General features: G+C 34.2%; 1 protein-coding gene and 1 long non-coding RNA gene across 2 annotated transcripts; both read right to left on the bottom strand.

Annotated features, from left to right (window-relative positions):
* Positions 1 to 25,795: 25,795 nt before the first annotated feature.
* On the bottom strand, positions 25,796 to 26,556 carry LOC146732680 (uncharacterized). Its single transcript, XR_014926917.1, has 2 exons — positions 26,468 to 26,556; positions 25,796 to 25,973 (listed from the first exon to the last, which is right to left on the bottom strand). It is a non-coding gene; the product is annotated as an uncharacterized LOC146732680 (long non-coding RNA).
* An 18,300-nt stretch (positions 26,557 to 44,856) lies between these two features.
* On the bottom strand, positions 44,857 to 71,423 carry LOC100366795 (valine--tRNA ligase). Its single transcript, XM_002732070.4, has 23 exons — positions 71,006 to 71,423; positions 67,702 to 67,780; positions 67,190 to 67,290; positions 65,959 to 66,092; positions 64,225 to 64,389; positions 63,758 to 63,959; positions 63,393 to 63,501; positions 62,106 to 62,285; positions 61,425 to 61,549; positions 58,718 to 58,821; positions 58,173 to 58,331; positions 57,817 to 57,907; positions 57,593 to 57,698; positions 56,782 to 56,852; positions 56,052 to 56,282; positions 55,019 to 55,166; positions 54,279 to 54,406; positions 53,547 to 53,702; positions 50,624 to 50,830; positions 49,948 to 50,059; positions 48,594 to 48,772; positions 47,267 to 47,416; positions 44,857 to 46,431 (listed from the first exon to the last, which is right to left on the bottom strand). Exons 1-23 carry the CDS (start codon positions 71,309 to 71,311, stop codon positions 46,363 to 46,365), a joined length of 3,312 nt encoding a protein of 1,103 aa, XP_002732116.2. The 5' UTR covers positions 71,312 to 71,423; the 3' UTR covers positions 44,857 to 46,362.
* Positions 71,424 to 72,089: the final 666 nt, after the last annotated feature.

The raw sequence follows: 72,089 nt of genomic DNA, 5'->3' as shown, positions 1-72,089 counted from the left end.
GGGAAGTGTCCAGGAAATGCCGGTGTTGGACACGTCCATTCAAAAATGATAAAATTTACTGCGCAAACACAGAACTTAACTTCATAAATGATACAACGCCTCACGAAATAAACATTGCAAAATGAGGAAGGCGTCTATTTCATTTCTTGTAGTGGGGTCGTTCAGTGGTTAAACACGTGACGTATAAATGGAATCGCTATCGCTGGAATAACAGCCTATTTGATTTAACGATTAACACTTGACATCGCAGCGTGATATCATCTTGTGCTGCCTAGATGGCTGCCGATTAGTGTTTCCGTGGTAATTGGAATCAGTGCCACGACAAGTATTACTCACACGAATCATTGGATACATTACCGCGGTACCTGAATAACATAGTTACAAAGTTCTAATTAGCGAATGCTGTGTTGATTATTTTTGCTTGTGCAGACATCGACAAACCCTGCTTGATTAATTGGATTCAGTTGGCCAACTTTATAAGGTTTGTTATAGTTTTAAAATCAAGTACGTATTATCTCAAAAGTCGTGGTGACGCGGTTAAACAATAGTTCTAAACATGGTAAAGAAACGGCGTACATGGACTGTATTCAAAGCCGTCTAATGTGGTGTATCTGCTTATCTTGTCGGATTTCAAGTAGATGTGGGTGGATTGGAGCACGGCGTACACAAGAACGATCCTTAATACAAAGCATTATTCGCGTTTGCCGAATGTATTTCTAGTAGCGTCGAACATCTCCATTCAACAGCTACTTTCAGTGTTTCTGTAAATAAATTAAATGCCTCCCTCGAATGCGCATCGCACTAAAAGCTTTCAAGTGCCGACACAATACATTACCACTGGGTGGTTAGAGATCTGTTAATATTTGTAGAATATTTAGTTTACCGTGTTCGAACAGATATAACTATTATTATGCTCACCCTGATTGCAAATTTTATTACTTTTACAAAATATTGCATTCAAATCATTTGATTGTTTAGCATATAGTAAATGAAGTACAAAGGTACTGACGTTAAAAAAATAAATGTGACCACAGATTTATGCGCATTTTTATGTGAAACATGTTCAAGTTGTATTTCCTGTTCATGTTAATTGTTGATGGCCCGATTAACACACTGGGAACGAATGAAACATTGTTCAGAATTATATGAAAACAAATATAATCAATATACCATACCGTAGATTCGCTAAAATCGTTCTATCGTGCACCTAGGTAAATATAATATTCTAATTTGAACGAACGCGTGCTGTAATTAAAATTAATTGTTTATGAACGAAAGTGCCGAAATGTACGTGTACGTTTACGTGAAAAGGGGAACCACTCACCGTGAAGCCAAGTGATGAAAACACCCCGGTCTGCTGAGCGCAATTCTTTCACAGTAATGCAATAAAAATATGTTTTACTGAACAGTGTATTCGTCTTTTAAATATTTTATTTTCTCCTAAGCTGATTCTGGCAGCTCTATCGATAATTTATATTGTTTCTTGTACTTTTGTTTTGTTTTTGGTTGTGGAAGTGTATGTCTTGATGAATGTAGCACTCTATGTGGCGCAGCATCGTCATCAATCACAAACAAAGACTGGTGCAGTTACTTCATCGTTTTTTTAGTTTAGGGAACATGCTAACAGTGTAATATTCGAGGAGTTATTCGATAACATTAATTTATACGTGCTGTTACAGAGGAGATTCGGCTAATTGAAATAACAAGCTGATATAACTCGTGATATAATTGATCAACCAATTGCATTTGACTAAGTAAATAAAATTAAATGAACATTTACCAAGAATTGAGGTATTTAAAGAGGACTTTTATCACTCTGTACATGAAATTTGAGATTTATGCAAACATGTAGTTGCTTTCCTTTTGTGAAAACCTTTCAACTTGAATCTCAATGTAATTTTAATAGACAAGGTCAAGGCAAAAACAAAAACAAAACATAACGCATTACCAATAATCCGTACAATTTAGTAAATATTCCGTATAAGAGAGCATTATGAAATGAATTCCAACCTAGAGAAAAGCAGACTTCAGGAATTTAGTACGGTTTAGCACGATAGTCAGCTTTAAAAAAATATAGGACTGATGTGTGTTTTTATAACGGCGAGAAAAACGTAGTAATGGAAAACATGTAATTTCGAGAATAAAAGTTATACACTTGTAGTACGATTAACATTGGACAGGTGTTGTGAAATAAATCCATAGTATTGCCTAATCTTCTGTAAGCAGCTTCATTGATACATAAATGATGTAGAAGTTTGAAGTAACCGTGTGACATTCGCAAAGGCTAGTAAAACTGCATATTAGTATTATTACTAAATGATGGCTACCTCGGGTAAAACCGAAGTAATCTATTTCTACCGGGCCCAACATAGCGTAGCTTTTGTTGAGGGCGGGTTTCACGTGGCACATAAGTTAATGCGATATAACTATATTGTTTTTGTCGATCCCCGAGCAAAAGATAACAATAAAAAATTCACCAATTACAAACACCCGGCAATAAATTCGACCCCCACCTCCAAACGACATAACGAATCCAAGGAAATATATACTATTACAATGGACGGAAGTCAGATAACACCAATCATAACATAAATTATTTGGGGAAAGTCAGTGATTAGATGAAATAAAATTATCGAACTAATTTATGTTAACAGTTGCCTTCGCCTGCGCGTTACGTTGAGTGCAAAACAAGGCTGAAATATTTTCTGCCCTTTTTGTGTTATTATTATAAAGGCATGTTTAATGTACCCCCTATAACCATCACTTATCGAAATATAATCGATATTATCGATTGTAATATTATTGTATAAGCAAAATAATTCACAACAGGTCTTACAGAATGACTTAGTTCTTAAGGTGCATGAAATAATACCGGACTTGTTGGTCCCATTGCCAAGGATGTAACTAAACGTACACACAGTGTCCAAGCCATACATACTTTCCACTCGTACTTAAAGCTAAAAGATACATCTTTGCACTCAACTAGCAAGCACCGTAACATGGAAACGAGCTCCTACGCTTTGAACGAGGCCGCTGTCATTGGTGATTGCACCACCTCACCGTGATCTTGATCTTGACTGTACATTTATAAAAGCCGAGCATGCGCACTCTACTCCTTCTCGCCAATGTTTTGCGCCAATTAACAGTAGGATGGCGGCATCTCTGTGATGACAAAAGCAATTTCACACAAAAACATGTCGCGTTCGTTATCATAAATTAAATTAAAACTCAACTGGAATAAACCATAGCCATCTGAATTAGACGACTCGGTGGTACACAATGCCTTTTTAATATAGAAGTACACAAATGTGTACATAAACTGAGTTCACTGTGGTCGACATTGCCATCATCTCCGAATTTTAGTTAACCTGACTAAAAATGCTTAGCGTAATTTACAATTTTGGGAAACAAGCCAAACTGATATAAACACTCATAAACTAAAGACACTTCTCACATGTTAATATTTTCAATGGAAAAAAAATATTGGCCCAGCATATTGATGAATAAGCACATCATATTGGTGAATGAGCACATCATATTGGTGAACAAGCACATCATACTGAAGTGTGTCAACATAAATGAAAACAATGTATTTAATACAGTTTTTCCCTTTTCTGTACATCGACATTTCCTCCACTCACACCTGTAAATATTTCCCCCATGAGATCGCTACACTAAATAATACAAAATAAACAATCGATACTCGTGTAGTCTATACAAAGCAAAGAAAGTCATCTTGTCATATTGGCATATTGCCAACCGACTTAAGTCCTGGTCAACAAAGGTGTTTGGTGAGAAAGTGGAATTCAGTCATTCCTTCTAATTACAGGGACCACTACTCCAATCTGATCCCACGTATGCAAAGAACTGGGTCTAATGTTGATTGCTTGTTCTAATTGTTATAATTGCTTTTGTCTCAGTGGAATGCTGTTCCAGAGACAACAAACATGTCAGTAGCCGCATGGGTCAGTATCTTCTAAAATCAAATCATACGTGAGTCTGAATGTCAATCATGAGGTCTACCTTATTCTCGGGGGGGGGATACCTCACAGAACGTTCTACATCGCTTAGATACGCACAACTGTGTGACGCCGGTCGAATAGACAGCGAAAACAGCTAAGTCGAGGAAACGCAACTTTGAAGCAATCCTCAGCAACCAAATTTATATACATCGCACATGTAGGGAGTACTATTGTTACACTGTTCAGGAGAATCCTAACAACAGTTTTTGGCCTTTGGTTGCCAGGCGGGTGGAAATGCCCGGATGTCCGGAGAGTGAGCCAACAACGCAGTAGTGGGAACTAAGCCAAATGCCGGGATTCATGCAATTTTAGAAAAGCTTGGTTAACGCCTACACGAAGCTTGCATTCAACCAGGACTGGTTGACAGTAGAATTACAGTAGCATAATGCCACTATAGGAGAATGGTCATATAGTATGAGGTTATTGCGTGGATACCGTAAAGTATTCACGAAGACAGCGGCAGTACCGACCGATGGCGTACTGTCTGAGTGCATAATTTAAGGTATCCTCGTAATAACCGCATTATAATACATTACAGTAATGCTGAAATCCAAAAATTAGAATCGGCGAACTACTTTGTATGGAGTCCGGTCATACTCCGGTGGCAGCCATGTTTGTTTTTATTATTAGAGGACGCTTATGCGCGTAATCATTCCATATTTGGAATTCGCATTTCCTAATATGGTAGGATGAAATACCCAGTGCAATACCGCAAAATTACGGTACGCAGATGTATAATAATATAATATACTATCTATGACACTTACAATTTACACAACACAAAGTCAGGAGAGACCACAGTAACATTTGGTTTGGGAACTATTAAATGTAGCGAACATGTGAATATTATCATTATGGTAGTATACTGCGCAGGAAACTCGTGGAATACACGAAATGTGCTTCACAAATGATATGGATGAACGAAAGGCACATTATGAATGTACTTGACTTGACAAGTACTGAAGTACTTGACTGAGAATTTATTAATTCAATATTACTTGTAACCAAGCGAATTGTGAATCACAAATTCATGTTAATTTATCACTTAATAGTCCGTAAATTCAGAGAGAAAAAAAAAAACCTGAGTGCCGTTAATGAATGGGTCCATGTGAGACGACCATTAAGAAAGGTGACGCTACAAAAGATGAACTTTTCAGTGACTGCATGCAAATCGTGTTGTCAATATTTAGTAAATATATCAAACAAAATAAATAATGGAAGTACAATTTTCGGGATTACATTGAACGTAGTCAAAATCCGTAAAGATATACCATGTAATGTAACTACCCACATTGATCATATGTATTGGGAGTGAAAGCATATTGTTTTGCGATATATTATAGGGCTGCTTTAGTGATGTGACGAATTAAAATTGAGTTTCAATAAAAACACAAAACAAACGACGCTTTAATACTGATTAATAATTAGGATGATCTAAGACCGAGACATTTGAGAGTCGAATTGTCAGCATTGTGCAAAAACAAACAAACTTCAACTTCTATTGAATTATTAATATTTGTGCCACTGGGGAAATTTAATGATGACATGACTCTTAGCCTGTTGATGATATGACACACTGTTCAGAATGCAGGATATGACGTATTTGTAGGAGGTGGAATTATTGTGCCAAGGTACGAATACTGACCATGTCTCCAGTGCTTCCCTGTATGTGTAAGTCCTGTCCAGTATATAGTATGTTCAGAGAATTGGGGTCATGCCAAATGTCTGTTTGCTGCACAAAACAATTACGTCAAACAATGACACAAACGCTCGCTAAACATCATAAAAGTGTACTTCATTATACATAGAGTAATGCATGTAGTGCATTCAAACTTGTTTTGTTTATGTTAATTGTGATATCATTAGTTGTAGCAATAGACAATGGCGGCATTTCCAGTTGCAGGACATATATTTTGTTGTTTCTATATAGTGTGCCAATTGAACCATGCCGTGTTTTATAGCAATATTGTAGAAGGTGTATCTCTTTTTAAAGATGTGAATATTACTTACTGTGATTGCTGAAAACAATATCATTGTATGAATGATATTGGATTACAAGAAAGAATGTCAATGCAAATCATAATATCTAAAGCAATATGGTTTTTGTATGCAAACCAAAACCTTCCTAATCGCGACCTATGTCATATAAGCTTTCCTAGTATGTTTAATACTGTAATAACTTATTGATCCAAACCCAGCCTTACCTTTAGACTAACGATGGAGGGAATGCATTTCGCAGACTGACACTTTAAAACGGAAAGATATGCATTGCCAGTAGCCTCAGGGCTATCGATTGATCTGCATGGTAAAAGATAAAAATAATAATTCATTATGTAAGATTCTTTGATATGAAAAACATATATCAAACCCACGCCAGTATGTCTAAATCTCAATTAAATTTCCGCTGTAATTCAAGTATACTGAACGTAAAAAAAATTGTGCAGAAGCGATGCCGAACACAGTTTATATAATATTAATTTTGCGACAGTGATTTAGTAGAGAAAAATAGAACATTGTCTCATTAACATTTTTTGGTTTTCAATCAGATGAATGACCCTTTAATGGGTTATGATAAAGATTGAGCCTAATGAGTCTAAGATATCATACTCATTAGACTCAAACGTTATCAAGATTAATTAGTTATAAGTTAATGGACGTGAGTAAACAATATCGAGACAACCCACAATTAAGTAATACATCAGACAAGCACATTAAACTGCAAGAAGGCAGAATGAGTAGAAACAATATTTCGAAAAGGATGAACACACTCTGTTTCACATTACACACCAACAATATATAATTCATAATCAAATGGTCTCTATATTTGTATTTAATATTTTAGCTAGTTATCGAAAAATTATCTAACTAGAATTTTTTATTTTATTTTAATCGCCAGATGCAATCCTTGCTCGATGAAAATCACCCTATGTTACCAGAGGGCCTTCTAATGTTAAAGCGATGCGAGGGTTTCCAAATAATATCTGACTGCATAATCAGTTCATTTTTCCTCCATAGTTGACCTGACACAGAAAAGCTTCTTAAGATAGGTTAGCGGTTGTTATTCTGATTATAAGCGCATGTCAATGTTCTTCTATTTTGTCACGCTTTTAGCTGTAAGGGCTTATATGTCTTATGCGTGGTTTGAGGTTTGGCATTTTGCGTAATTGCGGAGTAACCTCTTTGTTTAATTTCACACGGTTTTCATCATTTCTAAATACATCTCAATATTTGTGTCATTGTATCGGTGTGTGGTTGTTTGGTTGTGTGATTGTTACGTAAGACGTTACTGATTAATGGCGGTGAACTCCACATCTGATGGAGTAGCAACTTTGTGTTGCGTTGTAAAGCATCGGCCACTCCTGTTATGACACTTTTATATTGTTAACTTCTTTTAAATTCTCCATGGTGACATTGACTACCTCTTTTTAGTCTCTTATACCATGGTGATATGTGTACTACAAGACGGTTGAGAGTGTGGTATTTCATGATTGCATTATTATATGCTTTTGTTCGTCTCGTGATACAAATTGCAGAATGTGATTTCTGGTATCGTGTTTCTCTCGATTTGAGCAATAGATACCTTTGCTAGATTGAAATATTTATATAGGCTTAAAGCTGTTATTGTTTTATGTGTATTTATTATTAAAAACCTAGTGTTTCTGAGGTAAATATGTTCTTCAGAATCGCCTGCAAAAGGTGGGTCACCACATGTCTTTTGTATGGTGAATGTACATGCTTGCCCACATTTTGACTTTGTGTCCCAGATAACTGTCATGTTTGACTGTAACAACTTGGGTTGCTGGGACGCCGGGACCAAGCAGATGAAGTTATGCACATATAAAGCCATGCGATAAATCCACTGTTAAATGAACATAGAAGCATAATGTCCCCTTATTTCCACTAGTACTGATATTGTCGACACTCAGGAAGATGTAACTGTTTACAATACAAGAGTGACGCTAACAACAATAATCTGGCCGAGTCAGGGATGTTCCTGTCTACCACTGTTGCTCTTACCATATCTTCATCAGGCACAAACACATTGCCCAAAACAGAACTTTTCAGTTGAAGTTAACAACACATGCTCGAACTCAGTCTCACTATGTCATAGTAATGTATGTATTACAAAACTTCGTGTCTACACATTCATTTCACCCCTCTATGCCACAGGTAGTGAATTTGTTTCTACTATACATCGAATACAAGAAGTATTGCAGCATGTTGTAAGCCTTGTCCGTTGTTGGGAATAAAACTGGCGTTCAGGTTAATTCTGCTACTTTGAGAAAGAATCACTGTATCCCATTAATGCTTCAAGTCCCGAGGTAATATAGTGGCAGGCAACAGTAGACCATTACCAGTGGTGAAGCTTGAGATTAGGTGATGTCAGCCTTACATGTTTCTTTGTCATGCAGAGGTTAGTTACTGTTATTAGATGTACCACACTGTCTAGATAGGTAATGAAGACCTTTAGGCTCGCATACGCTAACTTAAGTGTCTCACAACTTGCGTGACATCAAAATATTTAAAATGGAGTCATCATTGATCACGTGTTATCAGCAGGCTCCTGAAAATCCTGTTTATGTGTTACTCTCATAAACATCCTTTCACTGATTGCGTTAGTATTCACTTACTCAGACCTATCATGGCGGTGTAAAATATAACAAACTCTCCCACACATCGAGATTCTCGAAGATTTTCTTTGGAATCACTATAATGTTTTCTCGCATAGCATTTTTAAATCTGTATAGTAATCTGTTAGAAAACTCCAGGTGGATGATATTATCTGCTAGTTCCGTGGCTGTTGTTCAAAATCAAAATATCTGATTTACTTTTGTTGGTTTACAATAGCTACATATTTTGCCTAAATTATTGAGAAAAATGATTCTGATGCATCTCCGTCGTGTCAGCATATTTCATAAGTCCAATGAATAAACATCGTTTTACTAAGCCCAAAATTCTATGATATTTGGAGACTTGTTAACATTGTACGCTCCTGGACGTGAAATCAGACAAATAAGATGACTTTAGCTTTTAGCCAAATTGATTCAAGGTCGTAGTCATAGCAGCATGTAAACATTACGTGCCTTGACTAGATACTAGCTCAGTGGTTGGAAGAACTGATACACCTGCAAGCATTTGATTAGCCGGAGAGATGAGTGTCAGTTAACCATAAATTTGTCTGGAAAGTCTTCAATTTAACCTTATTGCATTATCATAATCATTTCAGCCGTTTTCTGTCAAATATTTTTAGTTTAGGTTTACTCTCATAATCTAAATTGTTTGTAATGAGATCAAAGCTAATTTTTCAAATTAGGAGGTACCAACATTGAAAGGGCTTTTAAGAAAATGAGATTTTCTCCATCGCATTTTTTTGAATCTAGAAGTCTAGATATTAAAATTGTCCAGGTTAGTTGCGACATGATTGATAACAACAGAAAATGCAAAATTGCTCAAGCATATGTACGAGTATAGGCATCCTATATTCCAGGGAAATGTAAGAAGAATTAACTAACACAAACAAACATATATATGACGAGTTGTCTGCTTTCCTATACGATGGGTATGTGTTTTAAGTTCAGAAAAAGTGCACGTGTACATTAAACCAATGTGCATTGTTTGTTAGTTTAATGATCCACTGTTGTTCATTAGATACACATATTTTCATAAAATATAAAGCAGAACTTCCCAACCATTTAATGATATTTCTACGAATAACTGACTGACCGATTCAATCACATATTATTCGTACATCGATCGAAAATGAAACTTTCAAGCCACAAATAAATATGTTCTTAAGACAGGTTTTTATGGTGATTTTTTTTAGAATTTTATTGGGAATCACTTTTTGAAACTTCACCCATGATTATTTAGATACGTTTTCTCTGAAAATGCTGAAATGGGCGATAAAGGCTTACGAAGTTCAGTTTGAGTCAAGAAACTGGGATTAGCTATTTTAGTTAATTTGACATATAGAGACTACAGTAGGAATCGTCACTCTTGCGCCCGCCTGCGTTTTATTCGGTCATAATTCTTACAGTACACCATTACAGTCAGTATTGTATATCAATCTTCCTTCGTGCAATTGAAAAGATGGTGCCCTGTCTAACATCGGTTGTCTCTTTGTGATGACATGTGTGTTCACATGATTGTACAAGACAGCGCTGGTTGCCTAAAGTGGATAGAAATTACATTTGCTAATAGTGGCCGACTGACTTTCATCATCGAATACATACTCACTGCTGCAATTCGTAAAAATTACAAAGAACGTACACCCGACAATTTCAGTGTAGAAATTGACACCATTGTTCCAAAATCATGTTTGAACAATGCATCCCAAGTCACAAAATATTAAGTTTATCTTTTAGTTTACGTATAGAACCCCCGATTTAATGTTACAATAGGCAATGAAGAGCGTTGATTGCATACTATTTACAAGACAAACTATGTACATAATACTGAAAACTACACCTATCCATTGATAGTAATATTAAAAACGCGAAGTCAAAAAAGAATTCCACGCAAGCGAAATATCATGTACACGACATTACAGGAGATGCAGAGTGAGACAATATTTAATTTGAATATAAAACAATGATCCTGTTCCGAAGAATAGCATTTGAAACTACAGTCAAAAGCACTCGGTTATCGCCTGTGTTCTTTTCAATTGTCAGGTTTCAGTAACTTGGGTAAATGTAGTAGTTCTTCACTTTGCCTTCCTGCAATGCAGAGTCGGTGTAGTGTCTAGGTACGGTGGCGAGTGTCAGACAAACATTTGCATGTGTGGTTGTCATTGTAACCCTATGGTCGTACCATGCTTCGTCTTTATAATGCAGGACGACCCTGGTTATCTAAAGGTGAGATACTATAATTTAATACTGAACGATTGATTTTTATCTGATGGCTAACCACATTTCTATTCTTGCGCCACGCTGAATTGAAAGAAGACGCACAGCAGCCACCTTCGATATACAAGTGATCGCAATTGATTTGTGAGTTGTGAGAACAAAAACAAGCGAAGGTATTAGTTTAATCATTCGAAGCTGTTTGTCAATTACTGATATCCTGTTTGTGTAGAGATTAAACTACACATTTTGATTTCATGTCATTAGCTTTCATCTCATCGCATTAATAAACTAAACCTCGATCTACAAAGTAGATCACTCGAAGTGTCAACAGATCGTCGTCCGGGGAAGAAACCAAATAGTGGAAACCAACCGCCGATTGTGCGTGTAATATTAGTACATGTAGTGTACATTTGGTGTGTTGATGCGAACAACGTCCACATCAATATGTTGTATCCAGTTCTTTTCACCATACAATGACGAACCAAAGCTATGTATCATACACGATTGCTTAAATTATTATAACATATGTAATACTTAGAACATTAGTGTTATCATGAGTTTAGAAAAGCTTGTTACAGTCAGATACCGTAAATTATCTATATGTGTGCGTGTCAGGCTGTTACACCTCCTTACAAATGAAATACACTGTCCACACCTCACACACGTGTGGCATTTATTTCAATTGCACCTTGGTTAAACGTACTAAGTAACAGTTCTGAGTGATTACTAGAAAATCTGACAATATGCCAACGTATACAACTGGTGCGACGGGTGGCATTTATTTCACTTCGTTCATACTTGCTGTACTATTAAGGCTGGGCGACAATGAAATAAGAGAAGAAAGCAGTAACCGACATCGTCAGACTACCACAACGTTGGAGATGTTATTATTTTTAAACGTCGATTGCATGTGAATGATTGGCCAAATATTACTGGGCAATCGTCATTAATCTAAATACAACATCCTGAAATTTGATGAACGATGTCATATTTAGTCATGCTACTCTGATATTTGGTATGTGATGTTTGGTATTGCATTACGTCCCTACAGACAATGTGTACCTGGTGATAAGAAAGAAACGAAGTTCATATTCATATGTAAAATAATGCTTATTTGTGAGATTCACATAATCAATGTACATAATATTGAAAACAACCTATATATGCAAAGCATATATAATGTACGCACTATCTACGATGAATATGTTTTGTATCTCAATAAATAAATAAATAAAAAAATAAATAAATAAATTAATTAATTAATTAATTAATTAATTAATTAATTAATAAATAAATAAGCTACGGTGATTCCGTTCATCGACCTCTATGAGATAACGAAACGGCGAGCTTCTAACAGTATGTTAGAATATGATCTTCGTTCCTGTTGTGTTCGTGAGAGGGAAACAATAAAACTGTAATCATTCCTTGCTACCATCGGTGAGAATAAACTAATGTTGATCAGTCACATGCTTAGGACGCCATCTTGGATTCCCATTTGTTTTTTCGTGAGTGCTTTGACCGATATATATGAACAAACCGTTTTACGAGTAAAATAAAATATTGTTTTTCAGTCATGTGGTTGTCTGCCATTTTGGTGCCACAAATATGAACATATGTTTTTCTTAAATGCTTCAAATGATCAACTTCACATTTTGAGTGTTGTATGTCTGGCGAACTTTTACAAACAGATAAAATCGGTTTTATCAGGCACATCATTTGGCTGCCATCTCAATTTTTTATCAAAATATGTCAAAATTTAAGGCATCTGCTTTTCATGAATAATTTGATTGATCAACTTGCGTGTACATGTATGGCCAAATCTTCTTGTGGAAAGAATGAAACAACATGGATCGCTCACGTAATGTGGCTGCCATCGTGGAATTTTTGTGAACAAATTGCTTCAACTGGCTTCACGTGGTTTCGCTTCCATTTTGGGGAAAAAAAATGCCAAAATGTATATTATTTGCAATGTATGTAATAATTCACAATACTGCAATAAATAATGGCTTATAAATGGCACTGAACACCAGTTAACAACATGTCACACAAATGCATTTAACCTTATTTAGATATTATTACGTCATAGAAGAGCCAGGCGTCGGGTTGGTCCCTGCTGATACCGCTCAGCGGCTTTAATGATGGAGATTAGATGGAGAGGATTACTAGTCACGTAGTAGCCTTAATCCGAGATTGAATAGTGATATGGCTCGTATATCAATGATTTTTTTTTCTTAGCTGACTGAGGAAACATCAAATAATAATACTATTACACGCAGGGGTTTATGTATTCATTTTTGTGGTTGGTTGTTTGTTTGTTTGTTTTTTCGAACTAATTATGACTTTTCTGTGGGTTTTGTTTTAAAAGAATCCTCGGGGGCGGAGCTACGTCTCGGACGTTCTACGTTGCTAGGACGCGCACCACTGTACATGTATTTCTATGGGCTTTGTGCGCGCTGCTGTGGAACGCCGGTGGAGCCGATGAAAACTCGAGAAAACAACACAAACTCAACTTTGAAGTAATCCTGAACAACCAAATTCATATATGTTACACACGCAGGGCTAATATTGTTACACTGTTCAGGGGAGTCTCAACAACCATCGCAAAGTACCGTTTTTTGCGAGTTTTTGGCCTTTGTTTTCACCGCGAGGGTTGCCAGGCGGTAGAAAATGCCCGGATGTCCGCCCCGAGGATATGTTCAGGTGTGATTCGTGCGATCAGAGTCGCAAAACGTGTGCCCTCTGACGATTCTATTCAAATGAAAAATTTATTTTTTTCAACGACAACAACATTAGATTTCTCATAAGATTGTTATTGCTTACGTTTTTAAGAATATCTGGCGATACTAAGCGACGATTTATGCCCAGGAAAATAGAATTAAACAGTCTACCGACTTTAGTGACGTTTTAATGACATATAAATAAATGGGTCTAATATAGTAAAATAGTTTCCAATAACGTTGCTATGGAGACGCTAATTGGCTGAAATGTCCGACAAAAATATAATGCAAATATTCTTGTCGTAAGAGGCGTAAGTTTTTCAAATATTGGACGGTGCTAAAATAATATGGGGACAAATAAAACCAAACGAGTGTGTACACTGCACTGGTAAATATAAAAAGCATTAGATTTATAGATTACGTAATTGCAAAGACGAGTGCGTCCATTTGTGTTATCTTCATTGTCATAAATCATTCTTATCTGTTTTGACTGTGACGTCAATATATTTACTATAAAAATATTCTTATCAATCGCCGATATGATATGAAATGTGATAGCGGTCTGTCGTGCGCAATTTGCATACAAAATTAATGTTGGCAGTTACAATTATAGTATATTCCTGTTCAGTTAAAGCATGTTTAACATAATTGATTATATAAAGAGGACCATGATATAACTCTTTATGCCAGTGACTATAAACAATTTGTGTTGAAATCATACTACATAATTTTGAAGTAGGTCCTATTAAAAAAGACATACTTAAACAGATATGTAGTAGACAATGCTAGGCGAGCGAGCGTAGCCGAGCAGTTTCTTGACCCATACTAAAAATTAAAAAAACTGACTTAAGCATAGAACGTCGAAGCACGTGAATTTTATAAATTGAGGTAAAAGTTCGGGCGCAAGTTGAGCTGGATTCGTGTTGTCTGGACACAGTCTTCAAAGTTTAACGGAAGTTGTCAGTCCGTTGTCAAGAAATGATTGTGTTTTATCACGAGTTGTCTGTTTCGCTTCGCACAATTTACAACCCCACAAACAGAATGGCGGCGCCTACTGCCCGAAAAAGCACCATTTTAAACTCTTAGGGTACAGAGATATCTTCCACACCCTTCTATATAATTATATAGTTATCTATAGAACTATCTTCCGAGCTGCGCTCGCTAATATGTAGGCAATGCCATTTTAGCGAAATGCAAGACTGAATCTTGTTTCACGGAAGATCAAAATGATCCGAAACACTATTTAAAATTGAACAATTTTCAGTCCGTTAACAGAAAACAATTGCCTTATCATTGAACAACATCTAAGGATGTTTTATCATGAATGATCTGTTTTGCTTCGCATGAGTTGTTAAATAACAAACAAATGACGCCCATTGACCGGAAGTCACTGTTTAAACTCTTAGACAAGGGTATATAGTTTTCCCCTGCACTCTTTTATATTATATACCAATACACATCTTATCTATAAAACTCGCTTTGCGAGCTGCCCTCAACCGCTCTCGTTGCATTCGCTATTAATATGCAATATATTTAAGACCACACAACTGTGACATCCCGAATCTCGGCGTTTATCCGGGTTTTTATTCGGCATGAGCGCCACCAACGACTGCTACTACAAATGACGCAGTAGACTTTCATACAGGCTCTTGTTTATTTGTTTGTGTTTTTTTTTTTTGTCAATAAAATAAAATATCATGGAAATGTGTAAAAGGCGAATCGCTATTTATACACCGAAATATCAACAAGAGACTGCATGAGAGGCTAACGACGAAGAGAAAAGTACGTACATGTATGAACACTAGGTGGCGCACTTCCCTACCCACTTCTACTTACACAACGCTCAATTGGTGGACTAGTTTTTTTGTTCTATTTTGTTTTTTAAACAGAAAAAAAATACCCAAACGAAATTTTAGAAATTATCCAAGTGTGTTTTTTGAGACTTTCCATGATTGAAAACAAAATGTTTGATTATTTCTTTGGCGCATAATGTACATATGTAAAGCTTCGATTTCTATTTCTAAAATCAAACGATGTGTTATATAAACATATATAAATATAATAAAGTATTTTATTTCAACATCTAAGTAAACAAAAATTATTTCCGAGCGCTCATTTATTTCAAGAAACACAAGTTGGAATAATAATAGTTAGTCTTTCCATTCCATTCATAGAATGTTAGATTATCTCTGTTGTCCGTTAAACAGCGCCACTAACTGTCAATTTGAGGGCAATGTCTATCTACAAAATAAAAAAGAAATCTATTTTCGGAAGTTTTATGTCATGTTGGTTTGCATCACTCATTTTTTTACGGCCGAATAATATTATATTGAATATATTTTAAAGGGATACCAAACGAACTATCCAACTCTCTAAGCAATATACTACATACAAAACTGTTTTCATAAACATTTATGCATAGTAATTAGTTAATTTGCATATACTTTCCAAACCACTGACATTTACACAGAGACACGGAAGGGTCACGAGAAGCAATATTGGCATAAGTATACATTTTAATTTCTGTAATACTCATTTTCCCAAATTGGAAACAAAATCACATGACTTTGAAATGTCGCATTATTTCCAACAATGCGAAATACATGCAAGATTACAACATATTTGGTTAACAAACTTGAATTAATCATTCTCTCGTAATTGTAATGACGTAATGTATATTCACCTGCTAAACGAACTCAACTTAAAGCGGGAGGGTCGTCACCTTCGCATGCGCGGGAATTGAGTCCCAGGCGACGATAACAACACAGTCACGCTAAAAATGCAAAAGCTCATGGGTAGACGCTCGTTTGTAAACAATGACACGCTATGGCCATCTATGACGACTCCCCCGCTTTAAAATTGCTTTGCATAAAGCAGTTACTCAAATTGTATTCTCTCTATATTTCAGTCATAATGATCTGTGTAATTTATATAGAAGATCGTTGAAATTGTAGCGAAGCTGAATTCCCGTGGAAAATGGCCTAGAACAATGCTCGTTTCATCCCTGTTTTTAATTTAATTTTATTTGTATAGTTAATGTATTTTATTTTACTTCTCAACTTCTCAACTTACTAAGTTGTCAACCTTTCTTCATTAAAACAAATAAAAAAAAAATTATTGTTATTTACATAAAAATATTTTCGCTCAGACATCAACTAGCTGACATTTCATATATATTCGAAGGTTATTCAGATATCATGATATTTCAACGTTTTCGTGAGTACATTAATGGATGGCTCTGACACTACCTCGCCTGAATCAAGGGTTATTCGACCAAATAATAACTACACAATAGTGCGACTTCAGAAGTGTGTTTTAAAGCGGGAGGGTCGTCACCTGCTCACGCTAAAAACACAAAGGCTATGGGTAGACGCTTGTTTGTAAATAATGACACGATATGGCCATCTGACGCATGCGCAGGTGACGACTCCCCCGCTTTAAGTATTGTTAACTGTAGCCACTACTTCTGGATAATTACAAATGTAATGTTTTGATAAAACGCAAACACGATTTGTTTATTTCATACAAGTATGTTTATATTACACGACCAATACAGCTTTTATATGAATTTTACTTTCATGTTGCCCACAGCAACTTACATTTTAATAAGTGTGTACATACATATATTCCTGTCGATTTAACGTCAAATTGTACTTAAACTGGTATTAATTCCAAACACAAATATGTTCACAGTAAGTGTTACAAACACCCTCTCAAACAACATATGAAAAATCTACCAAATACTAAACCGGGAAAAATTTAACCATGTTATATTTGTTTTTGCTTCATATCCAATTGTGTCTTTTTAGTCGGGGGTATGCACTGCGGCTGTTGCCAATTAAAGTCCCCAATATTATGAATGTAAGTATATAAGTGTGCGTGCGGCTTGTGTTAATATGCAAAACAAATGGGTCAGTTTCCTAGTTTTCTCTTTTGAGCAGATTTTTTTCATTTTGATGTTCACTGCATTTCGCATAAATAAATATAGCAATTTAATTTGCTGAACAAACAAATATTTTTTGAATTGCTGCTGAAAACACTAATTTGATGGATATTATTAAAATGTTGTCGTTTAATTATTATTATTTCAAAGATCTAACGAATTGAATTGGTGTTTCTTGTACGAAAAAGTAAAAAAAATACAGAGTATGGTATCATTTCATGAAAAATACTGTGAAAGTTGTTCAATTTGCCACCCACGCAACAACAATTTGAGAAAGTTAGGAAGCTGTTTGTTTTGCATAGTTGCTATAGTCATACATTTTAAGCGTCATGGAGAATGATGTACTTCATCTTCAACGATTGGACAAATATTATTATTACAGCAAGCACATGATCTTTACATAGTCGTTGACAAGAAGAGCCTTTGGCTTTGGAGCTAACAGTGAATAAACACCTAAAACAATCTTATTCAACAACTCTCCAGGTGTTAGTCGATTTGTTAAATGCTGTTCAGGGGAATACGTGTAATTTGTTATAAAAAAAACATTTTTGCTGCAATGTGTGGCAGGTTTAAACACATCTAAATGACAGTTGCTCTGTAGCAACCTCGGTATCAGCCCCGCCTGCAACTATATTTGTGTTTTATATAACTTACTAGCTAAATATACGGCAAACGTTTCATGGTATACCTATAATTATTCTTCCGCACTGAAGACGAATAGGTAATGAGACGAGTAGCTTGGTCCGAAAAAAAATGAGGTGAATGCCAGCACACACTCACTCTTAGGCTTAACTTATGTTGCCCTCAAGTCGAAAAATTTGAAAATTGGGTCGGTCGGTCGGATTTTTTTTTTAAATTCGTGAATACTAAGAGTATCGTAAATAGCCAAGGTATATGGACTTCATAGTATTCGGAACATGTCAGAGAAATACAAGGTTCAAAGTCGCCACTTACGGGGACTCTGGGATCAAACAACGGTCCGGGATCCTGAATTTTTAGAGGAAACACTTTTTGACTGCTTAAAATTGTGAGTTTTTAATATTTGGGCCTTTTTAAAAAAAAAACGCGACCCGATATTTCATATTTTTCGGTCGGTCGCTTAGGGCAACAAAACAATTTTTATTTGGCCTTATTGAGAGACAGAACACGCCACGTTAGTTTGACATGTAGATTATATCCTGTAATATCAAAGAATAGAAGTGATTCATAGTGCTGTTTCGTCGTTAAACAGTAGCCACGATGATCGTAATTCGTTCTTCTCGTCTATGGAATCATCCTTTACCTGTTTCATGTAGTATAATTTCTCCCCCCGTTTAGCGGCTTCAGACATCAACTGTTGGCTTGCCAGTCTCATAAATCCCATACCACGATATGCTGGTTCAGTGTAACCAAAACCAACATCACCGTGCTCAGTATGCACCAACCATGTCACTGGTGTATCACTTGGATCAAAAACAGCTGAAGAAATACGGTGTTTTAATGTCTTCGCAAATATTGGAGGTGGAAATGGTCGATAAGTTCGCCATTTCGCTTCTACATACTGCGCGTTCGCTGGCGAGAGAGGACCGACCGTAAAGCCAGACGGTAGTACAACTGTGCGGGGAATCTGTTCTGTACTGTTGGTGTCAACGACAGTTACGTCAACCCTATCTTTTGTTCTGAAGCCGCGAGAAGCACTCAGTTTTATTATGACTTCTTTATTGTAGTTGGGGACGGCTTGAAATAACAGCAATTCTCTGTCCCAGTTAATAACACCCGGTGAGCAAATCACAGATTTCAGTCTGATATTATTAGTTGAATACACAAAGTATGTTCTATCCAAAGGTGGATGGTGGTAATTGTTTGCAGCAACAACAACAGATGTACACTCAGTGTAATTTTCATTATCAGTGTACACATCTATGCACGGCCATTCATTTTGTGTTTCTAAACTATTTTTTATCATGTAGTATGCGAGGTATGAGGACGGTTTCCATTTCCTCATATGAGCCAGCAATGATCTTAACTTGACTGCAGCTGCCATCTTAATTCTTCAGATAAATTCTGTAAAAAACGCGATAACATCAGTATTTAACATCTTGTCATTGATAATTAGGTACTAAATACAATTTAGTAATTTATATAAAATACAAAATAAATATAAAATATATAAAATCAAATGTTTAACACAATAGCGACGAATGTATTGAGTCTGTATGTGAAAGGTTTTATGCACGGAAAATTCACAAACACTATAAACAAAAAACATTCACTAAACGCTATACACACAAAACATTCACCACGCATACGCGAGATATATGGGTCTCATATTAACAAACATGGCGGCATTGACTGTTGCACAGACCAACGAATACAAACAGAGACGTTAAAAATCTTTAATTAGGTACTTTTTAGGTGATTGGAAGCTATCGAAGGAGTTACCGGCGGTAATTAGTGCAAGTCGCGCTCAAACCTCATACATGTACTTGTGATTCCCATTAAAAGAGCGCATTGGATTGTGGGGAAAATGTTTATTTACACAAATTCGCACATGCGCAGCACGACGACCACTGCCCTTTAAGTAAGTAAAATCTCCTCTGGTATATTTATAGGTCAACTGTTAACAGTGGTATCTAACAAGCAGCCTGACAGTCGAGATAGCTCCACTATTATCAATGCACATTTCAATTAAAGAACTAAAAGATATCATCATTAGAAAATGAACAATATGTATAGTATTAAAGCAATCGGACTCGATGTTTTCAACAAAAATTCGAAAATATCCTTTTACCAAAAAAGACAAACATTTTCATTAAAATTAGAGAATCAAAGATATTATCACTAAATGAACAAATCTGAAAGCAACCAGACTTGCAGTTTGCAACAAGAAGTCGAAAATATCCCTTTTTTACCAAAAATGACAAAAATATTCACCAAAATTAGAGAATTAAAGATGCCATCATGAAATGAATAAATCTAAGAGAGGTCTACCCAAGGTACATACACACCAAGTATCAAAGCATTCAGGCTTGTAGTTTTCAAGAAGAAGTCGAAACAGTAAAAAGTTGACACGGACGACGACGGACGCCGACGGACAATGACTACCGGCAATATGATAAGCTCCGGAGCTAAAAATCTAGCGAATCACTGGATTTAAACCTCTCTTAAATTGCTGGCAGTGTATAAATATACAGAACCATGTGGACAGTCGCATAATAAGTAAATAAGTAATTCATTGTAATACTTTATTTTTATTGCAGTATTTGTGAGAAAAGAAGGCATGGATGGAATTTAATTCCAGGCCCTCCTGACCAATAAACAGATCCCAAGACCATTACAGATTGGCCGCTTATCTGTGCATTTGATATGAGTATATAGTGAATGCATATTAAAGATATACTACATATTTCAATTATTTAGTCACAATTGTCAGCAATACTGCCAATGTGTGTACAATACATGTATGCCATAACCCGCTAGTGTACATCATCGGTGTGAACCAATTCGGTGTTCGCCGTTTGCATTCACCATGCCTGAGCCAACCCTAACTCTCATGCCGAAACACGTTCTGTTGATATTGTGACTTGTGTCATCCTATGGACATAATTGCAGCTTAATAATGAAACTCTCTTTTGCATTCTCTGCTGGTAAGTTGGAATGTTGTCAAATAATTAAACAAGTGGTGGTAAAACTGTATTTCCAGGAGTCGTTAAATGAGAGAATAAATGTTTTTTATAAATATTGGCGATGTATTTGCGAATAAAAATACCTGTCGTTTAATCAATTTCGACTATTAGAAGTTGTTAAGGTAGCGAGAAGGGAAATTTTCACTTTTTTCTTGATTTTTCGAAAATTGATAAAACGGTTACTTCAGACCTTGATACATCATCCCAGGTTTACAAAAGATCGAAATTGCAAAATAACGTTGCTTAAATTAGTGTTTTAAAACGCTAGAAGAAAAGACTACACCTGCCGTTTCATGTATATTTGCATAATGTTTATCTTTGGAAGGGTTTAAATGATAACATCTTATCTGTTGTTGACGATTCTGATATAACGGGTGATAAGCTTTCCATCGCAAACAATGCGTGTTTATCTAACGTCCATTGCCAGCATTATTGTCAGTCGAGACTTCGTCGGAGAAACATGGTCATACAGTCCGGGCATACAGTACTCATTTCGCCCAACCTTCCGCTTTTACATCAACCGCTTATCGCTTAATTTCCGACCATGCGGTCTTGTCGGACCGGAAACCGACCGCATTTTAATCGCGTTTTTTTTTTCGCTAGCTCGCTCATTGAAACACCGACCGCTTACCCAAACACGGATCACTGGCACTGGAGTGGTCGAAATGGTGGTTTTGATAGTAAAGTGTGAACATACAACTTGTACTAACTATTATTAAATTTTGAACGACACTTCAAATCTAATAGTTGTATGACACTTGTATCGTGAAAGCAACTGAACTGTGACCTCTTGTTACATGTTTTGGGTGCTTGTTCTAGATGTACTATTTTTTATTATTTTAATGACAGTTACGTGAAAAAAGCATAGGTAACTCATTTTGACAGAGTAGAGAAACAAGGAAATGTTAATGATTAATTCCAAAAATAACGATACCGAATCCACGTCGGTCCATGTCTGCTAAAATTTGACATTCAATTTTCAAAAATAAGTCACGATCATTGAATGAGTTCAGTCTATACCGTACCGTAAAAGTGTTCCCACAACAAATATTTTCAACTAAAAACGGCCACGTGCCCTGAAAAAATCGAACAGAGCTTGACATGTATGAATAATTTATTGGGCTTAAAAAAACGTGTCAAATTTAGTTATAGTCATAAATATTTGGTGACCAGTCGATGAACAATTCGTAACTCAGGATTCACACGGAAGTCCTTCAGGGCTGAACATCATCGACCCTACTCTGGTTTACTTTATTTCCCAACTTGCAAAGAAAACTGATTCGCCGTGGACTATTTTCTTTTTGAACTGAGGTCAAATTCCATTCGTTTGTTAAAATATACCGATGTTTTTCAGCGAATTTTGAAGCCGGTCACAGCACAAAAACACTATGTGAATCGACGCCGGAAATTTGATGGTACGACGACCTTTCAATTAGCGTCAAATATGCTTTGTTACAACATCATTGATTGGTTGAAAGTCACATGATCGGAGCACAACCTGGGTCACAGACCCATATTTGTCCGTATTATCAACAGGACCTCGCAAAAGAACCACACCCACATTTTCAATCTGTTTTAGAGCGGAAGTTGCCAACAAATGTCAAAAAACTCGTGAATTTCGTGGATTCGAATAAAATAAAGCAAGCGATTGATAAGAATGATTATTAATATTTTCCCCGATGCTCTTCGAATTTTTATTTTTTTTGTATTTCAAGGTAAGAAATGGCTAGTTGAAGTTGCATCGACTTCAAGGCGGTTGTTTCACCGCAAACAACCCCAGCTCTGTTGTAGTTTTGCGATGTAATTAAAATATATATTATAATAATAATAGTACTTGTTAAATTATTTGGGGTCTCAGCGGCCCACAAATTACGGACATGATCCCCATGAATTACGGTAAATGTTTGTCCCGTTTCGGCTGATTGTGTTGATCGACGTCCTTCCTAAACTCAGTATGGATAAACCAACTGGGATCGACATTCCAAACAAATTATTGGGACACGGTAAACAGACATTCCAAACAATCGAAATTATCAACGAAAACGAGATTTTTCTAGATATTTACAGACATACTGTCATTAAAAACATATGTAAAATTAACAAATACACAAAGAGGTGTAATATAAGGTTTTATTTTAGGCTTAAAAATATTTCCTTTCACTCAGCCCTTGCATGAAACTGCCATTTAGCTTCATCGTCCTTCAGCTTGTCTTTGCCTCGGGGAAAACAACAATAATTATACAAAACACATTGCGAAGACTCAACAATCAGGAAAGAAAACCCAGACAACATGTCGTACTTGTGTTGAAATACATTTTGTATTTCACGTCAGAATATTGTTCAAAATAAAATATTCAGTCCAAGCCAAATCGAGGTCAAAGGGTCAGATTGCGTGCATATAATTATAGATAGTTAAAACAAAAAGTATTTGAACTTTTGTCAGCTGTTGAACATTCATAAAAACCAGAAAGACAATTATAAGACAATGTGAACCTCGGAAATTTTTCAAAAAATTTCAAATGCGAGCGGGCGGTGATATTTCGGGGTTTGCGCGGTCAAAAATAAAGCGGAAATTGTCCGGTCGAATTCAACAAGCGGTCGCAAAAGCGAGTGAAAAAGGGGATCGGAAAGCGGAAGCGGGTGGGAGGTTGTGCGAAATAAGTACTGTAACTTTGCGCAACTTTCTTTTACATCGTTTTATTTTCCAAGTCAATTATCTATTTTACTAATACCATTTTTTATAACGCAATGGCGAAGAAAAGAAAGCGTTGACAGACGAGGCAAAAAAAATCTGCCACTCAGTGTCGCAGTCTGAAACAGCAATTTTTTTCAAACATCGGCCATTTTGTTTCACTATGAAAACCGTTTTATTAGATCTCTTATCAGAGACACTTGAAGGATTAGCCTGTTTGTAAACTGTCAGCGTGTACAGTGGGACAGTAATGTTTGTCAGAGGATTAACCCTCGCTGTGCGTTTGCATAACAAAGGAAACCCGAACGTTCCTGGAGTACGGACTCAAATGCCAGCAGTTTTCTTCATTTTTCATGCTCGAGCATGAAATTATTCATAATCTGACACTCTTTATGAGTTCTATGCTATCAGAGGTTAATATTTTGCCCATTTTTAGCGTATATTTAGAATAATGCAGCAAATCTACAGTGTTTTATTAACCAAAACTGTTTTTCGCGTTTTTCTGGAGTTGAGGTTTTGACTGAGTACGACTCATTGGGACCGCCGCCAAAGGAAGTGCGTTCGGACTAGGACATTCAAACTCGCAGTTATCGTTCAAAAGATAATGATGGTGCGAAATATGTCTGGGTTTTTAAAGAAAATGGTTTGTCACAGAATAATAGTCTGTTAAAGGCGCCAAGTATGAAATAATTTGGGGACAAAAAAACAAACCTGCATAGAAATCGGAATAATAGGTCTTTTGATTACCGGGGACACATTTCAATGGACTTGATTACGGACAATGCATGACGAAAATTTCACCAGGAAATTCCGCAGTGTGCTCTCGCAATCGCGGACTTAGTCATTTTTACAAGGTTCGCCATTTTTGATGTCAGGTGATAATTATGTAAACAATGACTGTCCAGTTTGTGTGAACTTGTACCTCTATACTTAGTCTTTTGAAATATATAAGCTAAATTACTGTTCTGAACGAGACAACAGACAGAGAATGTTTTATTCGAAAACCTCACAAAACCTTCTCGCTACCTTAAATTGAGGGAATAAATGTGTCAACAAATATTGAGATAGTTATTTTGGTGTAAACAACGTGCGTTTAATTAATTTATATCATTTCAAGTTGTTGATGTCGCACCTTCGGATCGATTGGAAACGTGTGAATACTTACATTATGGCTATACGTATCACGCCACCTGTCCACAACACAACGTTTAACCATCATAAATGTTTGTTGTGAAAACAACTTCTAAAAATCTCTCTCTCAAAAAAAAAAAAAAAAAAAATAGCCAAAAAACAAACAAACAAAAAACGCCGACCAAAAATGTATATCGTCTAAAAATGTCTTTAATGACGCAGTGTTATTCGACAGTTTTCGGGCCCTAATAAAGAGTCTCGTTAGCATTTCGTTAACACGTCTACGGCGTTTGGAAATAAGTGACTCTTTATTAGGCCCGAAAACTGTCGACAGTCTGTAAAAGTACGGCTCAAGAGTATAGCTTCCTCACGTATTTTGGCATTTGGTGGCGCACTTTTACTTCGGCGAGAGTCGGAAATCCGGAAACAGTCAATTGATGTATGCGCACGCCATATATCAATCTGATTAAAATCTGATGTAGTGTACGGGCTTTAATTATTTTGGCTATAAACTTATTTTAATTTTTTTACTTTTGTTATTAATGTATTTTTATTTTATTATTTTTTTACTTTGATTTTGTTTTGTTTTTTAATTCCGCCCTACCTACATCTGATCCGACGCCTATGTAAGTCCCGTTCAAATCTCGCGTAAATAACAGCCAATCACAGCCCCCCTTTTATACAGGCCGTCGGTTGCTTACTTTTCATTGTAGCGATACTCTACGAGCAATCTTTCTGTACATTATATTTTGCCCACTTGAATAAACCATTAATAGAAAATTGCTAGTATATTTTTATTTACAAAAGAAATTCCACAGCATTTTACAATTTTTGTCATTACATTGAATACTTTTTTCACTTCCAACAAATGTGTACACTTCCTGATACATCTTCGCCAGCCAAGGTTCGTTCATTCAGTCATCGCTTCAACTTTACACCAAAAACTGAGCATAATTATCTAGAATAGAAGCAAAACAATAAGTAAATCGTAATGATTAGAACACTGTAAACAGCTATAGTAAACAATCCAAACTGATTTTAAATTGTATAACGGTCACCGGCCCAGGGCATCGACGCAGAAAATTGGAGCAAAAAAAATATTTCCTGATCAATTGCCAGTGTTCCAAATAAAAATATTTTATCCCAGTCCAAATCAGCTCTATTACTTTAATAAAGAGTTATTGTATAATGTACAAAATGTTGATACACTTTGATGTATGTTTACAGCTACGGCTTCAATACCGTAGACGATTTTGGCCCGGTCGTCAACAAAACATCACCCGTCTCCAGGGCAAGCGACTGGAAAAAGACACCGGTGTTCGGTCGAACCGGTGGAAACAAAATCGTCACTTCCAGAATAACTACGCAAAATAACGATCTAAACTCGAACCATTCGAGCCACAATATTAACATAAAAATGACTTTCCTTGCATTTTACAATGATAAACTTACCGAAAAGCCGTGTTATTCTCGGTCGCTAACGTCGGTATAATCCGCCATTTTATTTGAGTGTGTTTGCCACCTGAATCTGCCCGGGGACGTCATCACGTGCGCTATAGAAGGAGGTCTGTGATTCGTTGACTAAAATCGTCGATAATGGGTCTCGTTGAAATCTCGTTACATCGGCATCGGGTCAGATGTAGGTAGGGCGGAATTAAAAAAATCACAAAATCAAAGTAAAATAATAAAATAAAAAGGCATTAATAACAAAAGTAATAAAAAATTAAAATAAGTTTATAGCCAAAATAATTAAAGCCCGTACACTACATCAGATTGTAATCAGATTGGCTATATACCTCACGAATAGAACCTCACAGATACGACCTCACGAATAGGACTCAGGAAGTGACGTATTGATTGTTCAATGGCGTTGTGGCGCATTATAATTTAACGTTGCCGGGCCCATTAGTATCAATATATTTGGTATTTCGTAAATAGAACCTGAGCTCGCGACGTGGACTCGGGTCGCACACAGTCGGACAGAGCAAGGGAGTGTTTGGTTATTGAATGACCCTTGGTTTGCGGTGCTACTATTCGATGACTCGCGATGTAACGGTCGGTACTGTGACTGATTCAAACGCCGTGTGCCGTTATATTCCTGGGCACGTAATGTGTTTTGAGGCCTTCGAGTTCCAGTTCATATTCTTCAACTTACCGGTAGTGATGTTTTCAACAATTAAATTTTTCGGTACTTTGTAGAAGTTGGTCATGGAGAGCGACATGTTTACTATAGAGTCCTGTAGGTCCTAGCGAAGTACTCTGATGACAACAAACAATGATGCTCGCAAGATAATTCTAAAATAAAACAGCGTTTGCTTATAATTATAAATGTGTGGGTTGAATAGAACTGCGGTGCTATCTAAATTTAGCTTTGAAAAACAGATTTCCAAATAATCTGGGTGACAGGAAACTCTCAATCTATTACATAAAATATACATGATTCGTCTTCATAGACTTAAAAAAAATATTTGACCCATGATTATTTGAATTGACCATCAGCACTAAGTTTCATGTTTTAATGCTGTAATGGAATTATTTACGTTCAACAAACTTATATAGAACTCACGGTTTCACGTTTTGTCACAGTCCGTGCTATTACAGAGAATGGCATTTTCCAGTACACTAATAACGCTTTATAAATTCTCTCAGAGTGCAAATTTTATTTCAAATGACAGCAGTGTGATGACACCATTCAAGCGAATGTTTTATTTGCAAAATCAATGTCGAAATATGTAAGATGGTATGTTTTAATAGGTGTTCTAAACTCCACTTCCTATTTATATTAGAAAAGGTCTTAAAACTCAGGCTCCATTTTGAGTAAATTGTACTAAAATGGATATTCAAATTTCGACATTTTGATGAAGATCTGTTGTCATAATAAGACATAGTTCTACATTACACTAAAAAGAGGGGTTAAACAGTTTGAAATGAGAACTCCGTAGCGCAGAATGTACCTATACCTCTCCAACACAAGGAGCTTCAACTTGGCAGTGAACCCCTTCCATTCACGGTGAATCGTCATTTAAGGATGTAACCCTGCATATTGTCTGTCTTTCTGTTGTCTAATAAGTATATTAAATGAGATTGGGTAATGTCAAAGAAATATTATTTTCTATTGCTATTTTGACAAATTATTATACTCAGTTTAGGTGATGATTCCACGCCTTTATTTCACTCATTTAATGAAATATACATTGCACTTACTACTAAATCAGAAAATACAACAACAGTTACATAAAAAAAACAATATAGAGTACTGAGGCCTTTCATAGAAATGTAGATGTTTTATGAATTATCATATTTCTACCGTTAAATGCGATTTCAACTTGTTCATTACGGCTCAATGCAATTCATATTCACATAACTGACTTGCACTGTGAATCAAAACTGTGTTGGAATCCACATTTAAAAGATGCGTAAACTAACCACTGAGCTTAATGTTTCATTTCGCCACGGTTTCGAGAATATGGGCTACTGGCAAGAAGCCCCTGCAAAATTCGCCGATTGGCTTTAATACTAACCTCAGAGTATGCAATGTTATTTTTCTTTTAAGGGGCAGTTACACGTGATTCTTTGTGAACCCTGTGACAGACTCATCAAGGCGTAAAATGCAAAATATAATACACATCCATGTGATACTAGTATATCACCTCAACCATCCGACTACGCTACACATATCCATGTGATACTAGTATATGACCCAACCATCCGACTACACTATACATATCCATGTGATACTAGTATGTGACCCAACCATCCGACTACAACTACACATATTCATGTGATACCAGTATATCACCTCAACCATCCGACTACAACTACACATATTCATGTGATACCAGTATATCACCTCAACCATCCGACTACAACTACACATATTCATGTGATACTAGTATATCACCTCAACCATTCAACTACAACTACACATATTCATGTGATACCAGTATATCACCTCAACCATCCGACTACAACTACACATATACATGTGATACCAGTATATCACCTCAACCATCCGACTACAACTACACATATCCACGTGATACTAGTATTGCACCTCAACCATCCGACTACAACTACACATATTCATGTGATACCAGTATATCACCTCAACCATCCGACTACAACTACACATATTCATGTGATACCAGTATATCACCTCAACCATCCGACTACAACTACACATATTCATGTGATACCAGTATATCACCTCAACCATTCAACTACAACTACACATATTCATGTGATACAGTATATCACCTCATCCATCCGACTACAACTACACATATACATGTGATACCAGTATATCACCTCAACCATCCGACTACAACTACACATATCCACGTGATACTAGTATTTCACCTCAACCATCCGACTACAACTACACATATTCATGTGATACCAGTATATCACCTCAACCATCCGACTACAACTACACATATCCACGTGATACTAGTATATCACCTCAACCATCCGACTACAACTACACATATTCATGTGATACCAGTATATCACCTCAACCATCCGACTACGACTACACATATCCTCGTGATACCAGTATATCACCTCATCCATCCGACTACAACTACACATATACATGTGATACCAGTATATCACCTCAACCATCCGACTACAACTACACATATCTACGTGATACTAGTATTTCACCTCAACCATCCGACTACAACTACACATATTCATGTGATACCAGTATATCACCTCAACCATCCGACTACAACTACACATATCCACGTGATACTAGTATATAACCTCAACCATCCGACTACAACTACACATATTCATGTGATACCAGTATATCACCTCAACCATCCGACTACAACTACACATATCCACGTGATACTAGTATACCACCTCAACCATCCGACTACGACTACACATATCCTCGTGATACTAGTATATCACCTCAACCATCCGACTACAAATACACATATTCATGTGATACCAGTATATCACCTCAACCATCCGACTACAACTACACATATCAATGTGATACTAGTATATCACCTCAACCATCCGACTACACTACACATATCCATGTGATACTAGTATATCACCCAACCATCCAACTACAACTACACATATCCATGTGATACTAGTATATCATCTCAACCATCCGACTACAACTACACATATCCATGTGATACTAGTATATGATCTCAACCATCCGACTACAACTACACATATCCATGTGATACTAGTATATCACCCAACCATCCAAATATAACTACACATATCCATGTGATACTAGTATATCATCTCAACCATCCGACTACAACTACACATATTCATGTGATACAAGTATATCACCTCAACCATCCGACTACAACTACACATATCCATGTGATACCAGTATATCACCTCAACCATCCGACTACAACTACACATATCCATGTGATACTAGTATATCACCTCAACCATCCGACTACAACTACACATATCCATGTGATACTAGTATATCACCTCCACCATCCGACTACACTACACATATCCATGTGATACTAGTATATCGCCTCAACTATCCGACTACAAGTACACATATCCATGTGATACTAGTATATCACCTCAACCATCCGACTACAAGTACACATATCCATGTGATACTAGTATATCACCCACCCATCCGACTACAACTACACATATCCATGTGATACTAGTATATCACCTCAACCATCCGACTACAACTACACATATCCATGTGATACTAGTATATCACCCACCCATCCGACTACAACTACACATATCCATGTGATACTAGTATATCACCTCAACCATCCGACTATTTTATAAAGTTTATTCATTATTGTGGGTTTTAAGCGTTCAGTCAAGTGAGAAAGTAAACATTATTCCTTGCAAAATCCGCTATTCTTATGATGATGCACAGTCCCTCTGATGATACAAGGGTTCTTCAGCTTTTTAAATAAATTTTAAATACGTACACAATTTTTTTAAAAACAACAACAACAACAACATTCAATTAACAAAAACATCAAAAGCATACCCTATTGGCGTAATTTCAACACATCAATAAAAACGATTGCCCTGTTAGCATTTTGCCCATCTTTATTCTAAACACCGAATATACATGTTCCCGAATGAGGTTTGCACATCCAACATTAGCCGGCCAAAAAATGAAAATATACTTCTATGAAATCCAGAAATATCATTTTGAAAAAAAAAATATAATTCATCATACCACCATCATGATATAATTCAGTGTTTGGCTGAACTATTCATTACAAATTAACTCACATCAAAATGTATCATACGCCTTAACGATTAGATCAACTAAGTTCTGTATTCAGGAAGGAAATTATACATATTTATGCAGTTAACACGCCAGTCTGTTCTTCGCGAATATTCAGGGCGGGGGAATTCTGAACGTCACGTACTACTAAGTATACCTTACCAGAGATTCGCTGGTAGGTTCGCCGGAGAGATTCACAGAAGAAATTACAAAAATATAAAACTTGAAGATTGATTAGTAACCTCTTTTCCGTTTATCTTATATGTCGGAAAAAATATAACCGTATTTTGTTTTCTCGATTTTAATAACCCTACGTGTAGACATTACTTTCTATTGCATAACCACATTCACGGGCATGCACGCGGGGGGGGGGGGGCAGTTGATACATAGCTGGGTAGGGAAGTACCCCTGAGTGCTCAAAAGTGTGGCCAATTTTATAACTGGATAGTGGCAAAATCTATACCCATATTTATACCAAAGTACCATTTCTGTCCTCACTGTTTATTTTGAATAAAACAGTTACCTAGGGATATGAGGCCGAGATCTGAGGTGGAGATATTCGCTGATATACGGAACCATAAATACACCAAATTGGGAAAATACTACCGATATTCATACCTATCTTGACCAGAAATAAGACCGATACTTATTTCTAATATTCTAAAAACGAGAATCACTTCAGGGGTACGTAAAATATGTTTTGTTTATTACTGTATTTACTGTATTTATTAAAGTCCTGTAATTGTTTTTGTTATGGGTAATAAAAAAATATTAAAAAAAAAAAAAAAAAAAAAAAAAAATATGCCGCCACTCGAAAATCAAGCTGAAACCTTTTGTGTCAGCACAATTTGCCCCTCAAAATGAAGGAAATAGGTTGTAGAGGGTCTAGATTTCAAAATTCAAGGAAGAGTATGCTCCTGGGCCCTCCTAGTAAGCGAGGGGTGATGAGCAGATCTCGCCCCTCCTTGGGATATTTCGTGCCGCCGCCTCTGTAAATCATAATAGCGACTGATTTGAATATCTCGGCAAAATGTATCCTTGTTTATATTACTGTGACCCCTCCCCCCAATACGAGACCACAACATCTTTGTGCGTGTGTGTTCTCTAGAAAAGTTTGTTCTAGATGATTGGATATAAATTGTATTATCTGATGAAATGTTGAAACCTGTCCACACAAATGTAACTTCCAGCCATATGTGCTAATTGTTGTAATCTTTCATTTTCCTTCGCAGTGCTGCGAAAACAGCACGAACAAGTAATATTAAAATGTACTGCTTTGTCTATTATGTTTCTTTAAGGTTTATGCACACTACGAATTGTTTCCATAAAATGTTAAGAAAATATTGTCGTAACTAATAAGTTTTTGTTGTGTGATAAGTAACTGCGATTTTCGATTAACATGAAACCGCAACCGCAGCCTTTCAAATAGAGTCTGCGATGAACCTCAGACCAATGGTCTGACATTTACAGATAAATATCACAACTAGGACGAAACGAAACGTTGGCATGGCGACATCGATACACATACTGTAAAATGACTAATTTTCACGTGGTTTAAATTTCGATGATTTAACATTTCAGGTATATTCAGTGGGTTTTAAATTCATGGTTTTGTCATTTAGATAATGTATTCTATGCTAAATTTTACATATTCACTGCGTTTTAATTTAGCGCATTTTTCATTCAGCGAAATAAGCCAAATTAAAACCCAGTGAACAATTGATCCTTTTACAGTATATGGCGCATTACGTGTGAAATGCGAGAAAGTTGTAAATATGCACAATGCTTTCAAAACCATATGCTTTCACAAAGCTTAGAAGACAGGATGCCCATGCACGATTATTTGTTCAAATACAAATCTGCAATATATGACCCTGATTTAGAGCTTGTGCTGCTGGGTGTAATCAGACCAGACGTTACAAACATGATTTATTGGTTGTCATCGTGGGTGGGAAAGTCCAATAACGTGTCGGTAGATGAACATTTGTAGACGGGGTACAGTTCATATAGCTGACGGCCGTACGTGGCTACATGGGGTCGAAAGTTTTTTTGATAGTGGTTTGTCATCAGCTAGGTCAGTTTACCAGCTACCCGAGTTACAGTTGGTTTTCCAGTTCTCATCATGAATAGCGGCTACTTTTGTTTGAAGTAGATATAAGACGCATAATAATAATAATAACTGTATTTAAATCTACAAATACAACACTATCAGATATTGACAATAATGAGCTAAAATCGTAACAAATGTCACGGATATATGATAAAATAAAAAAATATATTTATAAAGCATTGGATTAACTCAATTAATGATGATAACAGACAAAACACTAATACAAAAAACAAACTGAGGACTTACAAAAAATTTAAAACAAACTTCAGTTTGGAAAACTACTTAATTAAGCTAAAAATAAAGAACTAAAAAGTACCCTAACTAAATTCAGACTGAGCAATCACAGTTTAGAAATTGAAAAAGGAAGACACAACAGAATCAAAAGTAGCGACAGAGTCTGCAAATTGTGTAATAAAAATGATATTGAAGATGAACATCACTTCCTCATAATATGCCCAGTATATAGTTAAAGAGAGGGTCGTTTTATACAATGAAGCTGAACAGATTATTCCTATTCCTGACTTTACTAATCTCACACCTGAAAATAAATTCATAAAAATAATGTCAAATAATAACTTAGCAATTCCTCTGGCACAATATCTGAAATATAGCTTTGCTATTAGACAGCAGCACCTACTTAGTCATTGACTTTTTTTTAATTTTTTTTTACACCTATTCATTGGGTTTTTGTTTTTATATTCAGTTTACAGTTTTTTGTTGGTGTCTCATTTTACTTTATTATATATTTCCGTTACTAACTTCAATTTAGTCTGTTTTTGGTTGTCTTTAAACTATTAGCCATTGTAATTTGATTAATTTTTTTTTCTGTAATTTTTGTTGTTGTAACCTTTAACCTCCTTCAGTAGGTTGTTATGAGTTAATAAATTGTACTGTATTGCATCTTTAGAAATACGCAATTTTCTATCAGTACCGGTATATAGCAATAACTCCAAATGTATTAGAACAGTGTACAGAACAGTGTTGGGTGCTTCCGCAGTAAGCTATTTTGGGGGTTATGTATTGCCTGGAGCTTCATGTGTAGCCAGCTGACAATGAATGTTTGTTAGTTCATGGTATTATCAACACTTTTAATATGAAAAACATTTAAATATCTGAAACAATTTCTTTTCATTGTAATGTTTCAGTGTCACTTTATTTAACCACTAGAGGGACTGTGATTTAACCCATCGAGGGGGGGGGGGTATTTCCTGGACTCGAGACTCAAGTTAACAAATGAAAATAACTTATAAGATGATTATCAAAAAAATATTTTCATTATAAACTGAAATAATCTGGCAAAATATCTGTCCTGACGTTGCACCCACATCTATACAATGTTGATAATTCCAGGTTAGCCAGCATTAATTTATATTATATCCAGTATACAGTGCAGTAATGTTAGTTTCCATACAGCTTGTTCTAAAGAATATAAAGGAAAAAATATGGTATTCTTTATCAGCATCCTCAGTTATATTATACAAGTTCTCTAATAAAACACAATTTGTTTTATAATAATTGTAAATGGTTGCAGTGTTATTCCATACTAAATAAACTTGGTTCTGAATGTCCATATGATTTGTGTGACATATTAGGCGCAAAACTGACAATTGAGATTTGTGTCCACAAAATCTAAATAACTGTACATCCTCAATTATGAGCAACTAATTTAAGGGGCCAGTGAAAATTTGCACCACAAATTTCATCAAGTATCTTAAGTAGGTAAAGATAATTTTCCAAAAAAATTGAAAACTGTAGATGTGCTGCCTTCTAGATGACTAATATGGCAAGTGTCAGTTCTGCAGTAGCAAAAATTACCTATTTAAATTTGAACTGACATCCATGAAAATCAGTTGTCACTAATACCCTCATAATTGTATTAAAGTTGCCTACAGTGCATGTAAGTAATATACAGGAATGTGGTGGATACTTATCGTATCGTCATCTCAACATTTTATTACAAACTATGGAATTATAAACTTGTTAAATAGGTTAATCAGGTCTAGTGTGCAATGTCTTCATTATAACACTGTGTGACTATCTCTATATGCACTAGTGCTCCTGACAGGCCATCAAGGGACACCAAATACTTTCTGCATTTTCCTGTACTAATGTAACATACAAACTACAAAAGCATGCACTCAGAATGTCAAACACACATGGTATATACAAGGATGATTTATCTGTGGTTCCACAGAATTTCTGTTTTCTTAGCCATGTTTTTTTAGATTTATATATAGTTTAAGCTCAACAAAACAAAATAATGTTTCAGATCACCATGCACATCACTCAAAGATTACATGTCAAATGTTTGTTTTTTGTAGTTGGCCATGGTAGTAAAGAAATGCATCAATTTTGAAAAAAATAATTTGGCCAGAAACATTGTTTTTGGGCAAAGAGTGTACAATGTCACCTTTGACTTATTGTAGTACAATTAAACTGCTATAAATAGATAAAACCCAAGTTTTACTGTATTGCCTGCCCAAAAATACTATTAACAAGTTATACAGTTCTCATTGATTATGAAGTTTAAGTCATTGCATAAAAAACAAAACCCATCCAAGAAAGGGCCTTCTGCAGTCATCTTAATAATATTTATTAGATGCATGAAATCCTCAGGGAAGAATAAAAAGGGTCTTACAAAAAGAAATTTAAAAACTATAATTTAAAAAAAACAAAAAAGAAAACACACTATTCTAAAAATAAAAAAAAACAAATCAAAAACAAATATGAATAAAAAATATGCATCCTGAGTTGTGTGCATGTTTAAAGTTTCAGGTTAACTATCCAAGTACTTTCAAGATATGGAACCAGAATTATATTTGTTAAATCAAAAGGAAAGGACATGCATCAAGGTTCAATATTAGTTCAGAAAGGCCAATTTAGATAAGTATAATGCATTTTTAGTACTAAATCTTGAATCAAGTAGTAGCACATGTTGTATGGTGTTTGTATAAAGTTTAAACTTGACCATTCCAGTGTTTCCAAGATAGAGACCTGGAACTGTATTTGGTAAAACAAAATGGCCACCAGTAAGCCATTTTTAATTATATCTGCATGTCTTGTGCATCAAGGTCCCATTCGTTTTCATTGTACCAAGTTTGAATGTAATCAGTCTATGCATTACCAAGATCTGGTTCTGAAATGGCCAAAACAGGGAATTTTGATGTATTTTAGCACTAAAATTGCCACTGTTTGTCCATGTTAAATAAGTCTGTATCACAAATGGATGTTCATATGTAAGTCATATGTACAAGCCTATATAACAATTTTGTAAAAGTCTGGAAAACAACCAAATTTGAGGTGAAATCAGTGAATAAATTCATTTGCACAGAAATTAAGGGTGACCAATACATTTTCAAGACTGTATTCAAAAATAGCTAAATAAAAGGGTTCATTACTATACACCCTTTTTCAGTTTACATGGTGGTCTATGAGGAAAACTGCAAACATTTAACGTGATGGTCAATTTTGTAAAAAAAAAATACCAGTTTTCTTTATACTCCAAAAAAATTAGAGAAAAGAAATAGGGGACAACAATTTTAATGCACCAATAGAGAAAAACTGTATTGATTGTCTATTTTAATATCAGTGACATTTTCCATCAACTGTAAATTCTGCAGTACTGGTAGTAGCATTGGAAATGATGGGGAAATGTTCTTAAGAAATATGTTGCTAACATAAACACTGTATTTGCTGTTTAATCTGTTTATGAAAATGATTGGTCAAACTACTACTTGTTCTAATCAATATGGAACTCATGACATACACAATACGTGTGAAATACACATTTGTTTACAGGGAATGCGTAGCAACCACGCTTTAATGACCATGAATACATTAAATACAATTATTTAATTGTAAATATGGCACTGCCAAACTGTGGTTATATTTATTCCCACTTTTAAGAAACTTTGTGCATGCAAATGTATAGGATCTTCGTTGATTTTATTATCAGGAACAACATAATTTAATTTTCAAGATCAAAAGGTAAAATAATAAAAAAACATAATTCAACGAGCATGCAACACAAGATATTATATATTATTCCCTATTTTGAGTGATGTATCACCAAGAGTCCACAAACTTCAGATCTTCTGTGCAAATCAAATCAAAGACTCAGATTCCTATATTTCACATGGATGTTACCATAATATTCAAAACTTGTAATGGTTGTCGTTTATAGATTGCATATGTGATTTGATAGCATAACATGTACACAGTGATGATTTGTGTTGTGAAAAAAATTCATTAATCTACTGAAAAACAAGTCGAAATAGGTCCGCTGTCTTCATTATCATGGAACAAGAATCAGTGAAGTGGCATTGTGGTTGTAATATTCATAGTCAGTCATTTAGAAAACATTGCAGTTGCAGTTTTTTGCAGTTGCAATTATGAACATTTATAGTCATTGGACAAACATCATTGAGGCTAAACTTAAAAAATCATGGATGTGCAAAAACCTGAGAAATAGTCGAGAAAAAAAAATATGTTTTTGTTTGAAAATTGTGGTCATGTTTTTGAAATGTTATCTTTCCTGATACGTTATACATATATGTAATTGTTTTGTTACACCCAAGAACAAATGTTCGATAAATCTGTGCAGTAATAATCTTATGATCAGATATAAGAGTCAATTACTCCAGTTTTACATAAGACATTGCTGAATGCAAGATCAATTGTTGTGCCATATATGTGGTGGCTTCTGAAATAAGCTGAGAAGATCTAAAAGTTGTTTCTAATGACTGTATCAATGTTCTATTTATAATGACCGTCCAAATTATTATGTGTGCAATTTAAGGGACCTGATATAAGCAGAATAATCATCGCATTTTTCATCAAAAATACCAGTTACTTAACTCACTTGTGCTATTACATATTCAAAGTATACTTTAAAGCTGTATTATGTTTTATATTTATTTGAAAGCCCTCTGTAAATAGGGCTTACGGTTTTGAACCAGTTGTCAAAAATAACATTTTTTACCAAAAATGAGAAAAATGTTCACTAAAAATCCAAATTTGCTTATTTTGACACCAGTTTAACAAATCTGACCATCCAACGTATCATTGCTGGAAATATGAAAGCATTTGGACTTACGGTTTCGAACTAGTTGTTGAAAATAACAATTTTTACCAAAAATGACAAAAATATTCACTTAAAATCTAAATTTCCATATTTTTACACGAATTTAACAAATCTGACATATATATATATAACAAATTTTTTTTTAGATGGTGCCGAGCATTTTTTTTTTCAATTCTGACACCTTTAAGGTAGAGATGCAGTTTATTTTGCAAATTTTGACAAATTTCACTTTTTTATATTTTTTATGGCATTGTATGAACATCTGTATTCTGTGAAAATTTGAAATTAAAATCATTAGTGGAACTCTGTTAAATCCAATAGCAATGTAAATCAGCATATATTTTTACTTAACTATACAATATACAAATTAGCAATTATCTCTTATAAACTTTACGCCTTGACCCTTTGTTTTGAAATTTTCACAAATGATTGACAATGTGTTTATCTTCAAAACGCCGTCGGGGCATTGTTTTTGGTTGAACAGTGTTACAACAATCGTACAGACAACTAGCCTGGGTGTTTATGCATAAACTTGAATTAGTGAAATTTGAGCTGCTGCCCAGGTAGACAGTTTTCAAGACGAAACTTTCTTCATAGTAAACAGATGTACCCGTAAACCAATTTTGACAGGAAACAGAGACATGGTTTAGAAGCGAATTTGTTTTAAATCACTTTAGACCACAAAAAAAAAAAACATGTTTGTGCATATTTCAAACTACAATGTCCATAAAAAAATACTTACAAAATTTTAAAATTCATACAATAAGCTTTCTGAAAATACATGTATATAGTTATGTGGACAAGGGAGGTCATCTTGGTTGCCTGATTAACTAATTAAAATACCTGTCTGGTAAACTGCATCTCTACCTTAAATATCAATTGGCCCAAACCTAATAATCCCCTTATATACCGATAGCTACAATGGTATGTTAATGATTCGTAAACACAATCACTTTTCTATTTCAAAACAATATTTCTTCCATGAGAAATCTCAACCCAGGCATTTGGGATGTGGGATTCAATTAGTCTCAAAAATTGAATAATGCTGCCTAGCACAAAGGGATGGCTGGACAAATGTGAACAATAAGATACAATATTGTATTTATATATGCAATATGCAATATTATGCAATATTCAAATGCTGCACCTTTCACAATATGGACAGCCGATTCCAAAACTGTGGTGCACACAATATATTAAGGCATGCCTGAAAAATGATATTCTTCACTTCATGATTTTAAATGGTGGAATTTGAACAAGGTGGAACTACATTTACAATTATCAGACATTAATCTTTCTTGAACTTCTAGAAAACTAACAATTGCTATGCAATCTTCAATTTCAATTTCAATTAGTTCAAATTATATTGTATCTTTCTCCAAGCAACCCATAGAGGGCACTGTGTATTTAAAAAACATTCACTGGTTTGAATTCCAGTGGATACTAAATAGAAATATTCATAAGGTTAAAAATTCACTTGTTTGAGAAAGGAAACTATACATTCTACTGTTAAATCATGGACCATTTTAATAGGTTCATACTGTCTATCAGCCATCCAAATCAGCTACTGGTAATAATTTAATCTGATTTATGTACATGCAGCGGTAAATTTGATACAAATCATTAGCCACATTTTATTTATTATAAGTAATAGAGATGACATCTATTAGTAAAATAATTTGATTTTCAATAAACACAAATTAGAAACATACATTGATCATTATTGAGAAAAAAATTGTAGCACCTGATGGTTACCAAAAGAAAGTTGTTGTAAAATACATTGCAGTAATTAGCCTGTAGTAAGCACACCAATCACTGTCTTTCTTTTATTTTAAGGAACTATTCAACATCATGAAAAATGTTTATTCCAATCACAGTTTTGAAATATAGGTTCTGTCTTGTGTATGGGAATGGGATTGAATGTTCTGATCACTGAAGCAATATAAGACCAAACATGCTAAAACAGAAACATGTTATGTTCTAAGATATCAAATTTATACTGCTCCTTATACCGGGGTATAAACCACTACTATACCAAGATAATAATGTTTAAAAATTACAAAGGTATGAAGTGTTGTTTTAACAACAACAATAATACACAGTCACCTGAGTTAGCCAGTGAAATTTGTTTACGTCTAATGTGGAAAGATTATTACCCAGTTCTTTAATGCTGTGTTCCCCAATCTTAGAAAAAAAATTTACCCAAAAACACTCAGGTCTAGAACAAGTAATATCAGGATAACCTTACATTTATTGAAACATGTCAAATTCCTGGAGAGGAATTAAAATGGTTTTATACAATTGTACCAGTTAAATGCTACAAGCTAACATACTAGATGTTAAATAGTACATTGGAACAGTACATGCTTCAATGCCCCCAGACATCACTACCTCAAACAAGGATTAGCTGAATTAAAAAATAAACAAGTCATTGTCAATGACACGTCCCCGTTCCGTTCATATTTGAGTGACATATACATTCAAAGCAGATCATGACCGAAATGCACCTGCATATGTACAACACATTGTGCTAAATCTGAACAAAATCCATCCATGCATGACTGAGATCCGGTTCTGGAATTGTGAAAATACGTGATTTTGATGCATTTTCGGCCTTAAAATGGCCATCATTCCACTATTGTTAAGCAGATCATGAAACAAATGCACATCTCTATTTGTGACATGATGTACCATGTGTGTGTGGAGTTTGAACTTGATCAATCCAGACATGTCTTGGATACGGATCCAGAACTGAATTCTTTAACAAAATGGCCGCCAGTCGGCCATTTCGAACTTGATCCGAAAAAAAAAAATGACGTGCATCAAGGTCCTATTATGTTTAATTTATGTACCAAATTTGAACAAAATCCATCCATGCATAATTGAGATACGGGTCCGGAATGGTAAAAATGTGCGATTTCAATGCATTTTCGGCCTTAAAGCGGCCGCCATTTGGCTATCGTTAATGAGATCATGAAACAAATGCACATACATATTTGTGACATGATGTACCTTGTGTGTGTGAAGTTTGAACTTGATCAATCCAGACATGTCTCGGATACGGATCCAGAACTGAATTCTTTAAAACAAAATGGCCGCCAGTCGGCCATTTCGAACTTGATCCGAAAAAAAAATGACGTGCATCAAGGTCCTATTATGTTTAATGTATGTACCAAATTTGAATGAAATCCGTCCATGCATAACTGAGATCCGGGTCCGGAATGGTGAAAATGTGCGATTTCAATGCATTTTCGGCCTTAAAGCGGCCGCCATTTGGCTATCGTTAATGAGATCATGAAATAAATGCACATACATATTTGTGACATGATGTACCTTGTGTGTGTGAAGTTTGAACTCGATCAATCCAAGCATGTTTCAGATACGGATCCAGAACTGAATTCTTTAAAACAAAATGGCCGCCAGTCGGCCATTTCGAACCCGATCCAAAAAAAAAATGACGTGCATCAAGGTCCTATTATGTTTAATGTATGTACCAAATTTGAACAAAATCCGTCCATGCATAACTGAGATCCGGGTCCGGAATGGTGAAAATGTGCGATTGTGATGCATTTTCGGCCTTAAAATGGCCGCTATTCGGCTATCGTTAATCAGATCATGAAAAAAATGCATGTGCATATGTCCCATATAATGTGTGATGTATGAGTGAAGTTTGAACTTAATCGGTCCATGCATGTTCGAGATACAGGTGATCACGGACGCACGGACGGACGCACACAGGGCAAAACATAAGTCCCCGTTTTCGGACTGCGTCCGAACGGGGACTAATTAATTTGTCAAATAATTTATTTATTCAACACTAAAACGAACTACAGTGAGTTGTTCTATGGTCATATAACAATAAAAATAGATAAGATAAAATAAAATAAACTACACTATAATACAGTAATGTTAATCAACTACACAGAATGCTAAATAAAGCTAAATAATATTACAAACACGCAAAAGATCATAATAACTTATAGGGTACAATACAATACACTAGCTAATATTATTAAGAGGTAAAAAATCACATTAAAATCGCATTAGAGTCATAATTATGGTGGAAAGAATATTTTTAATTTTGGTGGAGCTGCTCACATCTCATTTCCATACATTTTTGTATGTATTGTGCAGTTCTTATTCCTGAACAATATTTCATGATTGCATTGAATTTTTCTAGTTCATTTAACTTCCTAAAATTTTGTATAATTTCCTTACAGTACTTGAATAATTCAATTCTGTGTGTATTGTACAGACTGCAGTCCATAAGAAAATGTATCTCATCTTCAATCTGCTTTTTATCAGTGTTTACAGACCCTTTCATTCCTTGGAGTTCTGCAATGCCTGCCAGTTTCAATATGAAGTTTGTGATCAGAGATTTCTTAACTGGCATAGGGCGTGTCTCAGTTTAAAATTACTCATCGTTATTAAACATTTTTTCATTTTAAACTGTGTTTTGAATGTTCTATAATTTTCCAATTTGTTTGTTCCACCATTTGCTCTGTTGTCATCAAATAGAGCTTCTTTCCATTTTATTTTATAATTTGTTTTCAGTAAAGCAGAGATAGTCTTGGTTTGGTGTGGTTTCTTTTTTTTTATTTGTTGTTTTATTGCCTTATCAAGATTGTTGTCACTGATTATTTTGTCGACATTTCTTGTCCACCTAGTTTTTACTGTATTGACCTCATCAAAGGTGCTTTTTATTAACTTGGGCGTCTATGGGAGTTTTGATCTGAGCCAGAATTTAATTATTTGTGTGATAATTGTTATGGCAAGAGGGTATCTTCCCATTTCCCCTAAGATTGCAAGCTTAGTAGCATTCTTTTTAACCCTCAGGAGTAATCAGAAGAAAGAATAGTTAACAGTTTCAATAATATCGCTATTTTTAGTGACTTCCTCTCCCCATACTTCACACCCATAGCTAATGATGGGTGCTATCAATTTATCAAATAGGTTTAGAGCTATGCTTATTTTGCGGTTTGAGACAGAATTGAGTGTTTGTTTTAGTACGAACTTGTACTAGTGTACGTTTGTTTCAGTAATAAGCCTTCTTGCCTATAATCCCCCTAGATAACTATAGGTGTCCATAGAAGGGACATACGCAATTAAACTGGGCTAGGAGTGGTATGGGGTGGTGGTTTTGGTACAAGAGGACCCCCCCCCCCGTGTTGGAGCACAGGAACTATGATCAAATTTGAAATTTTAAACATCAACCAATATTCTTCAAGCTGGTATTTTTTTTTAGATTTTATTTTTCGTTTCGGTTGACTGTTTTTTCGAGTTTAAAAAATATGAGCTGGCTGGAGCCTTCATCCCTTATTTCTTAAACTAGATACCAGCCGATACCCCCCCCCCCCGCTCATAGGATTGCGTACAGTTGATCATAGTTCATGGGCTCCGACTGGTTGGAGGGTCACAAGTGTTCATAGCAAAAATTTCTGGAGAGCATTTATAAAATAAAAACGATTAAATAATGTTGGGCTTAAGTTACAGCTCTGTTTTACTCCTGAAGAGTATGGAAATCTATTTGTTAGTTGTGGCGCAACGACTACCGTTGCTCGTTTTACATTGAAACTGGTTCGCATATTTATGTTAACACATACATACAATGAAAACTGTCACAGAGACTACATATCCATATTATGAAACTCCATTTGATTTAGGACTGATTTATTACCCTCCTTATTCATGTTAGTGAATCGAAAGTCTGGGGAATCATTGTTAGATGTTGATATAACCAACAGACGTTTGACAATAGACATCCATATCAAGGTAAACTTGTTTGCATTTCAAGAGAAGAAGCATATTGCAATCACAGTCAGCTGGCGCACACGTGATAATAAAATAAATACGATATTTACTATATGGGGACCGCCATCTTCAATGACGCATAAAACTAAATAATACACAAGTTGTGAAACGCGTTTTTCAGATTCCTACAAATCACGACAAAAATACCAATCTTTCACAAAAATACGGTCTGTTGCATGTCGCTCAATGGCTGCCAATCCAAATAGTATATGTTACATGAACAGATGTATATTTACCAGTATCATTACTGATTTATAACCCCTTAATTCAGACGAGAGGGATTTTGTCCGCGATTTAACATATTTAAATGTAATCTAGTGATATTGCAGTTAATCATATTGGCAATGGTTCTTCTTCAATGGTGTCTAAATATGCAACTAGTCAGAATAAGATTATTTGATGCGTTGACAATTTTGCTTTAGACATATAATTTAAGATAGTTTGGGAAAAACTGGTCTCATACTTACTAGTACAGGTAATTTTTTTTTTTATCAAACTGATTAATACCATTGATATATGGTAAATGCTGCTGCCTTGAATTCAAATAATATGTGAAAGAGACATGGAACACTCAATTTATGATCTACTTGGTGTTTATTCAAAACACGGACCTACATGCAACTACAGTGGCCGGGCTACTAGACCTAAATGAAAAATTACGCTGGTTTGTTTAGCGCGGTTTGATTGTAATCAAAATATTGTTAATGTATGTGGACAAGGTAGCATATACTGTGTGTGATAAATGCGAGACAATGTAGCAATACAACATTTCTTTGAGCATTATTAGGCTTGAAGTGAGCTGTGTATTACACAAAAAGGCTGAAAAAAAAAGACATTTCATTAAAAATTATTCCCTGTGTAACAGACTATTTGAAATTCTGGAGAATAAATTTGGGGTACACAAATTATGAACATTGTATGCATTTTATTTAATTTTCAATTCAGAAAGAAAACAAAATAGGGTTTAAATTCTTATGTAAATCACAGTCACTGTTTCAATAGGTTCTGGGACCCCAGTTTTATTTGCTCTTGTCATTTATTTAATGTTCTTCTTTGCTCAGCAAAATATCAAAAAACTTGCAATGCACTTGCAGTCATATGTTCTTCATTTTTGATAATGGAATATAACTATATGGCATCAAAGGTTTGCTTCTTGATAATATTTGGTCATTGGATGTCATCATAATTTACTACCTCGTATTGATACGGTCTACGATAGTATTTCTTTACTTGGCTACTGTAAAATACTTTATTTTAGCTGGAATTAATTTTCGCTAAAAAGACATTTGGGGGTTTTGTACAGGAATTTATTTTCACTGATTTTTGACACGTTGAATGTAAAATATAGGAAAAAAGGTATATTCGCTGGATTTAATTTTCACTGAATCATTCCTTCAGCGAAATTTAATTCCAAGCGAAAATAAAGTATTTTACAGTATTTGATGTGCATCACCTAATTGATAAGTGCATGGTGTTCCATGCAATGTTTATTGTATTGTTGTACTGGAAGAGCCTGTTATGAAAAATCTTGTTCATATTGTGCATATAAAGGAGTCCAATTAAGGTAAAATGTGTAGCTAATTTAGCTACTATGTAATTTCATCAATTCATGATGTAGCTATATTCTCACAATGAGTTTGGTGGCATTTCAGCTAAATTAAGATTTTGTTATTTCAGATACGGATGCCAATTTGCTTGTAGCTGTAGTTCAGCTGTAGTTATCAATTTGTAATAATTAACCTTTTCGTCACCAAATTCCTCTTCTCATCACAAATTCACAAAATAGTTCCGTTTATAGTCTGCACTTTCCTTCTCAAGGTTGGGACAAAAATAGCCAAATTTTTTGAGTAAAAACCAAAAATTTACTAAATTTTTGTCTGTTGGCTCTAAAATTAGGGTTTATTTCCAGAAATATTGAAGAATACAAGAAAAAAGTGCATGAAAATTTAGGCCACAAAATCTGGTGGTGAAAAGGTTAATATGTTCAAAGCATGAAAATCCTGTGTGGCATAATGTTAAAAAAATGTATACATATAATTTCCTTTAGTCAAATGACACCCCCTTCCCCTCCCGCATGTCTTCTATTCTGCTGCTTTTAACATTGAAATGGCTTCTGTTATCTTCTGTATTTCATTCTCAGTCTGTGAAAGCTGTAAGAGAAAGAAATTTAGTATTTAGTGACTGATGACTGCATTTATGCCTAGGCCTTCAATCCTCATGGATTTGTAATTTGAAATTAAAGCCATTCCATTAAGAACCTTAGTAATAAAACCTGCACTATGATTCGATAGAGACAACAAATAAAGTTACAACACACTCTAGCAATAAAAGATTCCTTTGTTGCTTCTCCTAAAGAATGGCATAAATAAAAATAAATAGTGGTCTGCCACACTTTGTTGTTGTTTTATGTTAGTAGTTTCTGGTCACTGGAGACATTGCCTGTAACTACATCTGACAATCTATCTATGCAAGTAACATTAACATCTTGCTGGACCAATCAGAACTTGTGTTACAGGTTACTTTCTATTAACGTGTGTTCTAATGTGTAGATTCCATAAAAGAACAGCTGCAGATGGTCAGATGTAGTTAAAGGCTCTGATCAAACGTATCTGCTTTATGACAAGCAGCCAAGGCTTCTACCTATAATCTGACTATTGCTGACACTATTATCTCCTGATTCTCTGGATCTATGTTAAAGGGGCATTTATTTTTCATGTTTTTCTTTCAAAACTGAACAAAAATGAACACACATTGAGTTAAATATCAGAAAGTTCATACCACGCATTACATCTGGAAAATCGACTCAAAATAAATTTTCCAGCCTTTTTGCATGATATTATGAATATACACCAACAGGTGATTCTCTGTTCAACTACGAGATCTTGCGAGTTGCGTGAAAGACGCGCATTGAACGCCTCCCGATGATTAATGATTAAAAAAATATGAAAAACTGACAAAAAACACAGTCAGTTTTCTCACACTTGCCTTTTCTGAATTATTTTGGCGAATATTTTCTGGTACTTTATTATCATAGTCGTCAATACTCATTGCATTCTGTAATTTCTTCTGCTGTCCAGCAAGTCTTTCTTGCTTCTGCTTCAACTTGTTAATTTCTTTACTAACATCTATCATACCCTGTTGGAGAAAACAATTAATTGACAAAGATTCTTGATTAAAAAAAAATGAAACTGAGGACATTTCAATATAAAGGCCTGTCACGTGTTACATGTAAATACTGTAAAATACTTTATTATAGCTGGAATTATATAGTATGGAATTTATTTTCACTGATTTTTGACAAGTTGTATGTAAAATATAGGAAAAAAGGTATATTTGCTGGATTTTATTTTCGCTGAAGGAATGATTCAGTGAAAATAAAATCCAAAATTAATTCCAAGCGAAATAAAGTATTTTACAGTATATATTAACAGACTATATATATCAGACTGTAAAAACATTCAATGTTAGTGCTAAAATTCAGAAATGCAATAACAATAATTTGGCAATTGAGGGATCTACAAATGTCAAATTTAATTACCAATGAAAATCTTGTATCATAAAAAACAATGTCCAGACTTCTCCCAGAAAAAACTTAATAATATAGTTAACAACCATTTCTGAACACCTTAAATCATCATTATGCCTCTTTAATATCACATCCATACCATACACGATCAGTAACCTCTGAGAAACTTGTCACACCACAAATTAATTTAAGTTCAACTAAGAAAAGTCTGACATTTACTCTTGTAAAACATTGGAATGAGCTCACAACTTCGTTAAAAACATTAACTTTACGAAACACGCTCAAAAGGACATTAAAAAAATATCTTTTAACTAATGTATAAATACTTGCATTATTGCAATATGTATATGCATTATTGTTATTATTGTCTATTTTTGTTTTCTTCATTATTATTATTAATGAGAGTTTGTAGTCTCTTTATTTACTTATTTATTTATTTTTAACTGAACAATATAATTTGTTTTGTGTATTCACTATTCACAACAACGTACATTTTAACATTTGAGTATGGTTTTGGGGCCAGGGACTAGATTAGTTCTGCTAGAACTACCGGTACCTCTCTGGTCCCCACCAGAAAAAATATATTATATTTAATATTCATTCAGATAAAGTTCCTGTACAATTGGCTTTTTTTCTGGTGAAATAAATCTATTCTATTCTATTCTAAAAACATACATGAATAAGTTTTTTTGTTTTTGTAGCAGTAAAAAGAAGCCACATACGAATTTTATTATCTTTAGCGATAACACTGATTGACATATGTGATAATTTGAGATGACCTCTTACCTTAAGTAGTAGATGGACTTCACATTTATCAGATACGGTAGATATAGCACACCCTGACGGTATATCACCACCGTCGGCTGGTATATGATGTATCGTAGATACACTACCCAGTGTTTGAATAACAAAATTGTAAGGCTGTAACATCTCAGAAACAGATGTTGTACTACATCGTAGATACACTATGAGGTAAATCAGAAATAACAAGGAGTTAATAATTTGAATTGCTATTGCATCCATTTAACCATCAGACTTGCTCCCCTAAATTTTTCTGTACTTTTTTTTTTTATATTCTTCAATATTTCTGGTGAAGAACCCTAATTTGGGGCCGACAGACAAAATTTGAGTCAATTTTCAGTTTTTACTCAAAAAAAATTGGCTATTTTAGTCCGAATCTTCATAATAAAAGTGCAGACTATAAACACGATTATTTTTTGAATTTATGATGAAAAGAAGGGATTGCACAGAGTATTGCATTCTATCACACTAGCAAATCACCTGCTAACACCAGATTTTTGTTGGCCCCAAAATGAATTTAATAATTTAAAGCTTTCCACAGGCGATGGTATTAAGAAATGCGAATATGAAATGATTATTTGGTGTTTCCAAGATGGCAGAAAATAATTTGTTTGCCATAAATACTGTGGGCATCCATCACCAAGCAATGAAGATGAATAATAATAAGATTAATTAAAAGGACATCTCAAAATATATAAACCTCTGCTACACCATCTTGCTCTACTGCTTTCAAGCATACTTTCCAGTATCTGTGCAATAACTTTATAATAATGTAGCCATATGTAATAGTCGTTGACAGGTCGCTAGTGAGTTGTTCACTGCAAAGCGAGCGATTGGTAACAACTAAGTAACGCTAGAGCAATGACTGACTAAAGATTGTTGAACGCGTCTAATGTTAGCAAAACGATCAAAGAATGTTATTTAACGTTTAACAGCATTTAAAAATAAACATTGAAGAACGCTGGTCTAAAATGAGAACTTTTGTGCATGTTAAAAATTTTTTTTTGGGATCAGCGTTCTCAGCCGATTCCCAATGATCAGCAACGATTACCGACGTTCACTAGCGTTCTCACGGCGCTCTTCTGGCGCTGTTTCAGCGACTTTGGGCGACTACCAACGTTTCCTCAAACGCCAGAGAATGCTAGCCAGAACATCATGGTGTGACTGCGCCTTAAGAGTCCATTTTTAAACTTATCACAAACAGGAAATGACAAATATTTTCACTGGTTTCAGAGTGTTGTGATCTTGTTTGTCATGTTCTTCATTACATCTTCTGGTGTAAAACATATTTCATTTGTTGGTGAAATTACTTATGATTATTTTTTTTTTATTTTCTTACCTTCAGGTTTTTGTTTTGTGAGTTGATATTCGGCTCTGATCACACGTATCTGTTTTATGACATTCTGTACAAATTCAAAATCCTGCTCTAGTTGCTCATTTCGGAAACCAAACTGAAAACAATGTAATGACGTCAGATTATGGTGATATACTATATTATATTGCAACAAGATTATTGAAAATACTGTAAAAAGATAAACTATCTTTCCGTAATAGCGCTATTATCAATACCGGTAAATATAAACTAAAAATTTAATTTGTTGTATACTTGATGAATAAAATATTACTTATTTTAACCATAGAAACATATTATATTATATTATATTATATTATATTATATTATATTATATTATATTATATTATATTATATTATATTATATTATATTATAACCATAGAAATAATATTAAAGCTATAAACCATCATTGGTCAGGAAATATCACTTAACACTGCATATAAAAACTCAATATACAAATGAGTGATATCGTACATGTACTTTTTCTGTTCAATTATATTGTGGTACACATGGACAAATGGTGGTTTGTTGCCTGCCAGTGAGCTGCTATAGTTTGGATTTTGATTAAAAGCATCAATGTTTCAACATACAATGACATGAAACCATGTTGAAAATGACGCAGTGACAGTGTCATATTATGGTTGCATCTAACAATGTACTCACATTTTTGATTTCAGGGTAATTACTGACACAAATACTTGGAGGCTCATCGCCACTTCGTCTTGGTAACCGTTGCCAAAGTTCCTCTGTAACAAATGGCATGAATGGACTCAGAAGTTTTAGACCAGTATCTAGACATGTATACAGTATGTTCCTGACGCTGACTTTGGCTGATTCATTACTCCCTTGTAGAATAGGTTTCATGTATTCCTAGAAAATAAAAGACAGAATTGTTCACAATCACACATGTCATACAGTATACATATACAAGGTACACACTACCAAGTTTGGACTGCACCTTCACATAAGAATGTAACAAACATTTAATCTCTATAAGCTTGTCAGAGTTAATTGTGGACAACTCTTCCCTTCTAACAAATTCTATATTTCATTTCATATTCTAATCTATATTCCATTTATATTCTACCTGTATATTCCATTTTATATTCTAATCTATATTCCATTTCATATTCTAATCTATATTCAATTCTATATTCTACCTGTATATTCCATTTTATATTCTAATCTATATTTCATATTCTAATCTATATTCCACCTGTATATTCTAATTTATATTCCATTTATATTCTACCTGTATATTCTATTTTATATTCTAATCTATATTCCATTCTATATTCCACCTGTATATTCTAATTTATATTCCATTTAAATTCTACCTGTATATTCCATTTTATATTCAAATCTATATTCAATTCCATATTGTAATCTATATTTCATTTCATATTCTAATCTATACTCCATTTATATTCTACCTGTATATTCCATTTTATATTCTAATCTATATTCCATTTCATATTCTAATCTATATTCCATTCTATATTCTACCTGTATATTCCATTTTATATTCTAATCTATATTCCATTTCATATTCTAATCTAATCTATATTTCATTCTATATTCCACCTGTATATTCTAATTTATATTCCATTTATATTCTACCTGTATATTCCATTTTATATTCTAATCTATATTCCATTTTATATTCTAATCTATATTCCATTCTATATTCAATTCCATATTCTAATCTATATTTCATTTCATATTCTAATCTATACTCCATTTATATTCTAATCTATATTCCATTTATATTATACCTGTATATTCCATTTATATTCTACCTGTATATTCCATTTCATATTCTAATCTATATTCCATTTTATATTCTAATCTATATTCCATTTATATTCTACCTGTATATTCCATTTTATATTCTAATCTATATTCCATTTCATATTCTAATCTATATTCCATTCTATATTCTACCTGTATATTCCATTTATATTCTAATCTATATTCAATTTTATATTCTAATCTATATTCCATTTCATATTCTAATCTCTATTCCATTCTATATTCTACCTGTATATTCCATTTTATATTCTAATCTATATTCCATTTATATTCTACCTGTATATTCCATTTTATATTCTAATCTATATTCCATTTCATATTCTAATCTATATTCCATTTATATTCTACCTGTATATTCTATTTTATATTCTAATCTTTATTTTGTTTTATATTCCATTCTATATGCCATTTTATATTCTAATCTATATTCCATTTTATATTCTAATCTATATTCCATTTCATATTCTAATCTATATTCCATTTCATATTCTAATCTATATTCCATTCTATATTCCATTTTATATTCTAATCTATATTCCATTTCATATTCTAATCTACATTCCATTCTATATTCTACCTGTATATTCCATTTTATATTCTAATCTATATTCCATTTATATTCTACCTGTATATTCCATTTTATATTCTAATCTATATTCCATTTCATATTCTAATCTATATTCCATTTTATATTCTAATCTATATTCCATTTTATATTCTAATCTATATTCCATTCTATATTCAAATCTATATTCCATTTTATATTCTAATCTATATTCCATTTTATATTCTAATCTATATTCCATTCTATATTCAAATCTATATTCCATTCTATATTCAAATCTATATTCAATTCCATATTGTGATCTATACTCCATTTATATTCTACCTGTATATTCCATTTTATATTCTAATCTTTATTTCGTTTTATATTTTAATCTATATTCCATTTCATATTCTAATCTATATTCCATTTATATTCTACCTGTATATTCCATTTTATATTGTAATCTTTATTTCGTATTATATTCTAATCTATAATCCATTTCATATTCTAATCTATATTCCATTTTATATTCTAATCTATATTCCATTCTATATTCAAATCTATATTCAATTCCCTATTGTAATCTATATTTCATTTCATATTCTAATCTATACTCCATTTATATTCTACCTGTATATTCCATTTTATATTGTAATCTTTATTTCGTTTTATATTCTAATCTATATTCCATTTATATTCTACCTGTATATATATTTCATTTTATATTGTAATCTTTATTTCATTTTATATTCGAACCTATATTCAATTCCATATTCTAATCTATATTCCATTTTATATTCTAATCTATATTCCATTTATATTCTACCTGTATATTCGATTTTATATTCTAATCTACCTGTATATTCGATTTTATATTCTAATCTACCTGTATATTCGATTTTATATTCTAATCGTTTTATATTGTAATCTATATTCCATTTTTTATATATTCTAATCTATATTCCATTTTTAATATATTCTAATCTATATTCCATTTTATATTCTAATCTATATCCATGTTATTTTCTATATTTTAATTTTATTCTACTGGTAATCTACATTTCATTTCTATTCTATAATATTTCTAAGTATATTCTAATTTAAACTGTCTTATATGTTCTTTTCTTTCCTATTCTACTATTTTATTCTGTTCTAGTGGTTTTTGATTCGATTCTAGTATTCCCAGTAAGTTAGTAGAAAATATTTGACCATTGAAATAATACATACCACGTAAACATCACACATCTCATATAACCATAGGTTGTATATTGACGATGTGATGAGTGGGAAGTCATACTCTGGGAATCCAGTTTCACAAGCTGATACTGCAAATGATAATCGACTCAACATCCATTTATCAACTAAGCTTTCATCTCCAGTCAACTATGAATGAAACAAAATTCAAGATTTTAGATCCTGGTATAGTCTAAGTACGCTGCTCCAGATAATTCTCACAATACAGTGTTCATATTTATTACAGACCTTTCCTTCTTAAAAAAAATGATTGGATTGCTTGCAAAAAAAATCACAGCTAAAAAAAAAATTCTCCTTAATTTGTTATATTCAATACATGCAAATTTTTTTCTCAGCACAGTCGAATTTGGAGGTAATGAGCACTAAGCACTAGAAACGCCCAAATATTTAAGGGAGGGCTGGATGTATACGATATAAATATCCATTAATGACTGGAAGACACCAAGAATAGGGGCCAGTGTTTTTTTTAGTGTTAGTAGTATTCTGGTAGGATTTGAACATAGACTGAAGAGCACTGATAGAAGTTGTTATAATAGAGAGTCTGAGGCTATTGTTCTATTCAAGATATTAAGCACTGAATACATACTCTTGAGAATACACAAGGACATATGTTTCTATTCTGTGTGTGTCAGTGTGCGTAAAAAAAATGCATAATTTTTCAAACAAAACCTTAAACCACAAACCAATGCTTTGACATATCCTCACCTGTATTTGTGATGATGGTTTATAATCCTCCCCTAATGACATCAAAGCAAACTTTGTAACATTCCATAGTTTATTACAGAAATGGCGATAGCCTTGAACACGTAGAACATCCAAATTGATATCTCTACCTGTTAAGACAATAACATACAGTTGTCAGTGCCTCAGAATATAGAATTTGGTAATGATCATATGACTAGTAAACTTTCAGGGTTGATTTGGTGTTCTACGACACAAAAACGCCATTGTTTTGCAGGAATGAGTTTGCATATAAAGGGGAGTCAATAATCAGCCATAATTTTATATCTATGTGCTGTGTTTAAGCTGGACAAAATTTCAGTTTGTTTTCTGGTTTTGTTCAATATATATAAGCCTTCTCTGTTCAACTTTTCCTGGATGCAATGCACAAAACTTGTATGCGTTCATTGTCTAGATACTGAGAATCAAACACAACCAGTTTTTCTCTACTTCCACGTTAAATTTTACATGAAACTATCGTTATTTTTGAATAAGTTTAATATTTTTGAACAATTTGATACATATTATGAACACTTCAATTGATATTTTTGAACAAATTATCAATGACTTTTCCAAAATTGTGTCTTCATGAATGAAATTGCCAAAATTAAGCTGTTTACATTATTTTATATAGGAAAAATAATTCAGCACCATATCATTGTAATGCAAATTAGTTTGCAAGCTATATACGCAATGCATACCATATATGGAACTGATAAACCTACCTTGTGATGTATAAGCACATAGTGCAAATCTTAACGCATCTGTACCGCATTCAGGTATACCTTCTGGGTAATCAGCTTTCTGACCGTCTTTGGCTTTCTGGATTTCTTTTACATCTAAATTACTATCATGCAATAACTGATGTAGACCCTGAAATAAAAAGAAAAGACAAAGTTGTAGTATAAAAAATTCACCTTTACCTTTTAGGTGTAATCTCTAGTGAAATATAGCAGAAATGGAATCTAGACGCCTCATTGCAGAAATCATCTACATTATCATGAATGATATCCATTTCAACTTGTTCAAACCAAATCCTGACTTTGTACCACTTCTGTCATGCCAAATTTAACCAACATGGCTGCCAGTTGGCCATTTCTAATTAAATCACAAAACTAACTGACATGAATCAGTGATTATTATGTGTTATGCTGGAGAAACAGTTTATCGCATGTTGAAATTACGTTGTGTTGCATCAAAACCGCAAAAATACTGACAAGAAGATGCAAACCATTCTGTCTTACTTTTGTGTAAACTTTAAACCAAATATCCCAAGGCATGTCCAGGAAATATTATTAGATATCCACACTTATGCAACACTACACAAGTCTCTGTTCCGGACTACTTCCAATGGGGAATAATGGCTTGTTCAAATCTTGGTTTATGGGTCCCACAACACTGTATAACTTTGACGGAATTCTCAGTAATACATGATCTGGTATAAACAGCTAGTACAGTATACCGAACAAACCCTTGGAAGGTTCCTGGAAGTTCAATTGTTTTTGGCAGCACAGTGATGTGTTCAAATCAAAGATGGAATATCATATTTGCTTTTTTAGAGGTTCATGTAAATTGCGTGTGAGTTTGATGTACTGAAACAATGTTGCCAAAACAACAGGTTTTAAACCACTATTGATGATGTACTTCTGATAAAGCAAATAAGGTACTGTGATTGATATGTTATAATTTACTCCATAACCACTCAATGTAATGTTGGTATATCAACAAAAAACAAAGTAAATTTACTGGTATACTAACCTCAAGAGAAATACCGTGGATGACGTCAAGTGGATCTATAACATTACCTAAAGATTTACTCATCTTTCGGCCATGTGCATCACGTACCATCGCATGTAAATAAACCTCGCGGAACGGAAGTTTCCCGCATAGTTTCTGACCAAACATTACCATTCTGGCTACCCAGAAAAACAAGATATCATGACCAGTTTCCAATAGAGTACCGGGATAAAACACTTCAAGATCATCAGTCTGCAAATCACAATACCAAGATTTTCAGGTTTTGAAATTAAAAAGACATGTATCATATTTGCTCTATGAGTAGTGCATGCATTTACATAGATTTTTTCTATGATACAATTACGCTAAGTAATATATTAATGAGTCAGTATACAGGCAATGTTATATTAGGTTTATATACACTTTTATTGGAGATGCGCTTCTAATAGAGTAAATACTGTAAATGCATTTTTATAGATTGAAAACAAATTAAAGATTAACAAATATTCAAAGTAGGTACATGAAAAGATCTGCTCATCGTATCGGGCCATACAATATAGAGAATGGAAATTCAAAGGGGCTTAACAAATAAATCTGTCAATCGTATCCAGCAATCCAAACATAGAGAATGGAAAGAGGGGGACAATATTCTAAGTGGCTATACACCAAATCCGGCCCTCCAAATATAGAGCATGAAAAATCGTTTACAAATATTAAAAGTAGCTACATGTATACGAATAAATCTGCTCACCGTATCTGGCCATCCAAATATAGAGAATGGAAAAAGAGCAGACGAATACCATGTATCTAAAACGTCTTCATCTACAGAAAGAATAATATACAAGTCAGTCAATGTACATAAACCTTTTAACTTTTTCACTACCAAATTTTTCTGCACTTTTTCCTTATATCTCCTTAATTTTTCTTGAAATGAATACTAATTTCGGAGCCAACAGACAAAATTTGAGTAATTTTTTAGTTTTTACTCTATTTTTGTTCCATTCTTCTGAAGACTGGACTATTTTGTGAATTTGTCATTTAAAGGTTAAAAACTGTTGGTGTTCAGTTCAGGAAAGCTGCGTTGTACAAATTTTGTGAATATTTCTAATGGAAGAAAATACATCTAAGCAAGAATTTATACGATAAGGATACGCAAGTGGTTTGATTTGTGATGAAAATATTCACAAATGATCACAAAAAATTGTAAGACAAACCAACATTTTCAAAAGTTTTCATGCAAATTAGTGAGTTTGTGAAAGAATTGATCAGTGTTCATCTTAGACTGTTTTTGTTAGTGTCCTTGCTTATTCGCAAAGCATGTAATGCATAAGTATGTATAATGCATTTTGTGATGCTCTTTGTTAGAAATCCATTTGATTGGTGCATTCCCTTACACTCGCAAAGTGTGAGAGAACACTTTGAGTGAGATCTCCATTGCACATCGCCATGGTTATAAAAGTTGCAAACCCGTATTTTAAAGATCTTTGATCAAAACTATACGTTTAAACTGCTTTTAATTTATATTCATGAATCTGTGAAAATTTCCCTGGGAAATAACCTACCTTGTCTTAGAGAAATTTTATCTTCAGTGACATTGAATTTGGCAGCCGCTTTCTTTCTGGCTTCATTCTCATCTCTGCCACTGACCCAGTAATTACCATCAATATCCTAACAATACAAGACAAGGCTTTTATACTTTCACTATGTATACAGTTTTGCAGGTATACAGTTTCTGCAATTGATAATTACGCACTTTTAAGTTGACACAAAACAAAATACTACTTACATCACCAGTTGGAACATTAGGATCGTCAACAGTCACAAAGTATGCTGGGATACGATGACCCCACCACAACTGACGCGAAATGCACCAATCTCTGTGACAAAACAAAACAATCTATTGTAAGCACGCACAGTACTGCAATGAGGCAGTGAGACATGTAATTTCTTTTGAAAAAAATTTACCAAAAAAATCAATTTTTTTTTTTCATTTTCAGTGACATTAATAATGAAAGTGGATAAAACAGCCTTTTATGATCCTAAACCTTTTTTTATTTACTCAATGTGAGAATATATTCAGGGCGTCCTCTCACATACAAGTTTTCATGTTTCCAGCAATTCTAATCTACAATATTATCTCACCTGATGTTTTTCAGCCATGAATTCCAAGTCTTGATGTGAATATCTGGAATAATTTTTAAATCTCCATTTTCAACAGCTTCTACGGCTTTCTTGGCCATATCATTACAGTCAACATACCACTGTGGTTTAATTAACGGCTCTACAATGTCTTTAGAACGACTGCAAAATACAAATACAGAATGAAACAAATAAATACAAATTAGTCGCAGTTCTCCTTTATTTATCCCTTCTTAAAGATGTCGCTAACACAGGACAAAGAAATTTCTTAAAATGCTGCCAAAATATTCCTGTGAATAACTACTTGATAATAATAAACATAAAAAAAAAAACATGATGAAACTGAACTGAACCTCTCTTTTTTTTTGAATATTTAATTCAAAATGGCTGCCAGACTAGAGTTTAATGCTGTAGGAAAATTACAAAACAAAAGTTTGGGTGTCCCTTATTTTTATTTGCTTATTAATTTTGGAAGTTTTATTCAGCAAATATTAAGAATTTGTAAAGCTTTATAAATATCTACAATTTTGGAATCATATAATTCGTACCTGCATATAGGAACTACCATTGGGTTGTCTTTTGTATCTCTGTATAGTCCTTTCTCTTTCAACGCTTCCAATACAGACTTGCGTGCACTAAACCTCTTCATACCCTGAAAATAAAAATATATATAAAGACATATTATTACAGAGATGTACGTCATTAAAGTATGAAGTCGCTTGATTTGAACAACCAATCAAAAATCAAAAACAAGAATACAGTAAGGTGCAATTATAACTGTTAATTTTGCACTATGTATTTTTGAAATCGAATTAAGGTTGAACACAGTGTGACTGTCACTGTCACCTCACGGTGTCTGCATTTTCATCTGTTTTACCTGCTGAACAACTCTCTACAATTATATCAGTTCTGTTTTCAGTAAAAATCTTTGTAAACACGGTCAATGTTATTCAATACATATCAGAAACTTGCATGATATACTACTGTAAAATGACTAATGATAAGTGATGACCTCTATGTCAACATGATAAGTGATGACCTCTATGTCAACATGATAAGTGATGACCTCTATGTCAACATAAGTTATGACCTCTATGTCAACATAAGTTATGACCTCTATGTCAACATAAGTTATGACCTTTATGTCAACATGATAAGTTATGACCTCTATGTCAACATGATAAGTGATGACCACTATGTCAACATGATAAGTCATGACCTCTATGTCAACATAAGTTATGACCTCTATGTCAACATGATAAGTTATGACCTCTATGTCAACATAAGTTATGACCTCTATGTCAACATGATAAGTTATGACCTCTATGTCAACATGATAAGTTATGACCTCTATGCCAACATGATAAGTTATGACCTCTATGTCAACATGATAAGTTATGACCTCTATGTCAACATGATAAGTTATGACCTCTATGTCAACATGATAAGTTATGACCTCTAACAATGCAGGACTTCAGGAATGTCAAAATGAAGTATTTGTTTTCAAGTTCTTTGTATGCAATGGGTATGAAGAAATATTCTTAACATATTTATAGACAGACATTTTTTGGTTATTGTTGTAATATATTCACCTGCAGGGTGTTAGTCAGCCACCAGTCTGCCCACCAAATGGACTGGCAACTTTGATTTTGGACTGGCAATTTTTTACTTTTTTTCTATTTTTTTCCTATTGTTCTTTGATAATGTTACCAAAATATATCCAAAACCATCTACATTTTCATGAAGTTGAATTGTTTTGAACTGGCAGTAGCAAATTCATGTAAAATCAGGTTGAGGCTATGTCTCACATTTTACAAACTGAATAGATGGTGGTCGTCGCGCTGCGTCCTGTTCAATATGGGACTTGTATCGACATGCGCGACACGAGTAAAATACATTGTTTGTTAACACAAAATTTGAGTGACGACCACTGCACTTTTGAAAGTCTCGTCAACACAATACAGTGCTTGTAAATACATTCATATTTCTCTCACTGTTTTATACATGTAGTGACACAACTGTTTTATTATTGTACATATTGTATAATACTTTACTTTTGCTTGGAATTTATTTTCGCTGACGGAATGATTCAGTGAATATAAAATCCAGAGAATATACCTTTTTTTCTATATTTTACATTCAACTTGTCAAAAATCAGTGAAAATAAATTCTATACAAAGCACCAAAAACGTCTTTTTCAGCAAAAATTAATTCCAGCTTAAATAAAGTATTTTACAGTAGTCAATTTTCTTTCAATGTAAAGGCTGTTACTTTGTTACATTTCTATGCACAATCTATCATATAATCAAACTCAGTGACTCTATCCCTCCTCGTAAAATCCAACATTTAAGAGTGACAACATTTGTCATTTTAACTCTCAATGGAATATCAATGATTGTTAACACAAGACTACTTCTGTAGATGAGAAATGACAAGTCATATTGGCACAATATTTTGCGATATTATGAGGTTATTACGAGGATACCTCAAAGTATGCAGGAAGACAGTACAGCGAGAGTATCGACCAATGTTCTTCCAAGAATACTTCATGGGAATGCCAAAATCAAAAATGTTTAGACTAGAATCAGCGAACTTCTTTGTGTGGAGTCCAGTCAAACCCTGGTGGCAGCCATGTTTGTTTTTATTATTTTAGAGCACTCTTACGTGCGTAATCATTCCATATTTTGAATTCGCATTTCCTTATATGGTAGGATGAAAATACCCAGCAAAATTACGACACGCTGTAACTTATGATGTTACGATGTGATAGCAAGTCCAGACAGGCATTGTAAACCTTCATTTTAAACAGTTTTGTAAAATGTGTCAAATAAACAAGATTTTGAATTATCTCACATACATCAGCGTAGCCACTATATTGATTTTTGACCCCACTGTCCGAACAGTTTGAATCGTGTGAATGGGGCATATGCAGTGCCCTCTCACGGCAGCAGAATGGAATGTTTGAGGGAACTTGGAAAAGGTCTATTATATAATGTTAAGGGATTACTAGCATATCACAATGCATAAAAGTGAATGCCTGAACGATCATGTTAATGTAAACACATTACTGTATCATAAAAACCTTAACATTATACATGTTCTGGGGCCAATCACTTGGCCCAGGCACATGCCTGACATCTTGGAAATCTGGCATCATCATTCCTAATTTGAAGTTTATCTTTCCTAATATGGTATTATGCAAATATCCTGTTATGGCATGCTTATACAACAGTTAAAAAACAAATTTATACTTACAGCAAACTGTCCGCCAACATCAGTAATATTCCCGTTGTCATCAATCATGGTCAAGAATACCAAATCATGACGTTTACCAATATCGTAATCATTGTGATCGTGAGCTGGAGTTATCTTTACAGCACCTAGATATGACAGCAATATCATTGATCAACACTGAGGGCAGCAAACACAGCCTTACTCGATTCCCTGTATCTAATAATAAATTCTATAATATACATGTTTGTGGACAACAAGGGATGTGAGCAATTTCATCTAGACAGTAGTCATCCACGTCTGGTGAAATAGAACAACTAGATGTAGGTACATGCATTAGCCAACTCGCACAACCCACCCCATCCAACTTGACCTTCTCCTCCAAAACTAATAAATCTCATTACATATTCACATATTGACCATCCAAATGAAGTTGGCCAGAATTGAATAATAATAATCGGTTCAGGAATGCCTGAAAAACACAGCATAGTAAATTGGTGTGTTTCGTTGTTTTTTTTTTTAAAATGACCCCTAATCATTCAAAAGTCAATGAAACAAAAAGCAAAATGATATGCATATGGATATATTACATGTATGTCTTGTCTTTGTACTAACTTTAAACAAAATCGGTCCATGTGTTTCCAGACGCATGGAACACACCATTATCCCAATACAGTGATATTAAATTGTCTCACCCATACTCACCTGTACCAAATTCCATATCCACATAGTCATCACAGATAATCGGCATGGTTTCATTACGGAAGGGATGAACTACACTTTTTCCGTGTAAATGTTTGTATCTTTCATCGTTTGGATGGACGGCTACAGCTGTATCACCTAACATCGTCTCAACACGTGTTGTCGCGACAACAATTTCTTCATCTGTAATAAATTATTAATCAATAATTAATTACAAAAAAAGTCATGCATGTTAATTTTGTAATTAGCATAATATAAATAGACAAGTTTAAAGCAGTAAGTTTCAAATACACATTGTTATTTTTCACAAAATTGTTACACACTACAAAATATTTGCATAGTACCATACTGGACTATGTTAGCGCCAATGCCTGCCCGGTCAAGCGCCCAAACCCCTACTTTTGCGCAATTTTTATATTCGGAGTCACAATCGGCAAAGCGCCCACCCCTTAAAAATGTCACTAATTTAAAACTTGGTCTTTGATCATTGCTTAACAAATAACAATATGCTTCGACAATGACCTGTTAATATAAGTAGAATGCGATAAATATTTCATGCCATATTTAGTTTAGCTATCAAAAATTGCTAGTTTTTTTAAAAAACCATGCCGTTTATTCGCCGAAATCACTTCCAAAGGATCGTACTTCAACATCGATAATTCACTTCCGCATTGTGTTAACAACTAGAAAGTCTTCTGGAATTTCCGAAGAATTCTTTCGGTACAACACAACATTCTGATTGAAATAACAGACTTGACCCATTAGGTCAAAGGATGTTGTTGCAGGTCAAATCATCCAAGAATACATCATGACGGAAATTGCTTTTCACCGAGAGTTTGCGTACGATCCAACACATTCCTCGGTGGAGATGATGAAGATTTTGACTTTGACTGTGTTTCAACAGACTTATTTTTAATCTCATAATTTCGAGTGGTACGTAATTAATAATAGTAATAAAATGTACATATTTTTTGTGACCATTTCTGTTTCTTCATTGCAAAAGTCAATGACGACGTAACTAATTTTGTAATTTTATTTTTCCTCGTAGACGTAATATCCCCCTCAATCTGTCACATGGTGAATTAAAATTGTCATTTGCACTCTTTTCCGAGGGAGGTGCTCGGGTAAGCCCCCACCCTTAAAAGAAATCATGATTTTCTGAGCTGAGGACACTGGGCGCTAACGCGGTCCAGTATGGTAATTCATGTCCAATTTATGTTCAAAATTGTCATAGAAAATACCATGAATTAGAAAAATTTTAAACGAGAAATACCGGTAATAAGGATTTACCTGAGTCATGCACTTTATATGCAAATGAGACTAGGACACCAAATTCTATTTTGTCATCGTATCCTGGTACAGGTAACAAGGTACGTCCTGTTAGTTCGTGTTTATTCACCTAGAAACGAGATAAAAATGATCTTTCATATTATATATGAAACAAGTCATAATAAGACACAATCCCAGTCATGTTAATAGTAAACTTAAACTAAAACAAATCAGCCATCTTGAAATGAGTTCATGTCAACAACAACTAGTGCAGTTTGATTTCTCAGGAAGTTTGCACAAATTTTTCTCTTGTAAAATCAGAGCAGTACAAGTAACTTAACTGGCTTAAGATGTATAAATACATGCATAAAAAATCAGAAACTTGCCTCAATATCTGAGATAGCAGAGTTTAGTCGGCAGGACCAGTTTACCAGTCTATTACTACGATAAATAACACCTTCCTCGTGAAGACGAACAAATGACTCCTTGACGGCTCGAGATAATTTATCATCCATGGTAAAGCATGTACGGTCCCAGTCATATGATGAACCCATTGCCTTTAGCTGGTCATAGATTCTGTCGCCTTTCCTATAATATATACATCGATAATTAAATTTTCTTGAAGTAAAAAATCTGGCTTTCTTCAACGTTTGAATATGCCGAAAAGTTAATAGCATTCTAGTACACATCAAAGAAATCAGCGATCAAAATCATGTCGGCCGAGCTTCTTTTCGAAACTATGTCATACAATCTGATGGCTGTTTTCGTCTGAGCTGAAGACGTGCAAACTTAAAACTAGGGTAGTCCTGGGAGTCTATGTCACACTAAGAAAGTGTGTAACAATTCAACTTACTCATTTTTCCACTTCCAGACTTCATCAACAAATTTGTCTCGTCCCAAGTCATGCCTTGTTAATTGTTTTTCCCTGAACAGTTTCTTCTCAACAACAACTTGCGTAGCTATACCTGCGTGATCACATCCAGGATTCCAAAGTGTTATCTCACCCTTCATCCTATGCCTGTATAACAAGATAACAAGTCAGTGATGACATAGCCCCTGTCCGACCATTATGTCACTGAGATTAGGTTGAGTGTATTGGTTCAAGCAATACATGTACATGAAATATTGCTGAAAAACAATCTATCAGTAATGAATAACAACAGATCTAATGAATATAAATATTACAGTTAATACATCTACACTAAAGTCAATGTAATCCAACGAAATGAGAGTTTAGTTACGCCGGGCTGCCGTATATCACATAAGTTGCAGCCCATTGTTACTGTATAGTGGTAACACATACAGTACGCTACGCTATGCTATCAATATTTGGAAAATAAAATGAAACATAGAAAGACTTGTGTGTGGCAAATAATTATTTATGCAAACACGGTGCCATATAGGATCTATGGTAAGATAATGTGAATTGAAGCATGGTTGTTTATTCGTTTAAGAGATGTATTCAACTATCATATTTGTCCGACTGAGTGCGTAGGGTACTAAATCGTGTTATTTTAATAGCGAGGTCGGCCTGACTGAGAACCTCATTTCTCAAACAATTGGCAAAATTCATTTTTAAACATGATGTGTCAGTTTCTTCTGTCTATCTAGGAGGTTTATAAAAGTTTCATGTATGTAACTGTTTACAAGCTATGCACACACAAAAACCCATGGGTGTTTACCTAATAAATACTTAAATTTGATTTCCAAACAAGGTAAACACAGAATAAATACAACAAATTATGTCACGTACATAATTTGGAAGTCTATTGAAAAACAATCTGAATGTCAACGGTGACAATCATCTGCGGCAAATCCATGTACTTGAAGTACATGAAGCCATACTCACAGGGTAATAACTTGACATAAAAATTGTGTGTACTTTATAGTCAGGTGTTTTGAACAAGCCTATGTGCCTCAAGTCACGAATACAATCACAAACAATTTTTTTTTTTTCTTGAAGACCAACCTTCCAAGCAGTTAACAAGCTGACGCAACCGGTCACTGGTAGCCTAGTGGTTGTCGTATCAGACTAATGATCGGTAGACCCAAGTTCAATCCTACCTTGGGCTGAACATCAAAGGGTCGACCCCTATCCTGGGTGAGTGTGCCACAGACTCAATGGGAAGGCCAATTCCACTGGCCCAGATTCATTCACTAACGAATGCGACTTTGAGGGAACCTTGGTTAAGGTCTGCAGGTGCTTGTGTTTGGCCGAGCCTGGTTGATGCCAGAATAGCGCATTAAAATTGCCATTTGATAGAGAGATGGCCACACAGCCCGGTCATGTAGTCCCAAACAGGAAATGACTTCTGTGGCAAAATACACAATGTGTCAGCACTAGCACTTGCAATTTGCACTTACAAAAAAAAAGTCAGGAGAGACAACAGTGACACTCAATGTCCAGAACTGTCACCTGGCACAAAAACATTTTAAAAAAACAAAAAACAAAAACAAGCTGACTCAACTGATATTTTATTTTGACTGGGATTTCTACAAAATCAGTTCTGTTAGACGGTAAACAGACCAGCATTTGGTGGTGGTACATTGTATAACAAACTATGATAGAAACCAAACTTAAACTCACCATCTCACTAGTGCATCTTGCACAGATGATGTCAGTGCATGTCCAAGATGTAATGAACCAGTAACATTTGGTGGTGGGATGCAGATCATAAACACATTTTTCCCCCGGGCAATTTCCTCCTTCAATGGACCATGCTGTTACAATACAGAAATACATACAAACAAACAAACTATGAAATATTGAATTAGAGTTGAATATTCAATATAAATGACATTCCAAAATACTTTATTTCAGCTGAAAGTAATTTTTGCTGAAAAGAGTTTTTGGGTGTTTTGTATGGAATTTATTTTCACTGATTTCTGACGTAAAATGTAAAAAAAAATAGGAAAAAAGGTATATTCGCTAGATTTTATTTTTAACTGAATCATTCCTCCAGCGAACATAGCGAAAATTAATTCCTAGCGAGAATAAAGTATTTTACAGTAATAGGATTCCATTAATTGTAATATTTACATCTTATTGGATTTCCAATACACACATACTAACATGCAATGATGTGACAGAGATCAGTGCGGTGTTAATTGTCTATGACCTCTGAGCGCCATAGTTTTTCCTGCCAAAGTCTTGTGCATGTTTCACACTTCTATTCATTTCTCTGTAATTTCTTTGTTAATTTCAGACCAAATTGACCAAATTAACCACACAGCTTGATATGGAAACAATTTAGTAGGTTTATTTTGTGAAAGGTGACGAAATAATTTTGCCACTCAAAAGGTTAAACAGTATTGAAAATTCGACTTATGTAAATAATATGTCACTATCATGACCTCTGAAGGTCACACATCCAAGTATTTTCGTTAGTATACATATCAAAAATGGATTCATTTTATTTTATTGATATTTCAACACAACTTTCTAGACTTTCTTTCAGCTACTTGTGTAAAATGTTTTGTTTTTTTTCGAGACAGAATGCCCAATGGTGCATGATTGTGTTTCTGTCAACTATTGTACAAACAAAAGTAGCCGTATGTGAGACTTACGTGCTCATGAAAGTGATCTATTCGGTGTAAAGGGTTTTCGATTGCACCATCAAACTGACATATTTCAGACAAGCATGTTTAAAGAGCAGCGATAGTCACTTTGTGTTACTTCGATTCCATTCATCTTAATGTAATGTACATTGTTTGCATGGAATTTGAATGTTTACTATGTGACGAATACCGCCCTCTGTGACCACCACCATTAGTGGGAATTTTTGTATTACATTCACGTATACATGCACAAGACTTACACCATATTCTGGCTTAAAGAACTGCATTTTCTCCCACCATGAGTACCATGCAGCCTCTACATACTTGGGACTATAGGAATCAGGCATTACACAGGATATATCTAAAATAAAAACATGATTCCAATGAATAATATTACAAACGAGATTAGTAAGATTTGTGTTTGACATGCAGCATGTGATTGCAGTGTGCATGTGTGTGGGTGAGTGTGTGGAAGGGGGAAAAGAGATGGTCACTATCAATTTTATTGAAATTAGATCTTGGTGGGCTAAAAAATTGTTATTATTTTGATTATCACTTAAAAATTTTTACAATTTAAATAATAACTAAATTATAATTAAAAAATATTAAAAAATAAAACAAATTAAGCCAACCAGGATTTCATTTTAAGTAGTTTGTATCTCTGTATACTACTAATGTTTTTATAATCTCGCTAGCTCTATACAGAGTAGCAACATTGGCACCAACACTATACAAGAATCAATTCTCTGAAATTTTTTATTTTTTGACCTACTTTTTTTGTCACCTTGTGGAGTATCAAATTCATATGATATCACTTCTTTTACCTTCTTCTCTTTCTTCTCTTTTTTTTTCTAAAAGCAAAAATTAAATGGTACTTAACATACATAACAAGAAACAGCATCATAGTGATCATTCTCTGGCACAATTTTCAACCGGTGAGTAACGATAGATGATAGTTTTCATGGTGGGATATACGAAAGAAAGTATAATTATATTGACATTTATTTATGATTTATCTTGATATATTTGTGGATGTCTGAGAGCAACAATAGCACTTCAGTGTTGACAAAATTTTACTCATGATCTATCATGTCTACTGAAAAAAAAAAAAGTTGGTCGATCGAGACACAAAATAAATTATATGTTTTTTTTCCAGGTTATTTTAATTTTCGAGTTAACGTCAGCGTTTTTCCGCAATTTAATCGTATTACCAACTTAGACAAAATTAATTTTTTATTGAAAACATAAAAAAAAAAATCTACTACTGAGAGAAAAGTGGTGTACTATTTCTATCATATTAAGTCATGTGACCAAAACGCTGAAAATTAATATTTCATGTATGCTGCAACAATGACCATATATTTGTACAGGAATGTTCTATTCGGTGGGAGGGGGAGATAGGATTAGAGGTTTCACACCACAATTAGAATTTCTATCAGGGTATTTTTTGCAATGGATACACGTAGCATGCCTTGTTATGTGATATTATACCACAATAGCCAAGCCTTAGAATTGTAGAATTTTAGCAAAAAGCAGTTCCAAGCTGACTGAAAAAATTTGAGTGAGCATTCAGCTTGGTTAATTTTTTTCCAATAACACTTGTACATTGTTGAATCTGTCTCATTTTGGGAGTTTTTAACGGCTGTGATGAAGATGATTTATATTATTTGATTTTGAAAACTAAACAAACCACATTTAATTTTTTTTTAATTTTGAGCATTTGAATCCTTTCCATGTGTGTAAGCTTTTCTTTTCAAGTTTTTAGTATTTTTGTTTACAGAGAGTTAATTGTAGTACGCGTCCTCTAAATCCAAAACTAGGTTCAGTGAGTTTTTTCTACCAACCCTTTTTTTTCTTTTTAATAGCTTCATAAGGGTAATAAGGGTAGTTATGGAGCTAGATGTCATTAGATCATTCACTGCAGTGAGGCTCAAAACGCTTCTTGCTTTATGTGAAGTGGGGAAAATAGTATACTGGTAGTACCTATTATCAAATTAACTATATACTAAGAAAAACATGTGACAACTATACCTTTCTTACTACTGGCAATAATTTCTAAATAAACATGTTCTTCAACTCGGGAGAGAAATGTAAGTGTCGATCAGGAGACACTCGATACAGAGACATCTTTTGATAATAATAATAACTTTATTACACTACTATGCCATCAGAGGGCGCAGTATGGTAAATAAAATACAAATCATAAGAAAAAATACAGTAGCTAGACTATAAGATAAAATTAAAAATAAAAGATGTTAAAAGCTTAATAGGAAAAACAAATTAACGATAGTTACAGGATTCTCCCAATGTAGAGGTGATAGCTATCATATACCTGATTTCTGTTTTGCCTTATTTAGAAACTTTGCCAGGGGTATGAAGCACGTCATTATTTTAATGAAATTGTCTGTTTTATTTAGTTTATTTTTAATTCCTATTTCTTGAAACAGCTCCCCTCTTTCTTTATTGAGAAATTCACAATCTAGGATAAAATGTTGTTCGTCCTCAACTGAATTTGTATGACAATTTTTACAAAATCGCTCATCCGCAGGAATTTTTGGTCGTTGTCTGCCTCTTTCAACTTCTAAATTATGATCACTAAGCCTAAATTTACTCACAATTCTCCGAAGGCTGAAGTTTGTTATTTCGGTCAGGTAAGTTTCTATTTTCAAAAACGATTTAAACAATTTATATGTTCTCATTTTATTGCCATCTTTACCATTTTTACTGTGAGGAGAATTTAAGCTTTCTTTCCATAATTTTTCATAATCTTTTGTGAGTTTTATTTTAACAACATTTGAGATTTGATCAATGTTATTTACTTTATGGTTTAATTTTATTGTTTCAAAGTCATTGTGGCCCATTATATTTTCAATATGTTTTATCCAACTAGAATTATTCTTAACTGCTTCATCGAGAGCACATTTAAGTATATGGTTATCAGGTAGGGTATTTAGCCTGAACCAATATTTAGTTGCCAATGTTGACGCCTTTATTCTTATTGGCGTTCTGCCAAGTTCTCCTTCAATACCGATTACTGATGTAGTTTTACTTACACCAAGTATGAAACGATAAAATTGATTACAGGTTTGTTCAAGATTATTGTCATCTTTTAATAAATCACAAGCCCAGATTTCTGCCCCGTACATTAAAATTGGTGAGATTAGTTGGTCAAATAACTTTAAACACAGTGAAGGGGACATCATTTTGTGATTTAATATGGTTTGTCGTATAGAGAATAAAGCTTTCATTGCTTTGTTTTTTAACATTAATAAATTTGATTTAAATTTTCCATTTGGTGTGAATATAGTGCCTAAATAACAGAATTCACCCACTGCTGTAATATTTTGGTTATTAATTGAGAAATTTTGATTTTTAAGAATTCTGTTGCCAGTATTAAAAACCATCACTTTTGTTTTCTTTATGTTTACAACAAGGCTCCATTTTTCACAATAGTTGGCTAGTTTATTTAAACAATTTTGTAGACCTTCGGGAGTTTTAGACACCAATACTAAATCATCTGCATACTAGATACAATTTATATGTTTTTTACCAATCGAGACTGGGTCATCATCCTTTTTACCAAATAAATCGGGTAGGTCATTCAGAAATATATTATAAGTGTTGGTGAAATATTGCATCCTTGCTTAACACCACAAGTAGACTTAAAATCATTTGATACACCATTAGGTAATTTTACTTTGTAGTTTAAACCTGTATACATTGACTTCACAATATTATAAAAATTTCCATTGACCCCTAAGTTTTGCAATTTAAGAAATAATGCATCTCTCTGAGTCCAAACATGATTGAATGCCTTTCTGAAATCTATAAAACAACTGTATAATGATACGCAATTATGATTTCTGTGCAGTGGCCAGTGAAGTGTATATTCATTCATTTTGGGATGGGTTTTCATAAACACATCAACAAATCGTGATATCACCCTCACAAACATGTGTTATTATTAACTGTGCCCTTCCGGTGCCCCTCCCCATTTTGCGTATACCCCTCTTCGGCACATATGATGTAATCTGTATTCTGCTGTAGACATATGTTTGTATTGGACAGTGATCTACCTCTGTATTTTGGTTGCCTTGCATCTTGGCTTGTTTTTCCTGTTTCTGCTTGAATTTGTCAAGTTTCGCTTGCTTTTTCGCTTCCTTCTTCAGCTGGGCAGCAGTTTTCGGTGGCTGGTCGCCGGCCGCCGCCTGGTCACCCCCTCCAGCTGGAGACTCGGTCACTTCCATTTTGCCACTAAATGAACTACAAAGAATTCTCGATTTCCGATATATTTCTGTCGACAAAATGTGAAGATCTGTTTGTCTTGAAGTATGTAATCGCACAGAATTTATACAAATATATCGTGCAATACCATGAAACATCCGAAAATCACTTTATACGAGGATTGCATAAGAAAATGTCTGTCAGCATGCTTTTCCACGCATGCCCTCAGCCTCGTTGTCAGAGAGGGACACCCGGAAGTGGCTCCAGGAATAACCCATTTATATAGAGGGTAAGAATGATATTTAGGGATTTTCTTCATTGCCCGGAATGGAAAAAATGAACCTCGGCGTTTTCAATCTGAATATATAAATAAATAATCAGCACAATTTCCATTAATTAACACAAAAACTATATTAAATAAATTATTGCCCCCCATTTTTCAATTTTATAATCTACCCGGAAATAAAATGGTATTTCAACAGAACCTGGCAGACTAATCAGAGAAACGAATATTGCAAATAAATCGAGTGTTGTACACCAGCGCATTTTTTGTAGACTGCCATATGGTCTTTTGTTTTTATTTTTATAAATAACTGTGGAAAACTATATAATTTTAGGATTGCTGTTTAAAGGCTACACACATTATTACTCGGTTTTGACGGACTGAGTCCCAGGGTATGATGCAGGCCCTACTAAACGAAAGATGTGATACAACTTGACACACGAGGCGCCCTTTAAAACGCGAAAGGGGATAGCTTGTACAGGTTACGGAAATAAAATGTTTACGTTTTTATAGGAAATAAAATGAAACTTCCATTTACAGTAAAAATAGGTTTTTGCACTTTACAGATAAAACAAATTCCCAATTACATTTTACATTTTTATAATATTTCTGATAATTTGTGTTTAAGAATCAAATTGGAAATTGCGTACGAC

Source organism: Saccoglossus kowalevskii, chromosome 17 (assembly GCF_978046115.1).
Source record: "Saccoglossus kowalevskii chromosome 17, keSacKowa6.1, whole genome shotgun sequence".
Lineage (NCBI taxonomy): Eukaryota > Metazoa > Hemichordata > Enteropneusta > Harrimaniidae > Saccoglossus > Saccoglossus kowalevskii.
Note: the sequence above shows the minus strand (reverse complement) of the source record. Positions and strands in the feature narration are given on the sequence as shown.

Excerpts from the sequence above, each read along its gene's own strand:
- LOC100366795 (XM_002732070.4), bottom strand. The coding sequence starts at position 71,311 with ATGTTTCATGGTATTGCACGATATATTTGTATAAATTCTGTGCGATTA. Across the intron at positions 66,093-67,189 it reads TCTTTAAGCCAGAATATGGT|CATGGTCCATTGAAGGAGGA; the intron begins GTAAGTCTTGTG and ends GTATTGTAACAG. Across the intron at positions 61,550-62,105 it reads GGATATGGAATTTGGTACAG|GTGCTGTAAAGATAACTCCA; the intron begins GTGAGTATGGGT and ends TGTCATATCTAG.